The following is a 72,089-nucleotide window of genomic DNA, read 5'->3' on the forward strand; positions in this document are numbered from 1 at the left end:
GGGGGTAACGGTGCACACACATTATTTACTATGGGCTTTTCAACACTTTAGTTGGCATTTAATGCTACAGTATGTTTGATTGAAGAAAATAAAATTCTACCTCAGGACTATAAGGTTCTGATTATGCTTCTCTTCTCTTTACTGTAAATTTTCAGCAGCCAATGACATTACAATAAACAACAAGCATTTGCGATGCAATAGGTCTCGCATTTACTTGAGTTGCAGCTATTGGCATTGTAAATGCATAACTGGGCTTTTTTTGCCACATTATTGTAGATTTTTCCTAGTAATTTATGAAGGAAAGTCTTTATTTTATTAACGACACAGAGGCGAGTATTATGCTTCTCAAATCTTGCAAATTTTAATTGCAGTAGTCAAGTACGAGAAAAAACACAAATCCCATCAGGCGGAGTGCAACAGCCAATGCGATTTAAACAGTAGTATCAGAACATATTGTCGTAGTTTGGACTCTTGCTCTGAGAAAGACTGCTGGTTTAAGGATGACAGTAATTTTGTTTGTAGGCGACTGCGTCTTTCCTACAACAAGTCGCAACTGTTGTCCCAACCTTACCGGCTCACTAGCAGCACCTCACCAGAAACACAATAGTAAAAGGTGATTTATGGCAGCCGTTTACGCATGGACTCGAAAATAAGATATCTCAGGGAGCGTCGTGGTTAAAAGGAGATTACCCTTTTCTCACAGATATATTATGTCTCATACAAACACAGGCAATGACACAGATGCAGTAAAGTTACAATAGTTTTTATTTAACATAACTGCAATTTGCGATAAGTTGCATGGGCTGCAGGGGGCGTGACCAGGACTCCGACAATGGCGGTCGCTTGAAAGCTCCGCTCCGGAGGGGCCAGCTCGAGAACCCCGGTCCAGCGCGCCGGCACAAACCGCCTGAGCGCCAAACCGTCCGGCCGCGCTGCCGGAATGTGGGAGGAGCGGCGGGACCCCCGGGTCGGGTCGGGCAAACGTTGCGGCCCGTGCGAAGCTGCCCGAACGGTGAGGAGACCTGTGGCCTTTCCTCCCCTCGGAAGCCGCGGCCTCGCGTGAGTAGCGGGCCGTGGCGTGCGCGGGGGGAGCTGCTGACGAGAGACGGCGAAATCGCCCGAGCCCCGGATTTTGGAGGCGGGAATCAGCGACGCTGTGGGGGCACCATTGGACCTACTGGTGCCCCCCCTGAGGGGGCGCCTCGCCCAAAACTGGAAAAACGGGTGTGGCCCTGTTTCCAATGGGGCCGCCCCGTGAGCACAGGCACATGCCCCACATGGACACACTGAGCGGCGGCAGTGAGCGGCAGGCGGCCCCTCCTAGCAGCAACCAGCATGAGGATAGCCGGAAGGGTGAGTGACACCCCCTATCTCCCCCTTTGAGGAGGCGCTGACAACTTCGTACTGCCATTTGGGGGCCAGCGTGATATCCTGGTACACCACCGGCCATTGTGCGCATGTGTTGGGCAGGCGAGTGGGCATACCCACGAGCACACTGGTGTCACTGGCGAAAAAGTGGGTACACTGAGCGGGGGATCGATTTCGCCCTGTTGGCGCCACGCGCCTGACACCAACTGGCACGGCGGGCCCTGCCAGCGGGGGCAGGCGAGGGGGTTGACACTGCCTGGGGCGGCAAAAACTTGCGACCGACCACGCCGGAGCCTCCCGCCCCCTGAAGCAGAACACGACCGGCCGCGCGCCCAGGTCCCACCCAGCGACGACCACGAACAGCACCAAGGCTGCGGAGCCTAAAACACGGGGTAAATCTCGGCGGCTACTCCCACGACAGCGCCCAGGTCAGCATCCGGCCCCCTCCCCGGGACAAACCTCCTGGTCGGACCGATGCCCCCCAAGGGCCGACACAAGGGCAGAGCCATGGATCCCCCAACACCCCCTGGGGACGGCGCAGCGGAACTGTTGAGCCAGCCACACTCCAAAGTTCAAGACACCCTAGATAAAATATTGGGGGCCATAGAGGACACAAAGTCAACTCTGCAACGAGACATCAACCAAGTCGCGATTGAGGTGGGTCTCCTGAGAGCCGAACATCACAAGCTGGCTGACAGAGTCAAAGATACGGAGGCTACGCTGGCGGACATCACCCCAAGGCAGAAAGACATAGCGGCGGAAGTAACCTCACTGGCTGACAGAGTAGCAAGACTTGAACAACGCGCCGAAGACGCAGAGGAGAGGAATAGAAGGAACAACGTACGAGTGGTGGGCCTTCCTGAGGGGTCCGAAGGGGAGAACATGGTAGAATTCCTGGAGAAATGGTTGAGCACGGAGGTTGCGCCGGGATGCCTGACTCCCTACTACACGTTAGAACGCGCTCACCGCGTGCCATCAAGGCCGCTGGCTCCTGGCAGACCCCCGTGCCGTAATTGCTAAACTACTGCATTACAAGGACAGGGATATTCTCCTACAGAAAGCCAGTGAAACGGGCGCGTTCAAGGCAGCAAACGGAGAAGTAACACTATTCCCAGACTTTACACTGGAGGTCCAGAACAGGCAAGCCTCATTCTTAGCGGACAAAAGAGCATTACGAACCGAAGGGATCCAATACTCGCTCTTATACCCTGCAAGGTTGAGAGTGATCGTCAATGGAAAGACCACTTTCTTCCAATCCCCGGAGGAGGCATGGGACTGGTTCGAGAGTCACGGGCCCAAACGTTACGACCAGTGCGGACGGATGTTGGAGCTGGCGGAACCCGCCGCGCAACTAGGAGGAAGAGGCCCGGGGATCGCCCGCACCTGGCCCCGACGAAAATGCAGAGGGAAACTGGCAGAAGAGCGGCCCTGGAGGTGGCGGCCCGGGTCGGTTGCGAGGTGCCCTCCCGTGAGGGCTCGGAGGTGGACTCTGATGACACGATAGTGTCATCCGCCGGGGGCTCGGGGAGCCCGTCCCGGGCACCAAAGGTGACTCCGCAAACAGCTGACGAGCTTGGCTGACCTGGCTGCGCGACTGGGCCTGAAGTCATAACGAACTGAACGAACGATTGGCCCCTCCGGACCTGGGCGCTTCCCCCCTGACTATACCTCTCGCCTGTCTGGCTTGGCTGGCGAGTACTGTAATTATGTGTTTGGTAAAGTTGCACCGTTGCACGTTTTTTTGGGCTACCCATAGTTCCGAGGGTGCCCTGGGGAGGGGGAGTTGGGGTTCACAGTTCAGAGTTAATCCAACAGCATGGGCAATTGAATGTTATCACAATGTAGGAGCGAGCGCAGCAGTGGGTAGATTGAAATGCCGGGCGCACTGGCCCTCCAATTGTCAGATCCCAAGAACAGGATGGCAGATTACAATATCATAACCTGGAATGTCAGGGGGATGGGTACCCCGGCCAAAAGACACAGAATATTGTCATTCCTAAAGAGAAGGGGGGTGCAGATAGCAATGCTACAAGAGACCCACCTGTCCCCAGGGGAGGGTGAGAAACTCAGATGAAGATGGAGAGGGCGAGTGTTCGCTACGGAGTACTCAGCCTATGCAAGGGGCGCAATGATATGGATCAGAGCAGGTGTCCCTCTGACAATTGAAACCGCAAACATAGACAAGGAGGGCAGGTTTGTGATATTGGAAGGTAAACTACATGGGACCCCATTAGTTTTGAGTTGCATCTACGCCCCTAACCAAGATCAGGTTTCATTCATGACGAGCCTATCGCGACACCTTACCCGCCAGCATACAGAGGAGGTACTAATAGGTGGGGATTTTAACGCAGTACTAGACATAAACATGGATAGATCCACCCTACCGCTACAGGGAGCCATATCAATTAAAATAGCACAAAGCTTGGTCAAATGGCTTAACTCATGGGGGTTAGTGGACATATGGCAGGTGCATCACCCAACCGACAGGGACTACTCGTTCTACTCGGGCCTCCACCACGTCCACACCAGAATTGACAGGGTGGTCCGCACCCCGGGCTTGGCCCGTGGGATGATACGTTCTGAATACCTAGCCCGAACAATCTCAGACCACAACCCACTATTATTAACACTGAGGACATCGCAGGATAGACCCCCCATACCGTCATGGCGGATTGCCCCCGCGGCGCTCGAGGATCAAGCGTACAGAGAGGCACTACAAGACTACCTATCAGAACACATTGAGATCAATAAAGGATCCACCTCCTCCAGGGCAGTGGAGTGGGAGACACTCAAGGTGGGGACGAGGGTTTTTTGCCTGGGGCAGTCAGTAGGGACGAGGAAAACACTAGAAAAGGAGCTCACTGCATTAGAGAAGGTCATACACGAGTGCGAGCTAAGTCTGGGCCTTGCAGCACACAAGGAGGAAGAATATAACCGTGCCCGCAGAGAACACTCCCAAGCCGAAGAAAGGCTCAGATGTCATAGCATGCAGAAATACCTGGCATCCCTGCAGTCGGAGGAGGGGAGGTCGGGCAGGCTTCTGGCATGGCTGGTGCGCCCGGGCGGGAGCAGCAAACCCATCACTAGTGTAACAGACAAAGAGGGAAACCGTAGACTTAGCCCAGGCCCCATCAATGTCGCATTCAGAGATTATTACATGTACCTGTATGGTAGACCTAGCAACCTGGAGCCAGTGACCTTTGACAATTATTTGCGACAGACCCAGCTCCGGGAACTGAGACCTGAGGACAGAGACAGCTTGGGGGGGGGCGGTGACTATGGAAGAGATCAACGACGCAATAGCACCACTGGCTCCTGGGAGGACCCCCAGAACAGACGGTCTCCCCATGGACTTCTACAAAAAATATAGATCCTTGTTAACCCCAATCTTGGCGGAAATGTATGCGGAGGCGGTGCGGTGCGGAGAGTTGCCAGACACGATGCGCGAAGCACTGGTAGTGCCACTCCCTAAGTCCACCAACAGTGAGGCCTCGGTGACAGATTTCCGCCCACTATCAATGCTGAACAGCGACTTTAAGATCCTTAGCAGGATCTTGGCCGACCGCCTGCTCCCTCATATGCCCACGCTGATTCGTGCTGATCAAAACGGCTTCATTCCGGGCCGCAGCACCTCCCTAAACCTTAGGCGTCTTTTCTCTGTCATGCACATGCCCCGAGAATCGATTCCACCGATCGGGCTTCTGTTGGCGGTGGACTTCGAAAAGGCTTTCGATTCAATTAGGTGGGATTACCTGAGGTCGGTGATGATGAGGATGGGCCTGGGTAAGAACTGGGTGAGATGGGTTGACCTACTATATTCGTCCCCACTAGCAAAAGTGAAGACGGGTAGAATTATATGCAGAGCATACCCAGTGTTTCGCGGAACCAGACAGGGATGCCCCCTCTCACCGCTTCTGTTTGCCCTGGCGATTGAGCCTCTCGCGAGCCGACTGCGAGCCGACTGCGGGAGGAGGGAGCAGGACGAGGGGTAATGTGCGGACCAACTGAGCATATTGTCTCCCTATATGCTGACGACATACTAATATACCTTAGAGACGGTAACAGCAACCTCCCCTGGGCCCTCAGTGTCTTAGAGAACTTTGGTGAGGTCTCCGGACTTCGCCTAAACCGCGGCAAAACATACGTGTTCCCTCTGTCTCCTGATGGCGTGCGTCCTGCTTCATGCCCGACAGATGTGAACTGGGCCCCCCGACCCTTCAAGTATCTGGGTATCCAGATATTCCATGAGCTGGGAGATCTCAGGGAGGGTAATCTGGGCAGGGCACTGCGATCGCTGAGGTCCTCGGTGGGATTCTGGCGTTCTTTGAAACTTACAGTAATGGCTAGAATGGCACTGTCCAAAATGATTATGCTTCCCCGACTCCTCTATTACTTCGCAAATCTACCGCTGCTGATCCCCCCATCATGGTTCCGCGACCTGAACATGCTGCTAAGGGAACTAATCTGGGATGATGGTCATAGGCGCACCGCACTTACAACCCCCTGCAGACCGACTCAAATGGGAGGACTGGGCGCCCCCGACTTTGAGGCTTATTATTTGGCATCCCAGCTACAATGGGTATCTGGTTGGATGTCGAGCAGAGGACTACTGGACTTGTGCACACCTCAGGGAACAATAGATGCAACATGGATTGTGGCACGCATGATAGGTAGGAAGATAGCCCTACCTGGTAGCAACATAATGACGAGTGTTGCATTGGCATGCTGGGAGAGGTGCATGAAAAGAGTGGGAGTGGGCCCCCCCTATTCTCCGGCTCTGCCGATTTCGGCATTGGTCCTGGGAGCTGGGGGACTGTGCCCGGGAAGCCTCGGACTTGGCCCATGGACAAGAGCAGGGATTGAGACCGTGAGCGGCCTCTTTAACATGGGGGTACTGAGGGATTTCTGTGCCCTAACGGAAGCGGGTGTTCCCCGGGGCCAGTTCCTACTCTTCGGGAGGCTGGTTCATACCCTGAAAGATCACTGGTGCACGATAAACGCAGAGCCCGCAGTCCACGGGGTACTGCACCTTTTGCTGACATCGGGGGATGAACCCCACCTGATAGCAAAAATTTACCGGGCCCAGGCCCATGCACTATTGGACCCCTTGCAATCCCTGAGGGAGCGATGGGGAGGCCCCATTGGGAGGGAACTGACTGAATCAGAATGGAGCAAAGTACTACCCCCGGGTGGTCTCACGTAACATGCGACTACGTTACATCCAATATAATTACTTACACAGAACGTACCTCACACCGCACCGACTATTCCGAATATACGGAGGTACCCCCAGGACATGCCCAAGATGCCAGGGGGGCAAGGCAGATTTTGACCATATGGTGTGGGGGTGCCCGGTGCTCCAGACCGGCTGGAGGGAGGCACTGGCTGCCCTCTCCCGGCTACTCGGAGTGGAGTTAAGGCCCACCCCGGACCTGTGCTTACTGGGACTCAGGCCGACGGAGTTAAAGGGGAATGTAAGAGGGTGTTTTCTAGACCTAACGCAGGCCCTCTATAAAAGGCTGATCTCAAAGGGCTGGAGGGCCCTGGTCTGCCCATCGCTTATGGATTGGAAAAGGGATGTTACGAAATGGTCCAGCGCCGAACTACAGGTCCTGTAAGCCTAGGAAGCCAAGGGCGTCCGACTTGTTCCTACCGCCCCGACCTGGGAAAAACTAGTGACGACATGGGACACACTAACCAAGAGAACAACAAACACCAATGTAGGGGTGGCCGGGGAGCGGCATGCCTCAGGGGGTGGTCCTGAACAGGAGGTTGCCCGGTTGGTGCCCTGAGGTCCCTGTACTGACAATAGGACCACATGTAGAAACGATAAAAAAAGCCACACGAACCGCCACCATCCACAATGCCTCAGGAGCAAGGGGGTGGAAGAGGCGGATAGAGCAGACTCCTGCCCCACTCACACACTGGTGCGCCCCGGACATGGCCCCCATAAGGCTGTCATAGCGCGCCAGCTCCTTAAAGAACATTAACCACAAGTATCACCCACACAATGCTGTAAAGTTGACCCTTTGTTTAGTTTGGCTACCCTTCCTATCCCCTCCTAGTCTCCCTTTCCTCCCTTCTTTTCCCTTTCCCTCCCATTATCTCCGATCTTCACTTCCTATGATCCCCTCTCCAAGTTGCAAATAGGAATGGGCTTTTTATCCACAAATTTGTTACGTATAAAAATGGCCTAAAACCAATACATTAAGACCAACGATGAGCTCGGCGCAGTGGGTCAAGGGGCTCAAAGCATTAGAGTCAGGACCCGATAACTGCACAAACAACACTATGGGCACTGCAAGAACTAACAGTGTAACACAAGTAATGTATTCTACAACTGTGACCAGCTTATGTGTTCATGTATAACTGGTGCAAGTGATTACTCTGAGCCGACACACAAATGTATAATAACAAAATGTTAATAAAATATATTTTAAAAAAAAGTTGCATAGGCTGCAATGATTAGGATAATGAATAAAGCAAGAAACAGTATTGTGAAGACAAGAGTCATTATTACAAAGACCCCCACCATCTTGCAATACATAGAAAAGATGTATGAGATGTAATATGCCCTAATACCCTAATGTGAAAAGGCCTAACCTCCTACCTAAAGGAGAGCTGGGTTTGTTAAACCTAATCTGCCAATGCCATGTCCATGAGAGGAGCCCCCAACCCTCGTTACCTTGGAATGAGGTCTCTATCTCAGACTCCGCAGGGACACAAAGACTGGGTCAGCGTCAGGACGACTGCAGCATCGGTACCAGCGATGGTGGCGATGCCCTCTGGTCAGAATCCCTCTGATTATCTGTGTGATGTATTTATACAGATCTACAAGGACCCCTGACGTAGGTGGGTTCCTAAACAATAGATAACAGACATGCTTGGGACGGCAATTAATTTAAACAATCCCTCGAAAGTATAGAGAGGGAAAATCCCTAAGTGTGAACACCTACTGTTTGTTTGTCTTTGGTTCTTGATCTTGACGCCTTGGGACGGTGACACTGATAATGTTACCCATAACAAGTGGCCTAACTATAAACAAGGCAGCCATCTTAGAAGATATAAATAATTAAATGGGCTAAGACAGAGCAAGCTAAGTAGGTTAAAAGTCACTAGGTGACAGGGGCACGAGTCTGCAAGCCAAAGGCTAAGCTAACTCCTGTTATCCCATTAAAACAAACTAGGATTCACTACACCTCCCCATTGCCGTAACAGGTATGACGAAGGCACAGGAATCCAAGTGCTAAAACTTGCTTCTGAACTAAAAGCTTAAAGCAAAAAAAAAAAAAAACGAGCTCAAAGAATCTTTAGCATGTGTAAAAATCTGTTTAAAAAATCTGTTAAAATACATACAGAGATGTTAATGTCAACTACGACAAGCACAGCGTGCAAAAGCAAATGTCAATTTAAATGTATAATTTGGAATCGGGAATGGCAAGTCAATTCATCAAATTATTTGCTATACGCATGATCTTGAAGAGTGTCATTGAAGTCACCAACCAAGGACCTCAAAAATGAGTCAACATCGTCCGATGTTAAGTCTAGTACTGGGCGGACAAACGGATCCACAGAGCAGAAGTGAGCCGTATTTCCTGGTGTATCGTTATCCGTTGCAGTGTCCTCATCCATGGTAGATCTCAAAACGGAAGGCTCATAGGTGGCCTTGCGGAGCAACCTCAGTCTCAAGGGGCATGACCGTGTATGAACCCTCATCGGGGACATCAGCAGTTCGTTGTCCACACGAGATGTCGGTGCAACAGCAAGACAGACCATAGGCAGATGTTCAAAGAGACACCATATGCAGCGGAAGACTGGTTGCACGCACCAGAGAAGGGGCCGGAATGACAATGACCAGTCATGCTCCAGTTCCACCAGCAAAGGTGCACCGAAGATCCGAACCATGCGCTCACCGCACAGTGGAGTTGGTGGGAGCGGCTCCGTTGCTCTGCGTTGCTGGAAAGAAACAACCACTGCGAATCAGAAGAAATAGAAGTAGTAGTCCGCCAATCAAAGCCAAAATAATTGGAAAGCCACCAAACACACTTGAAAAGAGAGAATAGATGGCTGATGGGATGACTCCGAAGACAGTCTGGAAGATCGGAAGATGGACACGAAACCAGACCCGACAGCCTTAAAGAAATGAACAATCCCAGTGGTGCTCAAAGCATTGAATATTCTGGATACCAGTTCTCCAAAGTGTTTGGGGAAATTGGTATTTAAAAGGGATTGTATCTCGGCTGATGATCTAGCAATCTGGAGAGCATACGTCTCCTTTGCGGATGTCAAGGTGACCTGTTTTTGAAACAATAGCGCCTTTAGCCTACTCAGCTTGTCATAGTTCACATTAATAGTATCTATGTGGGGCCACATGTCAGATACTTTAATCTCTCGTTTGGGGGGAAAAAAACATGTCCACAAAACGTAACGACCTTCGAGACCGAGATTGCATAGGCAATTCCGGGTCGCATGCCGCAACAGCTTTGATCATTCAGTACAACATAACTTCCATTGGAAAGTACATGAAACACCGGACGAATCAAGGGGATGGGAGTACCCTTCAGAAAACAGGCCAAATTCGCAACCCCCACATTGCAAAGACCGTGAAGAGACACCTGTTTGCATATCATAGAATGACGAACAGCAGTCTCACATTCGCTTCCGCTAAGAAAGACCTCCCTTTCGCCGTTCAGACATCTATAGTCAAAGGGCAACTCCAACTCTTCCTTAATAAAGCTATCTCCTAGTTGCTTATATCGTCCCATTGCAAGATGTTTCAGGCAGCTCGAGAAACGAAAGGTCGAAATCGGTAAATTATTAATGCCGTGTAAGAGCCAGATAGTTGGAGGACTCTCTGCTACCGTGAAGGGTAACTTATCTAATTTCTCTACTTGAAGCAGGGTGAAACTAGCCTCCCTTTTAGCCATTGTCTCTTGTTCCTTGGAAAAATTAAAAGCAGTGAAGAATTCACTCCCATTAATATACTTCCATGGAATGTGGCCACTTTTCAGTGTCTGTAATGTCCAACCTAGCTGCATGATGGAACGTAGCTGTGTTTGCCCATGATACAACTGGGACAAGTCTGTCTGAGTGATATCAATAGCAGACAACACTATATTTGATAGTGAATAAATCCTGTTGGACAGTGTATTCATGCCATTGTCGACAACAGCTAATGTTTTTTCCAAATTTTCCTTATCTAGTTGCCTTAAACGCGCAGCAGGCTCAATTTGGGAAAGTTTCCAAATTTCATTGTACATAGCATATTAAAACCTTTTTGAGCGCTGTTTTCTAGGACCCAGCAGAAAACCCTGCAAGTCTATATTTTCAGAAAGAGTGTTCAGGTGTTTCTTAACTGCGGCTAATGTGTTCGTTTGCACCCATTGCTGGCACAGCTTACCCACACTGTATGTTGTAACTATACCTGTATGTTGACCCGATATAAAGCGAGGGTCTGGCCTGTTAATTGAAAAAATCCCTGAAGAGTTCAAAAAACGCCTTTGACACTCATTAGTGTCTGTGGGCCATACCAACCACCCGAGGGACTGGAAAGTGAAGAATTTTAGGTACCAGCCTTAACCATTGCATCTAGCCTTTCCTCTGTGATATTAAGGAAGTATTGCCAATCTTTAAACCTTGCCGGAGTAGGGATACTGGGCGTGTTCAGATCTTTAATTTTTGCCAACCCCAGACAGGATGTCTGTTTTATAGTGTCATTTAAGAAAATCATTTGCACAGGAATCAGGCATGCTCGAAACAAAGCCTCCCTACCCTGTATTTGCCAATCTTGTGTTCCCCATACACTTTTCAAGTCAATAGTGCTCTTCCAGTATTCGTATCCTTCAATCGAGAGCCGGGATGTGGTAAATAATTTAAAATACCTCTGAATTTGCCTTGTAAATTAAATAAATAATAAAAAAAGGAAAGAGACAGGGTCCGAGATGTAGAGAATAATCGGGATTTATTCAATAACTCGAGTTAAGGGAGAGCTCCTTCACCAAGTGGGTTAGGGAGTAGTCTGTCTTACTTCGCGCAGCATAGAGCTTTTATACATTTTTCTACTACATGCAAACAAATGGCAGAGGTTCAATCATTTTCCACTAGTTAGGTATAAAAACATTTGTATGCCTCAGGGGAGAGGAGTGGGAGATTGCTTACAAACAAAAAAATGTGCAAACAGCTGAAGCGTATAATAGTGTGTAGTAAATGGCAGGTATGACCTTGTTCCAATTGCAGGTTATTCCGTGGAAATTAGTTTTTCTCAAAATTGGCTTAACCGCAGGTATGTGGCCGGTCTGGTATTCGGCCTTAGGCATATTACACGATGTAGCTGCTTTCAAGCTGCATCTTTTTCTGCCTATTTCCTCTGCGACGGGGTGTTTAGAACACACACAAAATGGATGCCATATTCAATATGGTTGTCCTGATATCAAATGAACAGTGGTTGCACGAAGGGTGAGAAACTATTTTTCCACATTCCCTCCTTGCACCAGAGTGCAACCATTGTCCTCTATCTCGATGGCCATAAGATCATCGATATGATCTTGGAGCATAATCTTAACATTTTCTTTTTTCTGGATGTGTGGTTTAGGAATGCACATGGTAGCACACAATCCACAGAGTGGCGGGCCACACTGGATGCACAGGCAGCATCCCATTAATGTAAACAATGCCATGCCAATAGCAGAAATCAATTTCCAGCCCCATGTGGAGACTAGTCCCCAAAACCATCCTGACCAGGTCCAGTTGCCAGGATCCTGGTGTAAGCTGGACGCAATTTTGTGCAATCTAGAAATAGCCTCATAGACAGAGGGGGCATTATCAGGTATGAAAACACAGCAGCTCGACCCGATAATTTTACATGCTCCGCCCCTCTCTGCTAGTATGACATCAAGAACAAGACGATTTTGAAGCGCTACCATTCTGATAGCGGATTGTTCCTGTGTCAAATTTCCCAGAGCGGCTATAGTCTGATTTACAACTGCTTCTACTGTTCGAGTAAGCCTACGGATAAGCTTACTATTCTGAATCGGTCCAATAAAGAAGAAGAAACCTCTATTGAAGTCCGTATACTGTTCCAGGGTAGTCTCTGTTTGGTCTATCCCCGAAGTATCTATAGATCTCTTATGCCTCTCATTAGGGAGTAGGCGATCCTTATGATACATCGGCGGGGCAAGGAAAACGGGAGGCAATAGGAAAGATATATAGCATCTTCCTCCCCATCCGAGGGGAAGACGTATATAGGCTATCTCTCCACAGACAAAATATGTATGTCTAGACGCTGGAAACGTTGATTGGCCTTTATCCTCGAAACTCACAGTAATATTACATTCACTGTGTCCTACATGGATTATACCAGTCTTCTGGACACACAGCTGTCCTTTCATTTTGGAAACAGATATGGAGGTTGGTCCGCCTTTCTTTTTAGGCTTGGTATTTACCAATTTGGAAGACCAATACTCCTGTTTGTACTCTTCACTTTCGAATATAGTCCCCTTAGCCTGTGGTATTCCATTATCGTCGGGATAACAGACTTGATTAAGGACAGTATTCAGATCTCCCCATGGCCACCCATTCTTACATATCCGAACATCTCCTTCAGGGCATGCGGAATTGGAGGTATTGTACGCTGTTATTAAGGCAAACCAAGCCTCACAGGTACCATTATATGAAAATGGAAAAGGTACCAGTGGCATCCCTCCGTCATTCTGATGAGGGGGAATCTGTCCGCATATCCAGCAATCGGTAGTATTGGCAACCTGGTGAGTATAGTGCAACATCCGTACAAAGGAGTTATTTTGCATAGCTAATCTGTGGGCCCGTTCATGAGGCGTAAGATCATAATAGGTATGTTCTTGTGTACTGTTGGGTGAGAATATAGGGAGTTGACTAGATGGAAAAATTAAATGTAAAACCCAACCTAAACACAGTGCTGCTGCCAGAAACAACATTAACATCATTATACAAAAATTTCTTTCCGCACACATTTTCTTTCTGTATTTATCTCTCAACATCTTCTGCTTCACTGTCTCCGTCGTCATTTTTGTCAGGTATACTTCTCAGAGCCCCTGCCGTTTCACCAACAAGTAGAGCTTGTTTGGACTTAATTGACCTGAGCTCGAGTAGATGACCTGAGTTTAGATCTATAAGTCTGCTGGAGACTTTCTTCTGTGGGTAATGTCAATTGTTCTGCGTTCTGTTGTGTCTGAAGTGGCGATGTCTGTCCACTTTTTTCCTTGGGAAAATGTTTCTTACAGTGACTGGCATGGAGCCATCCCTTACGACCTTCGACTTTTACAGCTGTCCTGGTAACCAGTAGAACGAGCTTCGGTTCCTTCCATCGAGGCTCAAGAGGTGTTGTTCGATCAAAATTACGAATACAAACCCAATCGCCTGGTTTGATCTGGTGCTCTTTGGGCTCAGTATTATCAGGAAATGCGGCTGCAACCTGTGAACGACAAGATTGAAGTGCAGACATCAAGGAAGCCAGGTAATCAGTCAGTACAGGCATTTCAATATCTGTTATAGCTTTCGCACGTGGTATTCCCCATATGTTAGGAGGCCTACCAAAAACTATCTCGTAGGGCGCGAGCCCCGTTCTGGAATGAGGAATCATACGCATGTAAAACAGAGCTACTTGTAAGGCAGTAATCCAATCAACTCCCTTTTCAGCACATATCTTTGCCATCTTGTTTTTTAAAGTCTGGTTATGTCGCTCAACCAGGCCTGCTGCCTATGGATGACGCACACAGTGAAATTTCCACTGGTATCCCAACAGGAGCGATATCTTTTTCATTAATTCAGACGAGAATGGTTGACCATTATCAGAATATATAACTCGGGGCAGACCGAACCTAGGGAAATAATCCTTAATCAATTGTTTAGCTGTAGTGCTGGCAGTATAGTCAGATACAGGATAAGCTTCGGTCCATCGTGTTAATGCACATACTACTACGAGTACATACTTCTGTCCTCTGCACCTTTCCATTTGTATATAATCCATCTGTATAACTTCAAAAGGGTGCTCAGGAGGATGAAATCCTCCTGCCCCTACTGTTGTGCCTTTTCCAATATTATACTGACAACATATCATACATGTTTGGACTCTTTGTTTGGCTGCTGCCCTAAGATGTTTATTGTCCCATATATGTTGTATTGTGTCTAGCGTAGCTTTTTCCCCAAGGTGGGCTGGTCCATGTATTGTATCTATAATAATCTGCACCATGGCATCGGGGAGATACCAGACTGCTTTATGTGATGTCATCCATCCTTGATCAGTTAGTATCCCTCCTTCCTCTTTCCATTTTTCTTTTTCCTTATTTGTGGCGTGACTCTGTATGTCTTGGATATCCATAGTTATATCTCGTGTGACCTGCATATGCATAAATTCGGGACCGTGATGCAGCGTACTCTCTACGTCTTTCTGTGTCATGTCTTGAGCTGTTTGATCTGCTAATGCATTTCCTAATATAACATGATCTGTCCCCTTTGTGTGTGCTTTGCATTTTATTATAGCTATTTGTTCTGGTAGATGTATATCATCTAACAATTGTGTTATCAAGTCTGCATGTTGTATTTTTGATCCATGCGATGTCATGAATTCTCTTTCTCTCCATAATGTTCCAAAATTGTGTACTACTCCAAAGGCGTACTGTGAATCAGTATAAATATTTATTTGTTTTCCTTTACCCAATCGACAGGCCCTGCTCAATGCTATCAACTCGGCAGCTTGTGCTGAGAGAATGGGTATCTGTTTGCTTTCTAAAATTTGAGTATTTGTGGTAACAGCATAGGCGGCCCTTATCTCCCCCTTTTCTGTTCTTTTACAAGAACCATCCACGTAAATATTTTCTTCTGCATCTGGTAATGGAGTGTCTTTTAAATCTGATCGTGGTTTCGTCACTTGTTCAATCAGTTCCATACAATCATGTACCTCATCTATGTTCTCATGAATGGGTAAGAGTGTGGCAGGGTTCAGGGTATTGCATCTTAAGATCTGTATGTGAGGTTGAAAAAGTGTCAGTTCATACCCTGACAGTCTTGCTATTGTTAGATGTTGTGTCTGTGTTCTGTTAAGTAATAGTTCTACTGCATGGGGAACTCGTACTATCAAAGGATGTCCCAATACTATAGCATCGCTTTGTCTAATAGCTTGAGCTGTTGCTGCTACAGCCTTCAGGCATGCGGGAAGAGCTTGTGCTACAGGATCTAAGGTGGATGAAAAATATCCACATTGTCTTTGTTTTCCAGCTTGCTCTTGTGTCAGAACCGATAGAGCGGTTCCATTCTTTTCAGTGACGAATAGTGTAAAATCTTTATGATAATCAGGGGTGGCCAACACCGGGGCCTGACACATCGCCTCTTTCAATGTTTTGAAAGCGAGCGTGTGTTCCTCTGTCCATGGAAGCTGGGGTGACGTGCTGGCTTCTGATGTCGTCAATTTTACAAGTGGTTTTGATATTAGTGCAAATTGTGGTATCCATTGTCTGTAGTAGGATGTTAGTCCTATGAATTCGCTTACCTGTCTGTGTTTTTGGCTGTGGTATATTTTGTATCAATTGTATTCTCTCCTTTGTTAGCTGCCTTCCCTCCTTTGACAGTAAGTGCCCTAAGTAGGTCACTTGCTGTTGACAGAATTGCAATTTCTTTGGTGACACTTTGTGGCCATTTTCAGCCCAGAATGTTAATACCAATAATGAAGCTTCGACTCATGACTGTTCAGATCTGGCCGTAATGAGTATATCATCGACATACTGCAGAAGGGCTGTTTGATCAGGCATTTGTATGGTGTCTAGCTGTCTTTTTAGTGCTTGGCTATAGATGCTCGGGCTGTCAGTAAATCCTTGAGGAGCTTGGGTAAACCGGAAACTCCTTCCGGATAATGAGAACCCAAACAAATATTGACTGTCTTCATGTATTGGTACACTGAAAAACGCATTTTTGAGATAGATAACGGTAAAATGTGTGGCTTCACAATCAATTGTTGTTAAAAGGGTAGATATGTCTGGTACGACAGGATGGTGTGCCACAACACATTTATTTAATTCCCTTAAGTCTACCACAAGTCTATAGTTGGTATTGTCTCCTTGTTGTACTTTCTTTGCCACAGGTAATACGGGTGAATTCACGGTATTTGATGGTACTTCGATCACCACCCCACTAGTGATGAGGTCCTCTATAATGGAGGTAAGGTCTTTCTCAGCTTGTGGAGGCATTTTATATTGACGGAGTCGTGGTAGTATGGCTCCCTCCTTTAAAATGATCTTGTGGGGCGTAATGACCATCCGCCCGACCGATGTGGGACTGGTGGCCCACAACTCGGTTGGGAGGTGGGCCAATCGAGGATCTAAATCTCTGACTGTATAATGGCCCTTGAAATCTCGAAGGAACAGACGCACATCCTGGGGGGAGAACACTATTATGGCTTCTAATTCTTTCAATTGTTTTATTCCTAATAGATTCTTGGGGCAAGCATCAGTCAAGAGAAGATCTGTCGTAGTGGTAAGGGGGCCAATTTGTAAGGGTAGTGGCTCTGATGTATTACTTGTAATGGGTTGACCAGAGAAACCCAGTGAAATATTTTTATTCCCAGAGAGTGGAGCTTGCGGAAGCTCGTTATGATCTATCGTTGTCTTACTTGCCCCTGTATCCAATAGGAATTTCTTGTCTTGTCCCAGGAGGTGAACGTCTTCATATGGACCAGTTTGGTCCACCGGTATAGGAATAAGGGGCAATTTATCCTCAACCCCCCCGGGCAGCCTCATAAAAAACTGGGAAAATCGGCATATCCAGTAATTTCATCAGATATGTACATTTGCGTTGTGTTTGGTATTCCCTGATTCTGTTCTTGGGGCGTTCCTTCTTGAGGTCTGTACTGATCTCGAGGAACATGTATTCTGGGTGCAGTTTTCCCAGGGGCCACATTATGTTTTAGAACTGGGCACGTAACGTTCCCTTGTAAATCTTTAACATAATGTCCTGGTTTTTTACAATAGTTACAAACACCTTTAGAATTATTACCCTTTCTTTGTACCTGAGGTTGTGGCCCTGATTTGGGCATCACTGTTTGTGCCAGTAGTGCTCTTAACTTAGTCTCCTTTACCCTAACCTTTTCGCTTTCTTCTTCCCCCCTTATCCTGTTTTGGTGGTATTGTAATATTCGTAGGACTTGGGAGGGACTTTGTGCTTGCCAGGAGCTCTCTACCTTCTGAACTCTTTCCCTTAACTTCGGGAGGCTGTTTTCCACCAATTTGGATACAAAAAGATGTGCATATGAATCACTTTCTAATTTAAGACCACTATTGGCAGTGAAACATTTCTCTAATCTTGTATAATAATCCCCTATATCTTCACCTGGCTTTTGTTTACAGGCGGAGATAGCATCCCAATCCTCTTTCCTTGTGGTAAGAAGTTGGGGCAACACTTTAAGAATGAGGGTCGGTGCTAATTTCACATCATCTTGTATGTCGGCTCCAGCTGTCCTGGCGTTGTCATTTGTCTCTAAGGGGGCCCAATTCAAATTAGCGTTATCCACTAACCAGTCTTGTCCCCTTAATTTCTCATAAATACCTGGGGGCAGCACATTTTTTAGTATAATTGTTAGATCCGTTAAGGTATATATTCCCATAGTAAGGACGTCTGTGAGTTCCTTAAAAAACCCAACAGGATCCTTAAAATGCGGTGGTACCATTTCTTTCATTTTCATTATTTCTAATTTAGTAAGAGGTGTATACACAAAAACTTTCTGCAATTCATTTGCGGCGTTTACTCTAGGATGGACCTCTCTGAGAGGGTATTGTCGATACATTTCTTTCTCCCCGTAATCAGTATGGCGGGCCCGAAGGAGTGTCCTAGCCACTTCATCATGATATTCCTGTCTTGCATCTAAAAATATGTTAAGGAAGTGTGCAGGATCTTGCAAGAAGGCCAAGGAGGTACATTTGGATAACAAGTTTTCAAGGGCTGATTGATGGGGTCTGAAAACTCTATTCAGTGTCATCAAGTGTTGTGTCATGTACAGACTTGCTAACCTACGCTGGGTGAGGGGTAAACTAGAGTATAACTGGGCTATAATGTCCGAATTATAAATCTTCGGTTGTGAAGTCCATAGGGTAGCAGTACGGACCAGTTCTTGTTCCTCGGCTGTCAATGGCGGTTCTTGTTCAAAGAACCAGTCGAGAGCTGCCTCAGTTTCCTCATATAATTCTTCACTACTGGGAGGTTTTGGGAACGCGTGTAGGGAAGCAAACCTATCCCTTAGGGGTGGTACGCATCGTACAGGGTGCTGTTTACTGATTTTCCTCTCGGGAGTTACTGTTCCTTCTTTAAATTTATGTCTATGTTCCCTCATGAGATCTAATAATTTGTTTAATTTGGAATCCACTCCTTCTCCCTTATCCCCCTCTTCCTCCGCCACCTCTTCCATTAAATCTTCTAATTTCGCCGGATTTCTTAATTTCTTAAATTGGAAGTATCGAGCAAATAGATATAACATGAAGGTATATATATACATTTGTTGTTTTCTGTTTCTTCCTTTCAAGACATCTTGGTAGGGAGTAGAGTCGCCCCCTCTTAACATGAATTCTAGCATACCATTGATATGATTTTGTACAGCGGGGATCTTTTCGATTTTTTTCTAAATGGCAACTAGTCTTTTTCCCTCGTCCCCTAAGGCGGGGTATATCGTGGATAAGGGATTGTGTGGGCACTGTCCTTCTGGTTCTCCCCCTCCCGCTTCGTTCTTCTTATCCTTTTCTGCTATAGAGAGGAATCTCGCGGCTTCGGAGAGATCCTCGACAGTTTCAGGAGAAACCACTGGTGGTAGATTATGTACGGGTAAGAGTGGTCGTGTATTGGTAGAATATGGGGGTGGCACATCTAATAAGTCTATAAGCGCCGAATCATCAGGGGGCATAGGTGCACTAGGAAGGAGAGGATTCTTTTTTGATTTATCGGGGCAGGAATTTTCACAACTTGGCAGTACGGGGTATAAACCTGTAACATTTCCTTGACTTTCCCTTATCATCTGCTCGAGAACTACCTCCTTTCCTTTCTCTTGTAGTTCCTCCTGTCTATTTTTTCCTGACATTCTCTGGGCTTTCTCAACTTTTCCTTGAGCTTTCTCTTGCCTCCGTTGGGCTTCTTTCCTCCACCATTCTATGGCCTCTAACTGGCCCTGTCTTGCTTTTCTCCTGAACAACTGTTCCTCTAATTTGAGGACATTTTCTATATCAAAAGTCCCCGTACTTGGCCATTTGAATCGTTCCGCTAATTGACTAGTATATTCTACCCATAGGTCCAAAAATACAATGGCGGGCATACCATGTTTGTTATACATGAACCTAGCTGGAGTGTCCTTGGGTGGGAGTGCAATCGCCCTCTCTAACAATTTTTTCTCTTTTGCCCGATACTTGAATTTAGTAAATAATTACATTCTTAATGTATATCTGTACCGTTTCTGTTTAAACAGAAAACGTCTTGATACTTTTCAGCAGTACTCACCGAAAAGCAAACTCGTTATTCTTCGATCGAATCCAGACGCTGCGCGTTTTGAGGGATCTCGGACGTCTCGGACTCCTCTTCTCCTCGTTGTCGCACTCGGGTATGGACTTTCCACGTCTCTCACCGCCTCATGTGTATGCCGGGTGCTGGTCCGCCCCTGGGTCTCCGAGGGAGTTCGGCGGGAAATCCCCACCGGGTGCACCTAAAGTCCGTCGCGAGAGAGAGTAGGGGAAAAACCTGCGACCGGCAAAACCGGGGCGTGCAGAGAAGGGAAAGTCCCTGTTCGGGCGCCCAAAATGTGGTAAATAATTTAAAATACCTCTGAATTTGCCTTGTAAGTTAAATAAATAATAAAAAAAGGAAAGAGACGGGGTCCGAGATGTAGAGAATAATCGGGATTTATTCAATAACTCGAGTTAAGGGAGAGCTCCTTCACCAAGCGGGTTAGGGAGTAGTCTGTCTTACTTCGCGCAGCATAGAGCTTTTATAAATTTTTCTACTACATGCAAACAAATGGCAGAGGTTCAATCATTTTCCACTAGTTAGGTATAAAAACATTTGTATGCCTCAGGGGAGAGGAGTGGGAGATTGCTTACAAACAAAAAAATTTGCAAACAGCTGAAGCGTATGATAGTGTGTAGTAAATGGCAGGTATGACCTTGTTCCAATTGTAGGTTATTCCGTGGAAATTAGTTTTTCTCAAAATTGGCTTAACCGCAGGTATGTGGCCGGTCTGGTATTCGGCCTTAGGCATATTACACGATGTAGCTGCTTTCAAGCTGTATCTTTTTCTGCCTATTTCCTCTGCGACGGGGTGTTTAGAACACTCACAAAATGGATACCATATTCAATATGGTTGTCCTGATATCAAATGAACAGTGGTTGCACGAAGGGTGAGAAACTATTTTTCCACAGGGAAACAAAGGGATCTGAATAAATTGTTGTTGTATCTGTTAGCAAAATTTTCCTAATTTGTGCCGGAGGTATTTTAAAATAATACGACTCTGCCTTTCTTGTATCATGCCCAGAAAAGTATGTAAATTTATTGCTATAATACTTTGGACTCCCCACCAGTGGTGTAGAACAGTGTTCCCACTGTGTGTAGTTCAATATTGGCCTGTATCTAGTGGCACGGTGTAGGTAGTAATGTCCCCAATTGTTATAGCAGAACATTTCCCCATAATTCATTGTATAATCATATACATCATCACTTTCAAAAGCTGAATAGTCCTTCATTTCAGTTAGCATGGAATCAACTGTTTGGACATCCCAATCATCAGAGACAACATCAGGTGTAATTACATCAGTCATTGAAATTTTGAACACGTATGGTATTTGAATTATTTCTGTAGGCCCGTATATATCAAATGGAACTTTGTCCCACACAATCCCATCAGTAATCGGTATTGCCGAAATATTTACAGAGGACAAATCCCTTCGGACCTTATGTGAAGAATGATGTGGTGTTAAAACTTCATCAACAGGCTCAACTGAGGAGCAATCAGCAATATAGTGACCATTTATGAGCAAAAAGAAAACAGTCACAAAACCAATCCATAAAAATAATGCAATAAATGTCAAACAGAACCACAAGTAGTTCCATGGGTATATCAAATAGTTCTTTTTAAGCCATCGACACAGCTTACTACTTTTTGAAATATCGTCAATCACTGTAGAGGATGAATCCGAAGAAAAATCATCAATGTCAATGAAATAGCCAGAGGTAGTCTCTGCAAACACAGGAGCCGGTGTATTCTGATCCACCGCACGTGGAGGCTCTTGGTAGACAACGTCATCAGTCGTTGAAGTGTTCGTGTAAAATACAGCTAAATCTTGAAGCGGGGTGGTCACTGAGGAGGTGACTGGAACCAACAACAGTTCATTTTCCACCCTCCCCATGTTCGAGGAAGTGTATAGAACAGCAGTTGACATTGTTGCATAGTCTGTAGTAGTGATGTTCATCCTACTATGTAGATGGATGTCTTGTTGGGTAGTGAGAGGGGATCGGGAACCACCCAGGGGACCTCCTGGTCTACTGTGAAGGATCGGCCACATGGTGTAGTTTGATGTCATCAACGGAGATGAATCTGTTCGTCTTAGAACCAGACAGTGGTGGTAAGATGACAGTCCTGGTGCCTTTTACTCCCAAGACCGGTACCGGTGCTCTGTATGATGGACCGAATTCCTTCTTCATAGCGATCTTCTCACAAACCAGATCCCCAGCTTTAGGAATCCAGCCAGTTGAAGTTTTCGCCAATTCCCTTATTCCTAAGGTGGCAGCACTTGCAGATGATTTATCATCACGAAATTGTTGAAGCTCCTGTAAAACAGTGAGACGTTCTTTTATGTCAAACGGTGTTTCTGCTGCCACCATACCAGGGGCATCAAGATCTGGGACATACATAGGTATCCCAAAGAGAACCTCATATGGAGAACATCCCCCCAAGGACAGTCTTGGCAGATTATTCAGTGCTGTCTGGACCCCATATCGGTGGTGTAACCAACTGCGGCCTGAACCTAATACTCGAGCTGTTAAGGACTGCTTTAGATCACGATTCCGCCTCTCCACGACCGAATTTCCCTCGGGATGGTAGGGTGAGGAGTAATGGAGTTCAACACCCATCGTCCCCATGGTGTCCCTGAATGCCTTAGAGGCAAATGCAGGGCCCTGGTCCGAATGGAATGCTGCAACCGCATATGTACCGATAAAGATCAGAAAATCTTTTATAACAGTCCGGGCATCAGCCGACCGCTGTGGCCATACCCACAGGAATCTAGAACAGGAATCCACAGCCACTAAAATGTATTTGTATGCACCATCAGGCTGTAAGGGACCACAATGGTCTAGGTACACACACTGAAGTGGCTTGTCGGACACTAAGAGGGATTTCTGCGGTGGGCGTTTGATATTAGAGCCCTTAATCTGCTGGCAAATGTCACAGCAAAGGACATACTGCTTTGTTCGTCTGCATAGACCAGGCCACCAGTAGCGTTGCTGTAGAATTGTTATTGTGGCCTGTATACCAGCATGTGCAGAAGCGACACCCTCATGCGCTGCCGTAATCATATCTAATCTTTGGTCTTCATTGGGGATCACTCGATCTCCAACCCCAGGAATCGTTGTGTAAGCAACATTCTGTGCACTGATATGGTAAGTATAGTTTGTAGGGTATCCTTTCGGAAGGGGCTTGCCTACAGCCGAAGCTTTAACAGCAATCAGTATTTCATTATCCAATCTCGTCCGAGAACGAGTCACTGCAGCCACAGAAGCCATAGCTACTGATGCTTTGGCCGCTTCTTCAGCCAATGTATTACCGGCAACATGTACTCCTACATGTTGGTGTCCTAATGTATGAACTACATGGACACACAGTAGCTTATCCTTAAGATCAGCCACCCTTCACCACAATGTTTTGTGTTTAATGGTGTTCCCTTTAGAATCTCTAAACCCGTTCAGTTTCCAATGATTGAGATATTCATTGTATGACTGGATGCAGTAATATGAGCCACAGACTATCAAAGTCTGGCTTCCTGTCTCAGTATGTTCGAGCGCTAGAATAAGAGCTTTAAGCTCAGCCAACTGTGCCGTGCAATCCCCTAAGGTCTGCGTGTAGGTATTGTGAGGGTGGAAAACTCCATCTTCCATCACTCCACTCACAGCTGCGCAAGCTGCCGAGTATTGATGTTTAGTACCTACAGCCGGTTGTGCCGAACCGTCAGTGTATACTATAGTATGGTAGCTCTCTAGTGGCAAGATATTTAGAGGAGCAGGGTACTCTTGTTCATACTGGAGAAATTCTTGTGTTTGAAGTCTTGGATCGAATCTATAATTGACATCAGTGGCGGTCAGAGACGTTGCCCATTGAATCCAACGTGGATGTAATGCCTTTAGTAACGCTCGCTTTAGTGACAGCCTCTAAGGCCAGCACCGGGGAGACAACAATAATACGTTTCCCCTGGGCAAGTGGCCTCTCTTTTATGATGGCCATCTGAACTGCCATCAGAATCTTTTCTGTAGGTGCAAAACGTTGTTCAGCATTTGAGTATAAATGCAATTTAAATGCTATCGGTATTGTGTCATCCTCATTAAAGGTGACATAAGTAAATCCTATGGCACCAGCAATTATTCTGATGACCAAATTCTTTTTATTGTCACATGTGTGTAAGTGTTTAGCTTCTAGCATGTCCTGTTGCATGTCCGTAAGGATGTACGTGTGTTCAATTGTCCAGTCTCTGCTAGAAAATTTGGGCTGAAATAGGTCATACAGTGGCTTGATGCAATCAGCATAATCTGGAATGTATGTTCTGCCAAAATTGAAGAAACCCAGTAATGACTGCAATTTCTTAAGTGTGTTCGGAGGCTGTAGTTGAGCACATTTCTCTAAAAAGTGCAGGGCCAGGCTCTTCCCTTCGCTTGATAGCTCATATCCCAGAAATAGCACACTAAGAAAGGCTATCTTGCTTTTCTTAAAATTTAATTTGTAACCGAGGTCTGCAAATCCCAAAATGATCCGATCGACCCTCGCAAGATGAATGTCGAGGACGTCGTCCGTGAGATATGTCATTCACAAAGGACAATGCCTCTGAATCAATATCATGTAATATTGAGGTTACACGGGCTGAAAACAGGCCTGGGCTATTTTTATAGTCTTGAGGTAAACGGCAAAAGTGTTTCTGAGAGCCAAATGAAAATGCACTTAGGTCCCTACTTTCATGAGATAAATTCTGGCAGAAAAACCCATTAGATATGTCTAATGTTGTTTTATATTTTTTACGCACTATATTGTTTATCAGTGCTGTGCTGTGTGAATTTTGTATAGCATACGTGCGTGTATGACTATTTAAGTGTCTATAATCAACGACTATTCTATATGAATGATCTGGCTTTGCAACGGGGAATAACGGATTATTCATTGCAGATGTACAGGGCTCAATTACTCCCTGGTACTCAAGCTGTGATAGGATCTCCTTTACCAGAGCTTTCGCTTCATGTTTATCAGGGTATTGTGGCTGTGGTTGGGGTGTGGACCTAACAGGAATAATATGACAAGGAGACTTCTTGTCCCAACCTACATGATTTCGGTATTGCGGTATAGTGCAGGTGCCTGCGCTAAAGCCCATTCAGCAGCATAGGCTCCTTTTGCTGCTTCCGGAACAAGATCGGAGAAAGAAGGCAAAATGACATCTTCCCCATGTGGGAGCATGCGGACATGTTCAGGTGGCCAATCTCTCTCGGCCAACAGGATATCACTAGTAAGTTCATCCCAAAATATCACACTAATAATGCGTTCCACGTCTCCCTCTATCTGAATTGTTAAATCATAAACCCGATCGGGTGGGAGAACGCGGCCATCCGCCGTCCCAACCGAGATGTAATCGCTAGTTGCTGTCGCATCCAGATGATCTTGTAGTGAATCCTAGTTTGTTTTAACGGGTTAACAGGAGTTAGCTTAGCCGTAGGCTTGTAAACTCGTGCCCCCGTCACCCAGTGACTTTTAACCTACTTAGCTTGCTCTGGCTTAGTCCATTTAATTATTTATTTCCTTTAAAATGGCGGCCTTGTTTATAGTTATGCCACTTGTTATGGGTTCTATTATCAGTGTCACTGCGCCAAGGCGTCAAGATCAAGCACGAAAGACAAACATACAGTAGGCATTCACACTTAGGGATTTTCCCTCTCTATACTTTCGAGGGATTGTTGATATTAATTGCCGTCCCAAGCATGCCTGTTATCTATTGTTATGAATAACACTTATGTCGGGGGACCTTGTAGATCTGTATAAATACAACACACTTTTAGACAGATAATCAGAGGGATTCCGACCAGAGGGCATCGCCACCATCGCTGATACCGATGCTGCAGTCATCTTGACACTGATCCAGTCTTCGTGTCCCTGCGGAGTCTGAGATAGAGACCTCATTCCAAGGTAACGAGGGTTGGGGGCTCCTCTCATGGACACGGTTTTGGCAGATTAGGTTTAACGAACCCAGCTCTTCCTTTTTAGGTAGGAAGTTAGACCTACTCTCCTTAGGGTATTAGGGCTTATTCCATCTTTTACATATACATATATTTCTTTCATATATTGCATAATGGTGGGGGTCTTTATAACAATGACTCTCCTCTTTACAATACTGTTGCTTGGTATATTCATTATCCTAATCATTGCAGTTCATGCAACTTATCACAAATTGCAGTTATGTTGAATAAAAACTATTATAACTTTACTGCATCTGTGTTATTGCCTTTGTTTGTATGAGACATAATAAATCTGTGAGAAAAGGGTAATTTCCGTTTAACCACGACAACCATGAGATATTGTATTTTGAGTCCATGCGTAAGCGACTACTACAAATCACCTTTTACTATTGTGTTTTTGGTGAGGTACTGCTAGTAAGCCGGTAAGGTTTGGACAACAGTTACAAATAGTTGTAGGAAGAGACTTAGGGGGTGATTCTAAGTCTGGCGGGCGGCAGAGGCCGCCCGCCAGACTTCCCCCCTCCAGAATACCGCACCGCGGTCGGAAGACCACTGTGGCTATTCTGTGTTTTACAAAGCAGACACTGAAATTCTTTTTGGGGTCCTCTTACGGGGGCCCCTGCAGGGGCCCCCAGGGGCCCCGCGACACCCCATACCACCATCCTGTTCCTGGCGGGAGAACCGCCAGGAACAGGATGGCGGTATGGGGTGTCAGAATCCTCCATGGCGGCGCAGCTTGCTGCGCCGCCATGGAGGATTCATTTGGGCAGCGGAAAACCGGCGGGAGACCGCCGGTTTTCCACTTCTGACTGCGGCCGAACCGCCGCGGTCAGAATGCCCAGCGGGACACCGCCAGCCTGTTGGCGGTGCCCCCGTCATTTTAGCCCTTGCGGTCTTGGACCGCCAGGGTTAGAATGACCCCCTTAGTCTCCTACAAACGAAAGTACTGTCATCCTGAGACCAGCAGTCTTGCCCAGAGCAAGAGTCCAAACTACGACATGGCGCCACCAACGATGGTGTTTAGGCACTAATTTACGGATACCCTGACTATCACAGTCTCACAGACAACAGGTACCCTCAGTACCATTATACGGGGACGTCCGTGGTCTTTGGGAGAATCCTCCTCAGCCAAACAGGTAACACCTGCTTAGGCTGTAGGTTTTTCGAGCTCGAACTCACAAAAGGAAAAACTTCCCCTATTTTGGTGTTCCGTTTCTCTAAAACAAATATGGCCGATACCATAGACATTCCTGCAAATGCTAGAAATGCACTTACACAACATTTAATAGCACATGGCCTTACGGCAGAGGGCGGGGATGTTACTCTGATTGTAGAAGCGAGTGAAGCATACCAAACAGAAACATTTTACTGTTAGGTTGCTTTTCCTGAGGCTGACCAACGGACGCACACATTTCACACATATGACATTGCGGACGTGCCCGTAAGATACGAAGCATACCAGTATCATGAAATATCGCTCACATATCAAGAACACCAGAACTGGTTTGAAGGCGCCCTACCACATGTACTAAGACGGGTGAGGCTAGGTCCTTTAGGTAATGAGGGACCTACATGGCCTATGTTTGCCACATATACACCTCACCCAGGCATCCAGAATATGCAGATTGCAGATTTGCGAATATTATATAATGAATTAGTGGCATTTTATAGACGATTAGTTCAGTTCGTGATGCGAACATTGAATACTACCCCAGCGCGTCCAGCACCGCCAGTAGCTGGTGGATATCAATTGGCTACCGGGATTAATCCACAAACAGTACATACCATTATGGGTAAAGTGCCCACGGAACGGGAGAAAATACCGTTCTGGATTGCCCAGAAAACAAATCAGCTGGAAGCTGTGTTCCCCCATACGGGGCCGCACGACAAGCATAGATTGCTCACTATGTGCTTGCCGTTTGGGATGGTTCCCTCGGTGGATGAATGTGCCACATGGGGTACAGTCTTCGCTGCCGTTTATACTACCACACATGGTACCCCTACACTTGCCAATTTACCGGAAGTGTTAAAACAAATACAAAATGAACATGGGGCCGCGCCGGCCCTGGATCTGGGGATGAAATTGATGCGTAACTTTGAGGCCATCTCTTCGATAATACTAAGTAATATTAAAGGGGAAGCGGTGGCACTGGCAATACGCCAGCGTCTCCGGGAAACTCCAAATATGGAACAAGAGAGACAGCTACCGAAAATAATCTCCGATAACTATACTAGTATAGGACGGGATGGTTTGGGAGCCAAACCAAAAGAATTGGACATACCGACTACCACCCATAAGGAAGGTACAAAGCAGGCACAAGAGGGCTCTAAGAAGCGCTGGGAAAAACAAAAAGATTTCAAGGATAGGAGAAACAAAAGAGCTGATTCTCCTCATCCGGAGTACTCCGAAAGGAGGTATAATCTCAGAAATAGGGATAACATTAGAACTCCAGACAGATATACTGATTCACGTCCTTCTCGTTCCTTTCAGGACGCACCGGATAGACGTAGCGAGAGAGGGGGCCGTCAAGATCGACGTCCGGAATATGTGAAAGAAAAGAAAGACTCGCCACAGTCTACTGTTAAAAAAGAAGAAAAGACTCCTCAACAAAAGCCACAATTTAAAAAGAAGAAAGTGGCTGCACTGACCATTAAAAATGCCGGTAGTATTGAGAACACTGTTGAGGAACAAGAGGTGGGCAGTGACTCTGTTGGACAGCGCGGCAGAGGTCACGATATGTCGCCAGAGTCTGAAAGATCATCTGGATGCGACAGCAACTAGCGATCACATCGCAGTTGAAACAGCGGATGGCCGCGTACTCCCACCCGATCGGGTTTTTGATTTAACAATTCAGATAGAGGGAGACGTGGAACGCATTATTAGTGTAATATTTTGGGATGAACTTACTAGTGATATCCTGTTGGCCGAGAGAGATTGGCCACCTGAACATGTCCGCATGCTCCCACATGGGGAAGATGTCATTTTGCCTTCTTTCTCCGATCTTGTTCCGGAGACTGACAAACAAGCCTATGCTGCTGAATGGGCTTTAGCACAGGCACCTGCATTATAACGTAATCATGTAGGATGGGACAAGGACTCTCCTTGTCATATTATTCCCGTTCGGTCTACACCACACCCGCAGCCACAATACCCTGTTAAACATGAAGCAAAAGCTCCAGTGACGGAGATACTGTCACAACTTGAATACCAGGGAGTAATTGAGCCCTGTACATCGGCAATGAATAATCCGCTATTTCCCGTTGCGAAACCTGATCATTCATATAGAATAGTGGTTGATTATAGGCACTTGAATAGTCATGCACGCACTTATGCTATACAAAATTCACACAGCACAGCGCTAATCAATAATATAGTGCGTAAAAAATACAAAACTACATTGGATATATCTAATGTTTTTTTCTGCCAGAATTTAGCACATGAAAGTAGAGACCTAAGTGCATTTTCCTATGGTTCTCAGAAACGCTTTTGTCGTTTACCACAAGGCTATAAAAACAGCCCAGGACTGTTTTCGGCCCGTGTCACATCAATCTTACAGGAGCTTGATTCCGAGGCATTATCATATGTGGATGATATCTATCTCACTGATGACACCCTTGACATTCATCTTGCCAGGGTCGATCGGATAATTTTGGGATTTGCCGCCTTCGGATCTAAATTTAATTTTAAGAAAAGCCTGATAGCCTTTCTTAGTGTATTGTTCCTAGGATATGAACTATCGAACGAGGGGAAGAGCCTGGCCCCGCAATTTCTAGAGAAGTGTGCTCAGCTACAGCCTCCGAACACGCTTAAGAAATTGCAGTCATTACTGGGTTTCTTTAATTTTGGCAGAACATATATTCCAGATTATGCTGAACGCGTAAAGCCACTATATGACTTAATTCAGCCCAATTATTCTAGCAGGCGATGGACAATTGAACACACACACATCCTAAGGGACATACAACGAGACATGCTAGAAGCTAGACACTTGTACACACGGGACAATAAAACGAATTTGGTCATCAGAATAATAGCTGGTGCCCTAGGATTTACCTATGTCACCTTTAATGAGGGTGACACGGTGCCAATAGCATACAAATCACATTTATACTCCAATGCAGAGAAACGTTTTGCTCGTACTGAAAAAATTCTGACGGCAGTTCAGATTGCCGTCATAAAGGAGAGACCGCTTGCCCAGGGGAAACGCATTGTTGTTGTCTCCCCGGTTCCGGCCTTAGAGGCTGTCACTAAAGCGAGCGTTCCTAAAGCTAAGGCATTGCATCCACGCTGGATTCAATGGGCAACATCTCTGACCGCCACTGATGTTGATTATGTGTTTGACCCAAGACTTCAGACACAAGAATTTCTCCAGTATGAACAGGAGTACCCAGCTCCCTTACACATATTGCCAATAGACAGTTATGATACCATCATTTACACTGACGGATCGGCACAACCGGCTGTGGGTACTAAACATCAATACTCGGCAGCTTGCGCAGCCGTGTGCGGGGTAATGGAAGACGGAGTTTTTCATCCTCATAATACGTACACTCAGACCTTAGTGGACTGAACAGCCCAGTTGGCCGAGCTTAAGGCTCTTATTCTAGCGCTCGAACATTCAGAGCCAGGAACACAGACTTTGATCGTCTGTGATTCGTATTACTGCGTCCAGTCATACAATGAATATCTTAATCATTGGATACTGAACGGGTTTAGAGATTCTAAAGGGAACACCATTAAACACAAAATATTGTGGGGAAGGGTGGCTGATCTTAAGGATAAGCTGCCATGTGTCCATGTAGTTCATACATTGGGGCACCAACGTGTAGGAATACATGTTGCTATTAATACATTGACTGACGAAGCAGCCAAAGCTTCAGTAGCTACGGCTTCTGTGGCTGCAGTGACTCGTTCTCGGACGAGGTTGGATAATGAAATACTAATTGTCGTTAAAGCCTCGGCTGCAGGCAAGCCCCTTCCGAAAGGATACCCTACGAACTATACATATCATATCAGTGCACAGAATGTTGCTTGTGCAACAATTCCTGATGTTGGTGATCGAGTGATCCCAAATGAAGATCAAAGATTGGAATTGCTTACAGCTGCACATGAGGGTGTCGCTTCTGCACATGCTGGTATACAGGCCACTATCACCATTCTACAACAACGGTACTGGTGGCCTGGTCTATGCAGACGGACTAAACAGTATGTCCTTTGCTGTGACATTTGTCAGCAGATTAAGGGCTCAAATATCAGATGCCCTCCGCAGACATCTCTCTTAGTGTCAGACAAGCCACTCCATTGTGTGTACCTGGACCACTGTGGTCCCTTGCAACCTGATGGTGCATACAAATACATTTTAGTGGCTGTAGATTCCTGTTCTAGATTCCTGTGGGTATGGCCACAGCGGTCGGCTGACGCCCAGACTGTTATAAAAGATTTGCTGATCTTTATCGGTACATATGCGGTTGCAGCATTCCATTCGGACCAGGGCCCTGCATTTGCCTCTAAGGCTTTCAGGGACACCATGAGGACGATGGGTGTTGAACTCCATTACTCCTCACCATACCATCCCGAGGGAAATTCGGTCGTGGAGAGGCGGAATCGTGATCTAAAGCAGTCCTTAACAGCTCGAGTATTAGGTTCAGGCCGCAGTTGGTTACATCACCTATATGGGTTCCAGAGAGCACTGAATAATCTGCCAAGACGGTCCTTGAGGGGAAAGTCTCCATATGAGGTTCTCTTTGGGACAACTATGTATGTTCCTGATCTTGATGCCCCTGGTATGGTGGCAGCAGAAACACCATTTGACATAAAAGAACGTCTTGCTGTTTTACAGGAGCTTCAACAATTCCGTGATGATAAATCATCTGCGAGCGCTGCCACCTTGGGAATAAGGGATTTGGCGAAAACTTCGACTGGCTGGATTCCTAAGGTTGGGGATCTGGTTCGTGAGAAGATCGCTGTGAAAAAAGAGTTTGGTCCAGCGTACAGAGCACCTGTACCGGTCTTGGGGATAAAAGGCACCAGGACAGTCATCCTTCCGCCATTGTCTGGTTCCAAATCGAACAGATTTATCTCCATTGATGACATCAAATTACACCATGTGGCCGATTCTTCACAGTAGACCAGGAGGTCCCTTGGGTGGTTCCCGATCCCCTCTCACTACCCAACAGGACATCCCTCTACATAGTAGGATGACCATCGCTACTACTGACTATGCAACTATGTCAGCTGCCGTTCCAGACACTTCCTCGACCATGGGGAGGGCGAAAAAAGAACTTTTGTTGGTTCCTGTAACAACTTCGGAGAACACACCGCTACAGGATTTGGCTGTATTTTACACGAACACTTCCACGACTGGTAACGTCATCTATCATGAACCTCCACGAGCAGTGGATGGGAATTCGATGAGTCCTGTGTTTGCGGAGACTTCCTCTGGCTATTTTGTGGAAATTGATGATTTGTCTTCAGATTCATCCTCAACTGAGGCTGACAAACTTTCCAGATGTAGCAAGTTCTATCAATGGCTTAGAAAGAACTATTTGATATATCCATGGAACTATGTCTGGTTCTGTTTGACATTTATTGCATTGTTTTTATGGATTGGTTTTGTGACTGTTTTCTTTTTACTAATTAATGGTCACTATATTGCTGATCGCTCCTCAGTGGAGCCTGTTGATGTAATTTTGACACCGCATCATTCATCACATAAGGTCCGACGTGATTTGTCCCCTGTCAATATTACAGCTATTCCAATTTCTGATGGGATTATTTGGGACAAAGTTCCGTTCGATATATACGGGCCTACAGAGATAATTCAAGTACCATACGTGTTCAAAATTTCTATGTCTGATGTTATTACACCTAATATTGTCTCTGATGATTGGGATGTCCAAACAGTGGATTCCATGATAACTGAAATGAAGGACTACTCCGCTTTTGGAAGTGACAATGTATATGATTTTACAATGAATTATGGTGAAATGTTCTGCTATAATAATTGGGGACATCACTACCTGCACTGTGCAACTAGATATAGGCCTCTTTTTAACTACACACAATGGGAACATTGTTCAACACCACGGGTGGGGAGTCCAAAGTATTACAGTGACAAATTCACATACTTTTCTGGGCATGATACAACGAAAGCTGAATCTTATTATTTTAAATTACCTAAGACACACATTAGAAAACTGTTGCTAACAGATACAAAACTGATTTATTCAGATCCCTTTGTTTCCCGACTTTCGATTGAGGGTTATGAATATTGGAAGAACACTATCGATTTGAAGAGTGTATGGGGGACGCAAGATTGGCAGATACAGGGTAGGGAGGCTTTGTTTCGAGCTTGCTTAATTCCTGTGCAAATGATTTTTTTAAATGACACTGTTGAGCAGACATCATGTCTGGGATTAGCTAAAATAAAGGATCTAAACACACCCAGTATCCCTACACCGATAAAGTTTAAAGATTGGCAACACTTTCTAAATGTTTCTGAGGAAAGGCTGGATGCATTGGTTAAGGCTGGTGACTATAATTCTTCACTTTCCAGTCCCGGGGATGGTTGGTATGGCCCACCGATACTGATGAGTGTCAAAGGCGGTTTTTGAACTCTTCAGCGGGTTTTTCCATTCATAGACCAGACCCTCGCTTTTTGTCAGGTCAACATGCTGGTATAATTACAACTTACAGTGTGGGCAAGCTGTGCCAACAATGGGTACAAACGAACACCTTAACAGCGGTGAAACAACACCTGAATACTCTTTCTGACAGTATAGACCTACAAGATTTCCTATTAGGTCCTAGAAAGCAACGCTCGAAACGGTTTTTATATGCCATGTATAATGAAATTTGGAAACTTTCTCAAATTGAGGCTGCTGCACGTTTACGGCAACTTGATAAAGAAAAGTTTGAAAAAACATTGGCTGTTGTCGACAATGGCATGAACACGCTATCCAACAGGATTTATTCCCTGTCAAATATAGTGTCATCTGCTATTGATATCACTCAGACTGATTTGTCTCGGTTATATCATGGGCAAACACAGCTGTGTTCCATCATGCAGCTGAGTTGGGCATTACAGACGCTGAAAAGTGGCCACATTCCATGGAAATACCTTAATGGGAGTGAGCTATTCGCTGCTTTAAATTTTTCCAGGGAACAAGTGACAATGGCTAAAAGAGAGGCTCGTTTCACCTTGCTTCAAGTAGAAAAATTAGATAAGTTGCCCTTCACGGTAGCAGAGAGTCCTTCAACTATCTGGCTCTTACACAGCATTATTAATTTACCGTTTTCAACGTTTCGTTTCTCAAGCTGCCTGAAACATCTTGCAGTGGGACGATATGAACGGCTAGGAGATAGCTTTATTAAGGAAGAGTGGGAGTTGCCCTTTGAGTATTGATGTCTGAACGACGAACAAGAGGTCTTTCTTAGCGGAAGTGAATGTGAGACTACTGTTCGTCATTCCATGATATGCAAACAGGTGTCTCTTCACGGTCTTTGCAATGCGGGGGTCGCAAATTTGGCCTGTTTTCTGAAGGGTACTCCCGTCCCCTTGATTCGTTCAGTGTTTCATGTTCTTTCTAATGGGAGTTATGTTCTTCTGAGCGATGACAGCTGTTGCGGCTTGCGACCTGGAATTGCCTACGCAATCTCAGTCACGAAGGTCGTTACGTGTTGTGGCCATGTTTTGTTTCCCCCCACACGAGAGATACAAGTATCTGAAATGTGGCCCCACATTGATACTATTAATGTGAACTATGACAAGTTGAGTAGACTGAAGGCGCTATTGTTTCAAAAACAGGTCGCCTTGACATCCGCAAAAGAGATGTATGATCTCCAGGTTGCGAGATCATCAGCCGAGATACAATCCCTTTTAAATACCGATTTCCCCAAACACTTTGGAGAGTTGGTGTCCAGAATATTCAATGCTTCAAGCACAACTGGGATTGTTCATTTCTTTAAGGCTGTCGGGTCTGGTTTCGTGTCCACATTCCAGACTGTCTTCGGAGTCATCCCATCAGCCATCCATTCACTCTTTTCCAGTGTGTTTGGTGGCTTTCCAATTATTTTGGCTTTAATTGGCGGACTACTACTGCTATTCTTTCTGATTCGCGGTGGTTGTTTTTTTCCAGCGACACAGAGCAATGGAGCCGCTCCCGTCAACGCTGCTGTGCCGTGAACGCATGGTTCGGATCTTCGGTACACCTTTGCTGGTGGAACTGGAATTTGACTGGTCATTGTCATTCCGGCCTCTACTGTGGTGCGTACAACCGGTGTTCCGCTGCATATGGTGTCTCTTTGAACATCTGCCTATGGTCTGTCTTGCTGTTGCACCGACATCTCCTGTGGACCACGAACTGCTGATGTCCCCGATGAGGGTTCATACACTGTCATGCCCCTTGAGACTGAGGTTGCTCCGCGAGGCCACCTATGAGCCTTCTGTTATTCGATCTAACATGGCTGAGGGCGCTACAGCGAGTGTCGATACACCAATGACTATGGCTCACTTCTGCTCTGTGGATCCGTTTGTCCGTCCAGCTCTCGATTTCACTTCTGACGATGTTGACTCATTTTTTAGATCCTTGAATGGTGACTTCGATGACATTCTTCATGATCCTGCATATAGCACATAATTTGATGAATTTGCTTGCCAGTTCCCGATTCTAAATCAAAGAAGCAGTTATACTAAAAGTTTGCTATACTTGTCATGGTTGATATTAAAGTCTCTGAAATCTTTTTTTAAAACAAATTTTATAACACAGCATTTATTTTTTCGTTAAGTTTTTGGGCTTTTTAGTTCAGTAGCAGCTTTTTAGCGATTGGGTTTTTCTTTACCTTCATCATACCTGTTACGGCAATGGGGAGGGTGTAGTGAATCCTAGTTTGTTTTAACGGGTTAACAGGAGTTAGCTTAGCAGTAGGCTTGTAAACTCGTGCCCCCGTCACCCAGTGACTTTTAACCTACTTAGCTTGCTCTGGGTTAGTCCATTTAATTATTTATTTCCTTTAAAATGGCGGCCTTGTTTATAGTTATGCCACTTGTTATGGGTTCTATTATCAGTGTCACTGCGCCAAGGCGTCACGATCAAGCACGAAAGACAAACATACAGTAGGCATTCACACTTAGGGATTTTCCCTCTCTATACTTTCGAGGGATTGTTGATATTAATTGCCGTCCCAAGCATGCCTGTTATTTATTGTTATGAATAACACTTATGTCGGGGGACCTTGTAGATCTGTATAAATACAACACACTTTTAGACAGATAATCAGAGGGATTCTGACCAGAGGGCATCGCCACCATCGCTGATACCGATGCTGCAGTCATCTTGACACTGATCCAGTCTTCGTGTCCCTGCGGAGTCTGAGATAGAGACCTCATTCCAAGGTAACGAGGGTTGGGGGCTCCTCTCATGGACACGGTTTTGGCAGATTAGGTTTAACGAAACCAGCTCTTCCTTTTTAGGTAGGAAGTTAGACCTACTCTCCTTAGGGTATTAGGGCTTATTCCATCTTTTACATATACATATATTTCTTTCATATATTGCATAATGGTGGGGGTCTTTATAACAATGACTCTCCTCTTTACAATACTGTTGCTTGGTATATTCATTATCCTAATCATTGCAGTTCATACAACTTATCACAAATTGCAGTTATGTTGAATAAAAACTATTATAACTTTACTGCATCTGTGTTATTGCCTTTGTTTGTATGAGACATAATAAATCTGTGAGAAAAGGGTAATTTCCGTTTAACCACGACAACCTTGAGATATTGTATTTTGAGTCCATGCATAAGCGACTGCTACAAATCACCTTTTACTATTGTGTTTTTGGTGAGGTACTGCTAGTAAGCCGGTAAGGTTTGGACAACAGTTGCAAATAGTTGTAGGAAGAGACTTAGGGGGTCATTCCAACCCTGGCGGTCCGAGACCGCCAGGGTTGGGGACCGCGGGAGCACCGCCAACAGGCTGGCGGTGCTCCCTTGGGCATTCTGACCGCGGCGGTACAGCCACGGTCAGAAACGGAAAACCGGCGGTGTCCCGCTGGTTTTCAGCTGCCCTTGGGAATCCTCCATGGCGGCGCTGCTTCCGACCCCCATACCGCCATCCTGTTCCTGTCGGTCTTGGCCGCCAGGAACAGGATGGCGGTATGGGGTGTCGTGGGGCCCCTGCAGTGCCCATGCCAATGGCATGGGCACTGCAGGGGCCCCGTAAGAGGGCCCCACCATGATTTTCAGTGTCTGCCATGCAGACACTGAAAATCGCGACGGGTGCTACTGCACCATTCGGAGCCGGCATCCCCGTGGAAGGGTGTTTCCCGCTGGGCTGGCGGGCGGCCTTCTGGCGGTCGCCCGCCAGCCCAGCGGGAAACCCAGAATACCCGCGGCGGTCTTTTGACCACGCAGCGGTATTCTGGCGGTTCTCATCCTGAGACCAGCAGTCTTGCCCAGAGCAAGAGTCCAAACTACGACAATCTTTCAGACTCTGGCAACATATCGTGACCTCTGCCGCGCTGTCTAACAGAGTCACTGCCCACCTCTTGTTCCTCAACAGCGTTCTCAATATTACTGGCATTTTTAACTGTCAGTGCTGCCACCTTCTTCTTTTTAAACTGTGGCTTTTGCTGAGGAGTCTTTTCTTCTTTTTTAATGGTAGACGGCTGTGAGTCTTTCTTTTCTTTCACGTATTCTGGACGTAGATCTTGACAGCCCCCTCTCTTGCTACGTCTATCCGGTGCATCCTGAAAGGAACGAGAGGGACGTGAATCAGTATATCTGTCTGGAGTTTTAATGTTCTCCCTATATCTGAGATTATATCTCCTTTCGGAGTTCTCCGGGTGTGGAGAATCAGCTCTATTATTTCTTCTTTCTTTGAAATCTTTTTGTTTGTCACAGCGCTTCATAGAGACCTCTTTTGCCTGCTTTGTACCTTCCTTATTGGCGGTACCTTGTAACTCCAATTTTTTAGAATTGGCTCCCAAACTATCCCGTCCTATACTAGTATAGGTATCGGAAATTATTTTCGGTAGCTGTCTCTCCTGTTCCTGGTTTGGAGTTTCCCGGAGACGCTGGCGAATTGCCAGTGCTACCACTTCCCCTTTAATATTACTTAGTATAATTGATGATAAGGCGTCAAAGTTACGCATCAATTTCATCCCCAAATCCAGGGCTGGTGCAGCCCCATTCTCATTTTGTATTTGTTTTAACAATTCTGGTAAATTGGCAAGTGTTGGGGTACCATGTGTGGTAGTACATATGGCAGCGAAGACTGTACTCCATGTGGCACAGTCATCCACCGAGGGAACCATCCGAAAAGGCAAGTACATAGTGAGCAATCTATGCTTTTCCTGTGGTCCCGTATGGGGAAACACAGCTTCCAGCTGATTTGTTTTCTGGGCAATCCAGAACAGTATTTTTTCCCGTTCCGTGTGTACTTTACCCATAATAGTATGCACTGTTTGTGGATTAATCCCAGTAGCCAATTGATAACCACCAGCTACTGGCGGTGCTGGACGCGCTGGTGTTGTGTTCAATGTTCGCATTACGAACTGTACTAATCGTCTATACAATGCCACTAATTCATTATATAAAACTCGGGTGAGGTGTGTATGTGGCGAAAATAGGCCAGGTAGGTCCATCATTACTTAAGGGACCTAACCTCACTCTTCGTAGTACCGGTGGTAGGGCGCCTTCGAACCAGTTCTGATGCTCCTGGTAGGTGTGCGATATTTCATGATACTGGTATGCTTGGTACCGTAAAGGTACATTTGCAACTTCATATGTGTGGAATGTGTTTGTTCTTTGGTCAACCTCAGGAAAGGTGACCCAACAGTAAAATGTTTCTGTTCGGTATGCTTCAGTAGCTTCTATTATCAGAGTAACAACCCTGCCCTCATCTGTAAGGCCATGCGTTAATAAATGTTGCGTCAGTGCATGTCTAGAATTTCAGCCATATTTGTTTAGAGAAATGGAACACCAGAAATGGGAAGTATATTCCTTTTATGAGTTCGAGCTCGAACAACCTACAGCTTAATTAGGTGTTACCTTTTCCACTGAGGAGGATTCTCCCAAAGACCACGGACGTCTCCGTATAATGGTACTTAGGGTACCTGATGTCTGTGAGACAGTGATAGTGAGGGTATCCGTAAATTAGTGCCTAAACACCATCGTTGGTGGCGCCATGTCGTAGTTTGAACTCTTGCTCTGAGCAAGACTGCTGGTTTAAGGATGACAGTACTTTTGTTTGTAGGCGACAGCGTCTTTCCTACAACAAGTCGCAACTGTTGTCCCAACCTTACCGGCTCACTAGCAGCACCTCACCAGAATCACAATAGTAAAAGGTGATTTATGGCAGCCGTTTACGCATGGACTCAAAAAATAAGATATCTTAGGGAGTGTTGTGGTTAAACGGAGATTACCCTTTTTTCACAGATATATTATGTCTCATACAAACACAGGCAATGACACAGATGCAGTAAAGTTACAATAGTTTTTATTTAACATAACTGCAATTTGTGATAAGTTGCATGGGCTGCAATGATTAGGATAATGAATAAAGCAAGAAACAGTATTGTGAAGACGAGAGTCATTATTACAAAGACCCCCACCATCTTGCAATACATAGAAAAGATATATGAGATGTAATATGCCCTAATTCCCTAATGTGAAAAGGCCTAACCTCCTACCTAAAGGAGAGCTGGGTTTGTTAAACCTAATCTGCCAATGCATGTCCATGAGAGGAGCCCCCAACCCTCGTTACCTTGGAATGAGGTCTCTATCTCAGACTCCGCAGGGACACGAAGACTAGGTCAGCGTCAAGACGACTGCAGCATCGGTATCAGCGATGGTGGCGATGTCCTCTGGTCGGAATCCCTCTGATTATCTGTCTAAAGTGTGATGTATTTATACAGATCTACAAGGACCCCTGACGTAGGTGTGTTCCTAAACAATAGATAACAGACATGCTTGGGACGGTAATTAATATAAACAATCCCTCGAAAAGATAGAGAGGGAAAATCCCTAAGTGTGAACACCTACTGTTTGTTTGTCTTTGGTGCTTGATCTTGACGCCTTGGCGGGGTGACACTGATAATGTTACCCATAACAAGTGGCCTAACTATAAACAAGGCAGCCATCTTAGAAGAAATAAATAATTAAATGGGCCAAGACAGAGCAAGCTAAGTAGGTTAAAAGTCACTAGGTGACGGGGGCACGAGTCTGCAAGCCAAAGGCTAAGCTAACTCCTGTTATCCCATTAAAATGAACTAGGATGCACTACAATATGATAACCAATCACAACAATACACCCACTGATAATAGATTAACTTGACTGAGAACAGTCCTCTTTTCTTGTGCAAGGTGTCAAATAGAATTGAACAGTGGAAAATAGTAGGAATGATAGCAAGAGCCATAACAAAAGAAAAAAGTTATTGGCAAAAGTTAAAAAATTTAGAACAAATAGGATGTAGAGAAATTGAATAGTCCGGAACGTCCTTGAGATCTGTGGACTGTGTAGCAGCTGTGCAGGAAAAGGAAGGATGTGACGACAAATTAGGAGAAGGACCATGTAGTCGTAGAAGTTGCTGGAAATGGAGAGAGAAAAAACATGAAGCTAATAACTGTTGCAGTGGGATAATACTTGTCTACGTGTCATTAATAAAATTAACTTTCTTCATAAATCTACATTTTGTACCTATTATGCTTGTTCAAAGCAAATCCATAACACTAGAACAGACATTATGTACAGGTCTGCAATAAAACACTTTAAACACATTGACGTTTGACCAATCTGCTGATCTTAGAATGTCCTCAAGACATGAACCCGCCCAAAAGGCCTTAGAAGCCATGGCTCCCCTGGAAGAATGAGCTCCATAGATGTTGAGTATCTATTCCCACTAAGGACATATTCATTTTAACCCAGCGTGCCAGGGTAAGAGGTTTATACGGTTTTCTGAAGGAGATCAAAAGTTGTGTAGCTGAGGACGTTCTTAGATCCACGGTCTTTTGTTCATAAATTTGTAGGCGTTGACCCACAGAGAGCTTGGGCTGATCGGGAAAGTAGGGATAGAACACAGTGGAAATATTTGTTTTGGTATGTCTACGCACAGTGAACAATGTTAGAAGAAAATCTGTTAATAAAAAAAACCAGATCAATTTGACAAAGTAATATAGGCTTAATCGATTTTCAGCTGGGAACGGCAGGCAGTCTCAAAATAGAGGCAATGACTGAAGTTCAAAGTTCTAGTTCACAAGCAGTGGTATTTATACTGTAAAAACCACCAAAAACTACGCTCACAAGTTCAGCATTGACGTAAGCAAGAACAAGCAGTACAGATAAGATAATAGGGGAGAGGTACCTCTTGAAAAGAGCACATGCACGATTATTGGTCGCCTCATGGGTGGGTAAGTAACATTGACGTTATTCAGAATCTCTATCTTTCTGAACAACAAGTGATTATGGGGGTTATTACAACTTTGGAGGAGGTGTTAATCCGTCCCAAATGTGACGGATATAGCACCAGCCGTATTACGAGTTCCATAGGATATAATGGACTCGTAATACGGCTGGTGGTATATCCGTCACTTTACCGTCACTTTTGGGACGGATTAACACCTCCTCCAAAGTTGTAATAACCCCCCATATGTTACATGATGCTCATAGTAGCCCTGCCTTGTGCAAATGCTTATCTGACCCTCACACAGTTCCCCTCACCAAGATATGAATGACTTGTGGTTTTTAGGACCCTGATCCTGTGATACTAAGAACTGGCCTGCCTGCGCAATAAGGGGGCAGGGGTTTAGCTAAATAGTTACTACATTCAGATGATGGGGAAGACCTTCCAAAAATACTTGACATAATACCCCTTTTTTCCAATCTGGGTGAGACCTTTTTTGCCCCGCTTTCTTCATTTTTGATATATCTTCCATTATCTCTTGTTTTCCTGTCAGGTCTTGTAGGACTTCAGGGGTGATGTCAAATCTAGTTGTAATATTTTGGGATGAACTTACTAGTGATATCCTGTTGGCCGAGAGAGATTGGCCACCTGAACATGTCCGCATGCTCCCACATGGGGAAGATGTCATTTTGCCTTCTTTCTCCGATCTTGTTCCGGAGACTGACAAACAAGCCTATGCTGCTGAATGGGCTTTAGCACAGGCACCTGCATTATAACGTAATCATGTAGGATGGGACAAGGACTCTCCTTGTCATATTATTCCCGTTCGGTCTACACCACACCCTCAGCCACAATACCCTGTTAAACATGAAGCAAAAGCTCCAGTGACGGAGATACTGTCACAACTTGAATACCAGGGAGTAATTGAGCCCTGTACATCGGCAATGAATAATCCGCTATTTCCCGTTGCGAAACCTGATCATTCATATAGAATAGTGGTTGATTATAGGCACATGAATAGTCATGCACGCACTTATGCTATACAAAATTCACACAGCACAGCGCTAATCAATAATATAGTGCGTAAAAAATACAAAACTACATTGGATATATCTAATGTTTTTTTCTGCCAGAATTTAGCACATGAAAGTAGAGACCTAAGTGCATTTTCCTATGGTTCTCAGAAACGCTTTTGTCGTTTACCACAAGGCTATAAAAACAGCCCAGGACTGTTTTCGGCCCGTGTCACATCAATCTTACAGGAGCTTGATTCCGAGGCATTATCATATGTGGATGATATCTATCTCACTGATGACACCCTTGACATTCATCTTGCCAGGGTCGATCGGATAATTTTGGGATTTGCCGCCTTCGGATCTAAATTTAATTTTAAGAAAAGCCTGATAGCCTTTCTTAGTGTATTGTTCCTAGGATATGAACTATCGAACGAGGGGAAGAGCCTGGCCCGCAATTTCTAGAGAAGTGTGCTCAGCTACAGCCTCCGAACACGCTTAAGAAATTGCAGTCATTACTGGGTTTCTTTAATTTTGGCAGAACATATATTCCAGATTATGCTGAACGCGTAAAGCCACTAAATGACTTAATTCAACCCAATTATTCTAGCAGGCGATGGACAATTGAACACACACACATCCTAAGGGACATACAACGAGACATGCTAGAAGCTAGACACTTGTACACACGGGACAATAAAACGAATTTGGTCATCAGAATAATAGCTGGTGCCCTAGGATTTACCTATGTCACCTTTAATGAGGGTGACACGGTGCCAATAGCATACAAATCACATTTATACTCCAATGCAGAGAAACGTTTTGCTCGTACTGAAAAAATTCTGACGGCAGTTCAGATTGCCGTCATAAAGGAGAGACCGCTTGCCCAGGGGAAACGCATTGTTGTTGTCTCCCCGGTTCCGGCCTTAGAGGCTGTCACTAAAGCGAGCGTTCCTAACGCTAAGGCATTGCATCCACGCTGGATTCAATGGGCAACATCTCTGACCGCCACTGATGTTGATTATGTGTTTGACCCAAGACTTCAGACACAAGAATTTCTCCAGTATGAACAGGAGTACCCAGCTTCCTTACACATATTGCCAATAGACAGTTATGATACCATCATTTACACTGACGGATCGGCACAACCGGCTGTGGGTACTAAACATCAATACTCGGTAGCTTGCGCAGCCGTGTGCGGGGTAATGGAAGACGGAGTTTTTCATCCTCATAATACGTACACTCAGACCTTAGGGGACTGCACAGCCCAGTTGGCCGAGCTTAAGGCTCTTATTCTAGCGCTCGAACATTCAGAGCCAGGAACACAGACTTTGATCGTCTGTGATTCGTATTACTGCGTCCAGTCATACAATGAATATCTTAATCATTGGATACTGAACGGGTTTAGAGATTCTAAAGGGAACACCATTAAACACAAAATATTGTGGGGAAGGGTGGCTGATCTTAAGGATAAGCTGCCATGTGTCCATGTAGTTCATACATTGGGGCACCAACGTGTAGGAATACATGTTGCTGGTAATACATTGGCTGACGAAGCAGCCAAAGCTTCAGTAGCTACGGCTTCTGTGGCTGCAGTGACTCGTTCTCGGACGAGGTTGGATAATGAAATACTAATTGTCGTTAAAGCCTTGGCTGCAGGCAAGCCCCTTCCGAAAGGATACCCTACGAACTATACATATCATATCAGTGCACAGAATGTTGCTTTTGCAACAATTCCTGATGTTGGTGATCGAGTGATCCCTAATGAAGATCAAAGATTGGAATTGATTACAGCTGCACATGAGGGTGTCGCTTCTGCACATGCTGGTATACAGGCCACTATCACCATTCTACAACAACGGTACTGGTGGCCTGGTCTATGCAGACGGACTAAACAGTATGTCCTTTGCCGTGACATTTGTCAGCAGATTAAGGGCTCAAATATCAGATGCCCTCCGCAGACATCTCTCTTAGTGTCAGACAAGCCACTCCATTGTGTGTACCTGGACCACTGTGGTCCCTTGCAACCTGATGGTGCATACAAATACATTTTAGTGGCTGTAGATTCCTGTTCTAGATTCCTGTGGGTATGGCCACAGCGGTCGGCTGACACCCAGACTGTTATAAAAGATTTGCTGATCTTTATCGGTACATATGCGGTTGCAGCATTCCATTCGGACCAGGGCCCTGCATTTGCCTCTAAGGCTTTCAGGGACACCATGAGGACGATGGGTGTTGAACTCCATTACTCCTCACCATACCATCCCGAGGGAAATTCGGTCGTGGAGAGGCGGAATCGTGATCTAAAGCAGTCCTTAACAGCTCGAGTATTAGGTTCAGGCCGCAGTTGGTTACATCACCTATATGGGTTCCAGAGAGCACTGAATAATCTGCCAAGACGGTCCTTGAGGGGAAAGTCTCCATATGAGGTTCTCTTTGGGACAACTATGTATGTTCCTGATCTTGATGCCCCTGGTATGGTGGCAGCAGAAACACCATTTGACATAAAAGAACGTCTTGCTGTTTTACAGGGGCTTCAACAATTCCGTGATGATAAATCATCTGCGAGCGCTGCCACCTTGGGAATAAGGGATTTGGCGAAAACTTCGACTGGCTGGATTCCTAAGGTTGGGGATCTGGTTCGTGAGAAGATCGCTGTGAAAAAAGAGTTTGGTCCAGCGTACAGAGCACCTGTACCGGTCTTGGGGATAAAAGGCACCAGGACTGTCATCCTTCCGCCATTGTCTGGTTCCAAATCGAACAGATTTATCTCCATTGATGACATCAAATTACACCATGTGGCCGATTCTTCACAGTAGACCAGGAGGTCCCTTGGGTGGTTCCCGATCCCCTCTCACTACCCAACAGGACATCCCTCTACATAGTAGGATGACCATCGCTACTACTGACTATGCAACTATGTCAGCTGCCGTTCCAGACACTTCCTCGACCATGGGGAGGGCGGAAAAAGAACTTTTGTTGGTTCCTGTAACAACTTCGGAGAACACACCGCTACAGGATTTGGCTGTATTTTACACGAACACTTCCACGACTGGTAACGTTATCTATCATGAACCTCCACGAGCAGTGGATGGGAATTCGATGAGTCCTGTGTTTGCGGAGACTTCCTCTGGCTATTTTGTGGAAATTGATGATTTTTCTTCAGATTCATCCTCAACTGAGGCTGACAAACTTTCCAGAGGTAGCAAGTTCTATCAATGGCTTAGAAAGAACTATTTGATATATCCATGGAACTATCTCTGGTTCTGTTTGACATTTATTGCATTGTTTTTATGGATTGGTTTTGTGACTGTTTTCTTTTTACTAATTAATGGTCACTATATTGCTGATCGCTCCTCAGTGGAGCCTGTTGATGTAATTTTGACACTGCATCATTCATCACATAAGGTCCGACGTGATTTGTCCCCTGTCAATATTACAGCTATTCCAATTTCTGATGGGATTATTTGGGACAAAGTTCCGTTCGATATATACGGGCCTACAGAGATAATTCAAGTACCATACGTGTTCAAAATTTCTATGTCTGATGTTATTACACCTAATATTGTCTCTGATGATTGGGATGTCCAAACAGTGGATTCCATGATAACTGAAATGAAGGACTACTCCGCTTTTGGAAGTGACGATGTATATGATTTTACAATGAATTATGGGGAAATGTTCTGCTATAATAATTGGGGACATCACTACCTGCACTGTGCAACTAGATATAGGCCTCTTTTTAACTACACACAATGGGAACATTGTTCAACACCACGGGTGGGGAGTCCAAAGTATTACAGTGACAAATTCACATACTTTTCTGGGCATGATACAACGAAAGCTGAATCTTATTATTTTAAATTACCTAAGACACACATTAGAAAACTGTTGCTAACAGATACAAAACTGATTTATTCAGATCCCTTTGTTTCCCGACTTTCGATTGAGGGTTATGAATATTGGAAGAACACTATCGATTTGAAGAGTGTATGGGGGACGCAAGATTGGCAGATACAGGGTAGGGAGGCTTTGTTTCAAGCTTGCTTAATTCCTGTGCAAATGATTTTTTTAAATGACACTGTTGAGCAGACATCATGTCTGGGATTAGCTAAAATAAAGGATCTAAACACACCCAGTATCCCTACACCGATAAAATTTAATGATTGGCAACACTTTCTAAATGTTTCTGAGGAAAGGCTGGATGCATTGGTTAAGGCTGGTGACTATAATTCTTCACTTTCCAGTCCCGGGGGATGGTTGGTATGGCCCACCGATACTGATGAGTGTCAAAGGCGGTTTTTTAACTCTTCAGGGGTTTTTTCCATTCATAGACCAGACCCTCGATTTTTGTCAGGTCAACATGCTGGTATAATTACAACTTACAGTGTGGGCAAGCTGTGCCAACAATGGGTACAAACGAACACCTTAACAGCGGTGAAACAACACCTGAATACTCTTTCTGACAGTATAGACCTACAAGATTTCCTATTAGGTCCTAGAAAGCAACGCTCGAAACGGTTTTTATATGCCATGTATAATGAAATTTGGAAACTTTCTCAAATTGAGGCTGCTGCACGTTTACGGCAACTTGATAAAGAAAATTTTGAAAAAACATTGGCTGTTGTCGACAATGGCATGAACACGCTATCCAACAGGATTTATTCCCTGTCAAATATAGTGTCATCTGCTATTGATATCACTCAGACTGATTTGTCTCGGTTATATCATGGGCAAACACAGCTGTGTTCCATCATGCAGCTGAGTTGGGCATTACAGACGCTGAAAAGTGGCCACATTCCATGGAAATACCTTAATGGGAGTGAGCTATTCGCTGCTTTAAATTTTTCCAGGGAACAAGTGACAATGGCTAAAAGAGAGGCTCGTTTCACCTTGCTTCAAGTAGAAAAATTAGATAAGTTGCCCTTCACGGTAGCAGAGAGTCCTTCAACTATCTGGCTCTTACACAGCATTATTAATTTACCGTTTTCAACGTTTCGTTTCTCAAGCAGCCTGAAACATCTTGCAGTGGGACGATATGAACGGCTAGGAGATAGCTTTATTAAGGAAGAGTGGGAGTTGCCCTTTGAGTATCGATGTCTGAACGGCGAACAAGAGGTCTTTCTTAGCGGAAGTGAATGTGAGACTACTGTTCGTCATTCCATGATATGCAAACAGGTGTCTCTTCACGGTCTTTGCAATGCGGGGGTCGCAAATTTGGCCTGTTTTCTGAAGGGTACTCCCGTCCCCTTGATTCGTTCAGTGTTTCATGTTCTTTCTAATGGGAGTTATGTTCTTCTGAGCGATGACAGCTGTTGCGGCTTGCGACCTGGAATTGCCTACGCAATCTCAGTCACGAAGGTCGTTACGTGTTGTGGCCATGTTTTGTTTCCCCCCACACGAGAGATACAAGTATCTGAAATGTGGCCCCACATTGATACTATTAATGTGAACTATGACAAGTTGAGTAGACTGAAGGCGCTATTGTTTCAAAAACAGGTCGCCTTGACATCCGCAAAAGAGATGTATGATCTCCAGGTTGCGAGATCATCAGCCGAGATACAATCCCTTTTAAATACCGATTTCCCTAAACACTTTGGAGAGTTGGTGTCCAGAATATTCAATGCTTCAAGCACAACTGGGATTGTTCATTTCTTTAAGGCTGTCGGGTCTGGTTTCGTGTCCATATTCCAGACTGTCTTCGGAGTCATCCCATCAGCCATCCATTCACTCTTTTCCAGTGTGTTTGGTGGCTTTCCAATTATTTTGGCTTTAATTGGCGGACTACTACTGCTATTCTTTCTGATTCGCGGTGGTTGTTTTTTTCCAGCGACACAGAGCAATGGAGCCGCTCCCGTCAACGCCGCTGTGCCGTGAACGCATGGTTCGGATCTTCGGTACACCTTTGCTGGTGGAACTGGAATTTGACTGGTCATTGTCATTCCGGCCTCTACTGTGGTGCGTACAACCGGTGTTCCGCTGCATATGGTGTCTCTTTGAACATCTGCCTATGGTCTGTCTTGCTGTTGCACCGACATCTCCTGTGGACCACGAACTGCTGATGTCCCCGATGAGGGTTCATACACTGTCATGCCCCTTGAGACTGAGGTTGCTCCGCGAGGCCACCTATGAGCCTTCTGTTATTCGATCTAACATGGATGAGGACGCTACAGCGAGTGTCGATACACCAATGACTATGGCTCACTTCTGCTCTGTGGATCCGTTTGTCCGTCCAGCTCTCGATTTCACTTCTGACGATGTTGACTCATTTTTGAGATCCTTGAATGGTGACTTTGATGACATTCTTCATGATCCTGCATATAGCACATAATGTGATGAATTTGCTTGCCAGTTCCCGATTCTAAATCAAAGAAGCAGTTATACTAAAAGTTTGCTATACTTGTCATGGTTGATATTAAAGTCTCTGAAATGTTTTTTTAAAACGAATTTTATAACACAGCATTTATTTTTTCGTTAAGTTTTTGGGCTTTTTAGTTCAGTAGCAGCTTTTTAGCGATTGGGTTTTTCTTTACCTTCCTCATACCTGTTACGGCAATGGGGAGGGTGTAGTGAATCCGAGTTTGTTTTAACGGGTTAACAGGAGTTAGCTTAGCCGTAGGCTTGTAAACTCGTGCCCCCGTCACCCAGTGACTTTTAACCTACTTAGCTTGCTCTGGCTTAGTCCATTTAATTATTTATTTCCTTTAAAATGGCGGCCTTGTTTATAGTTATGCCACTTGTTATGGGTTCTATTATCAGTGTCACTGCGCCAAGGTGTCAAGATCAAGCACGAAAGACAAACATACAGTAGGCATTCACACTTAGGGATTTTCCCTCTCTATACTTTCGAGGGATTGTTGATATTAATTGCCGTCCCAAGCATGCCTGTTATTTATTGTTATGAATAACACTTATGTCGGGGGACCTTGTAGATCTGTATAAATACAACACACTTTTAGACAGATAATCAGAGGGATTCTGACCAGAGGGCATCGCCACCATCGCTGATACCGATGCTGCAGTCATCTTGACACTGATCCAGTCTTCGTGTCCCTGCGGAGTCTGAGATAGAGACCTCATTCCAAGGTAACGAGGGTTGGGGGCTCCTCTCATGGACACGGTTTTGGCAGATTAGGTTTAACGAACCCAGCTCTTCCTTTTTAGGTAGGAAGTTAGACCTACTCTCCTTAGGGTATTAGGGCTTATTCCATCTTTTACATATACATATATTTCTTTCATGTATTGCATAATGGTGGGGGTCTTTATAACAATGACTCTCCTCTTTACAATACTGTTGCTTGGTATATTCATTATCCTAATCATTGCAGTTCATACAACTTATCACAAATTGCAGTTATGTTGAATAAAAACTATTATAACTTTACTGCATCTGTGTTATTGCCTTTGTTTGTATGAGACATAATAAATCTGTGAGAAAAGGGTAATTTCCGTTTAACCACGACAACCTTGAGATATTGTATTTTGAGTCCATGCGTAAGCGACTGCTACAAATCACCTTTTACTATTGTGTTTTTGGTGAGGTACTGCTAGTAAGCCGGTAAGGTTTGGACAACAGTTGCAAATAGTTGTAGGAAGAGACTTAGGGGGTCATTCCAACCCTGGCGGTCCGAGACCGCCAGGGTTGGGGACCGCGGGAGCACCGCCAACAGGCTGGCGGTGCTCCCTTGGGCATTCTGACCGCGGCGGTACAGCCACGGTCAGAAACGGAAAACCGGCGGTGTCCCGCTGGTTTTCCGCTGCCCTTGGGAATCCTCCATGGCGGCGCAGCTTCCGACCCCCATACCGCCATCCTGTTCCTGGCGGTCTTGGCCGCCAGGAACAGGATGGCGGTATGGGGTGTTGTGGGGCCCCTGCAGTGCCCATGCCAATGGCATGGGCACTGCAGGGGCCCCGTAAGAGGGCCCCACCATGATTTTCAGTGTCTGCCATGCAGACACTGAAAATCGCGACGGGTGCTACTGCACCATTCGGAGCCGGCATCCCCGTGGAAGGGTGTTTCCCGCTGGGCTGGCGGGCGGCCTTCTGGCGGTCGCCCGCCAGCCCAGCGGGAAACCCAGAATACCCGCGGCGGTCTTTTGACCGCGCAGCGGTATTCTGGCGGTTCCCTCAAGGCCAGCGGCATCCGCCGCCGGCCGGGGTCAGAATGACCCCCTTAGTCTCCTACAAACGAAAGTACTGTCATCCTGAGACCAGCAGTCTTGCCCAGAGCAAGAGTCCAAACTACGACAATCTTTCAGACTCTGGCAACATATCGTGACCTCTGCCGCGCTGTCTAACAGAGTCACTGCCCACCTCTTGTTCCTCAACAGCGTTCTCAATATTACTGGCATTTTTAACTGTCAGTGCTGCCACCTTCTTCTTTTTAAACTGTTGCTTTTGCTGAGGAGTCTTTTCTTCTTTTTTAATGGTAGACGGCTGTGAGTCTTTCTTTTCTTTCACGTATTCTGGACGTAGATCTTGACAGCCCCCTCTCTTGCTACGTCTATCCGGTGCATCCTGAAAGGAACGAGAGGGACGTGAATCAGTATATCTGTCTGGAGTTTTAATGTTCTCCCTATTTCTGAGATTATATCTCCTTTCGGAGTTCTCCGGGTGTGGAGAATCAGCTCTATTATTTCTTCTTTCTTTGAAATCTTTTTGTTTGTCACAGCGCTTCATAGAGACCTCTTTTGCCTGCTTTGTACCTTCCTTATGGGCGGTACCTTGTAACTCCAATTTTTTAGAATTGGCTCCCAAACTATCCCGTCCTATACTAGTATAGGTATCGGAAATTATTTTCGGTAGCTGTCTCTCCTGTTCCTGGTTTGGAGTTTCCCGGAGACGCTGGCGAATTGCCAGTGCTACCACTTCCCCTTTAATATTACTTAGTATAATTGATGATAAGGCGTCAAAGTTACGCATCAATTTCATCCCCAAATCCAGGGCTGGTGCAGCCCCATTCTCATTTTGTATTTGTTTTAACACTTCTGGTAAATTGGCAAGTGTTGGGGTACCATGTGTGGTAGTACATATGGCAGCGAAGACTGTACTCCATGTGGCACAGTCATCCACCGAGGGAACCATCCCAAAAGGCAAGTACATAGTGAGCAATCTATGTTTTTCCTGTGGTCCCGTATGGGGAAACACAGCTTCCAGCTGATTCATTTTCTGGGCAATCCAGAACAGTATTTTTTCCCGTTCCGTGTGTACTTTACCCATAATAGTATGCACTGTTTGTGGATTAATCCCAGTAGCCAATTGATAACCACCAGCTACTGGCGGTGCTGGACGCGCTGGTGTTGTGTTCAATGTTCGCATTACGAACTGTACTAATCGTCTATACAATGCCACTAATTCATTATATAAAACTCGGGTGAGATGTGTTTGTGGCGAAAATAGGCCAGGTAGGTCCATCATTACTTAAGGGACCTAACCTCACTCTTCGTAGTACCGGTGGTAGGGCGCCTTCGAACCGGTTCTGATGCTCCTGGTAGGTGAGCGATATTTCATGATACTGGTATGCTTGGTACCGTAAAGGTACATTTGCAACTTCATATGTGTGGAATGTGTTTGTTCTTTGGTCAACCTCAGGAAAGGTGACCCAACAGTAAAATGTTTCTGTTCGGTATGCTTCAGTAGCTTCTATTATCAGAGTAACAACCCTGCCCTCATCTGTAAGGCCATGCGTTAATAAATGTTGCGTCAGTGCATGTCTAGCATTTTCAGCCATATTTGTTTAGAGAAATGGAGCACCAGAAATGGGAAGTATATTCCTTTTATGAGTTCGAGCTCGAACAACCTACAGCTTAATTAGGTGTTACGTTTTCCACTGAGGAGGATTCTCCCAAAGACCACGGACGTCTCCGTATAATGGTACTTAGGGTACCTGATGTCTGTGAGACAGTGATAGTCAGGGTATCCGTAAATTAGTGCCTAAACACCATCTTTGGTGGCGCCATGTCGTAGTTTGAACTCTTGCTCTGAGCAAGACTGCTGGTTTAAGGATGACAGTACTTTTGTTTGTAGGCGACTGCGTCTTTCCTACAACAAGTCGCAACTGTTGTCCCAACCTTACCGGCTCACTAGCAGCACCTCACCAGAAACACAATAGTAAAAGGTGATTTATGGCAGCCGTTTACGCATGGACTCAAAAAATAAGATATCTTAGGGAGTGTTGTGGTTAAACGGAGATTACCCTTTTTTCACAGATATATTATGGGGGTTATTCTAACTTTGGAGGAGTGTTAATCCGTCCCAAAAGTGACGGTAAAGTGACGGATATACCACCAGCCGTATTACGAGTTCCATAGGATATAATGGACTCGTAATACAGCTGGTGGTAAATCCGTCACTTTTCCGTCACTTTTGGGACGGATTAACACCTCCTCCAAAGTTAGAATAACCCCCTATGTCTCATACAAACACAGGCAATGACACAGACGCAGTAAAGTTACAATAGTTTTTATTTAACATAACTGCAATTTGTGATAAGTTGCATGGGCTGCAATGATTAGGATAATGAATGAAGCAAGAAACAGTATTGTGAAGACGAGAGTCATTATTACAAAGACCCCCACCATCTTGCAATACATAGAAAAGATATATGAGATGTAATATGCCCTAATTCCCTAATGTGAAAAGGCCTAACCTCCTACCTAAAGGAGAGCGGGGTTTGTTAAACCTAATCTGCCAATGCATGTCCATGAGAGGAGCCCCCAACCCTAGTGGGGGCTTGGAATGAGGTCTCTATCTCAGACTCCGCAGGGACACGAAGATATAGGTCAGCGTCAAGACGACTGCAGCATCGGTATCAGCGATGGTGGCGATGTCCTCTGGTCGGAATCCCTCTGATTATCTGTCTAAAGTGTGATGTATTTATACAGATCTACAAGGACCCCTGACATAGGTGTGTTCCTAAACAATAGATAACAGACATGCTTGGGACGGTAATTAATATAAACAATCCCTCGAAAAGATAGAGAGGGAAAATCCCTAAGTGTGAACACCTACTGTTTGTTTGTTTTTGGTGCTTGATCTTGACGCCTTGGCGGGGTGACACTGATAATGTTACCCATAACAAGTGGCCTAACTATAAACAAGGCAGCCATCTTAGAAGAAATAAATAATTAAATGGGCCAAGACAGAGCAAGCTAAGTAGGTTAAAAGTCACTAGGTGACGGGGGCACGAGTCTGCAAGCCAAAGGCTAAGCTAACTCCTGTTATCCCATTAAAATGAACTAGGATGCACTACAATATGATAACCAATCACAACAATACACCCACTGATAATAGATTAACTTGACTGAGAACAGTCCTCTTTTCTTGTGCAAGGTGTCAAATAGAATTGAACAGTGGAAAATAGTAGGAATGATAGCAAGAGCCATAACAAAAGAAAAAAGTTATTGGCAAAAGTTTAAAAATTTAGAACAAGTAGGATGTAGAGAAATTGAATAGTCCGGAACGTCCTTGAGATCTGTGGACTGTGTAGCAGCTGTGCAGGAAAAGGAAGGATGTGACGACAAATTAAGAGAAGGACCATGTAGTCGTAGAAGTTGCTGGAAATGGAGAGAGAAAAAACATGAAGCTAATAACTGTTGCAGTGGGATAATACTTGTCTACGTGTCATTAATAAAATTAACTTTCCTTCATAAATCTACATTTTGTACCTATTATGCTTGTTCAAAGCAAATCCATAACACTAGAACAGACATTATGTACAGGTCTGCAATAAAACACTTTAAACACATTGACGTTTGACCAATCTGCTGATCTTAGAATGTCCTCAAGACATGAACCCGCCCAAAAGGCCTTAGAAGCCATGGCTCCCCTGGAAGAATGAGCTCCATAGATGGGAGTATCTATTCCCACTAAGGACATATTCATTTTAACCCAGCGTGCCAGGGTAAGAGGTTTATAAGGTTTTCTGAAGGAGATCAAAAGTTGTGTAGCTGAGGACGTTCTTAGATCCACGGTCTTTTGTTCATAAACTTGTAGGCGTTGACCCACAGAGAGCTTGGGCTGATCGGGAAAGTAGGGATAGAACACAGTGGAAATATTTGTTTTGGTATGTCTACTCACAGTGAACAATGTTAGAAGAAAATCTGTTAATAAAAAAAGACAGATCAATTTGACAAAGTAATATAGGCTTAATCGATTTTCAGCTGGGAACGGCAGGCAGTCTCAACATAGAGGCAATGACTGAAGTTCAAAGTTCTAGTTCACAAGCAGTGGTATTTATACTGTAAAAACCACAAAAAAACTACGCTCACAAGTTCAGCATTGACGTAAGCAAGAACAAGCAGTACAGATAAGATAATAGGGGAGAGGTACCTCTTGAAAAGAGCACATGCACGATTATTGGTCGCCTCATGGGTGGGTAAGTAACATTGACGTTATTCAGCATCTCTATCTTTCTGCACAACAAGTGATTATGGGGGTTATTACAACTTTGGAGGAGGTGTTAATCCGTCCCAAATGTGACGGATATAGCACCAGCCGTATTACGAGTTCCATAGGATATAATGGACTCGTAATACGGCTGGTGGTATATCCGTCACTTTACCGTCACTTTTGGGACGGATTAACACCTCCTCCAAAGTTGTAATAACCCCCCATATGTTACATGATGCTCATAGTAGCCCTGCCTTGTGCAAATGCTTATCTGACCCTCACACAGTTCCCCTCACCAAGATATGAATGACTTGTGGTTTTTAGGACCCTTGCGCTAAGGCAGGATACACCCTTTTTGTCCACCCTGTAGGTGCTAAGTGAAGATTTTGAAAGCGACTGTTGGTGCAGCTTTAAAGAAAAGCACTCATTCTAATGTGGCTTGGGTCTCATGTGTTTCAGCACAGCTAACTTAACAATGCAGCATATGTATAAGTTTCCTAAGTAATAAGTGTTTGTTTGTCCTAAATATGACCTGCGTTTTCTATTGAACCCACAGTCTGTCTTTTTTTAGCACGTCATGTATTAAGCCTTTCACTACTTACATTGATTTACAACTATCCCTAGCCTAAAATGTTTGTATTGGGGTTTGGGAACTTATGTTTGTATGTATGTGATGTATATGATGTGTTCCTATTCTTCCTACATCATTCCCCCCTCTAGTTGATTATTCAACTACTTTTCTTTCCTTCCCATCTACTAATGAAACTAGGGTATTCACCACATATCCACTACTCTGTCCCTCCCAATTTAGCTGTCATCCTTTTGCAACATGCTATTAGTACCTGAAAAAATAAGGCACATCAAGAGCAACAACACAATCAAAGTAAACAAGGCCTTGAACAACCCGACATCCAGAATGGCACCCATTTGAACCAGCCCTTGAACCACCCATCAGGGGCACTCCCCTCATCAATCATTTTCTTTTGTAGATCATGCAATGTCTGAATGGCCTGAGTTAATGTCCCATTGTCCGCATCATTGGCCAGAACATAAGTACAACAGGCCGATACAATCTTCTTACACACCCCTCTTTCCATGGCCGTCATTAAATCAAGTACATATCTGTGTTGCATTACCATCAACCTAAGGGCTCGGAGTTCTTCCTTGATAGCATTGCATTTATGGTCTTCATCAATTCAAAGCCCGTGATCTGCAGCCAGCGTACAGTTGCTTTCGCCTGAATAAATGGTAGGATGCTACCAAAAAAGTTTTGGGCATCATTAAATAGTCTATGTTCCTGTGGAACGTCTTTCCACCCTGCAGTACCAAAATACTCAGCAGCTCTTTTTGTCTGGTAATGGTGAAGCAAGGTTGTTGGACGGCTCAAGGAATGGTCATGTAACTGAGAGATGTCCACACTTGGTATCACCAGGGAGGGGATGTGCAAAGTCACTAGGGAGCAGAGGCCATTCCAGTTTGGGGGTAGTTGTATATGGAGCTGGGCCCCACACATCCAGTAGTGATCCATCAGGCTGGAGGTGCCGCCCTGCATATCAGCGTTGTAGGTGGTGATGTTGCAGTTGAGGTTACTCCCCACCTTCACCGCCCCATTCCCTCTGAAACAAAAAGAGAACTGTGTTAATTTCATTGCTATTCTAGGGTGTATGGTAGTTCCTCTCCATGTATATCTCTGTATGTTCGCATCCCATATTTCCTGACATTGGCCTATTATCTTATTAAAACTTAGTGGACCTTGTGTCTCAGTGCCATTCCATAATGATATTGCTCTACATATGACTTTGGCCTCGGTATGCCATTTATCATGGGCAAATACTGATCCTGTGATACTAAGAACTGGCCTGCCTGCGCAATAAGGGGGCAGGGGTTTAGCTAAATAGTTACTACATTCAGATGATGGGGAAGACCTTCCAAAAATACCTTGACATAATACCCCTTTTTTCCAATCTGGGTGAGACCTTTTTTGCCCCGCTTTCTTCATTTTTGATATATCTTCCATTATCTCTTGTTTTCCTGTCAGGTCTTTAAGGACTTCTGGGGTGATGTCAAATCTAGTTGTGTTAACCAGTGCAGTAACAGGACTAACGTAAGTTGGTTGTAGCTGTGCTCTCATTCTGCATAAAAGTAGGTGCAGGAGACAATGTGTAATGTTTGGGGATACCGCTTTAGGGAGATGCAATCCATCTACTCCAGCAGCATGGGGGATGAGAGAGCATACATAACAACTGGTGTTGGACATGGATGTGCCTATACTATGCATGTTCTCAAACAAAGCAGTATGGAGAGGGTGATAATCAATATCATTATCAACAGTTTTACGCATGCGTGTAATAATTGATATAGGATCAAAAAAATAAAAATATCCAAGGGCTAAAAACATCAATATCAGTGCACTGAGGAGGTAAAACAAACATAAAATACATAACTGGAAAGAAGAATTGTCTAATATTGGAGCTTTAGAGGGAGGCTTTACTCCGGTTGCTTCTCCTGTTCTCCCCCCTCTTTTTCCCTTTGTCCAAAGGGATGATGGCATGGTCGGGGCCAGGCGGATGTCCTGGAGGTGGTACCATGGTTTGTGGCCTTGGACTTTCACTGCTGTAGTCGTGCTGTCTGTCACTGGGAAGGGTCCATTAAATTTGCAGTCTTTCCACTTCATTACAAAATTGAGAATATATACTAAAGTTCTCAAAGGTAATGGTGTTTGTTGATCCTTTACAGGAGATGCGTGGGTACGCTTATTGGCTGCACGTTTAACCTGTTTAGAGAAGAACTTTGCAACTTTGGTTAGTTCAGACATGTATTCATTCATTTCAGTTTGTACAACTTCAGGTGCACTCTCAGTCTCCAACTTATGTCTAGTTGATGGCACAAATGTGCTCATTGTTCTACCTGTCAAGATTTGATGAGGAGTCAAATGGTGATCTGATCCTGGGGTATTTCTCAAAGCAAAGAATGCTAATGGGAGACAGTATAGCCATTTATTTTTCAATGTCACACATAGTTTACTTATTTTGTTCTTGAGGAGGCCATTAAGGCGCCCCACAATTCCATTGCTTTGCGGATGATAAGCTGAGGACAATTTGTGTGTTATTCCTAACAAGGTGGTGAAGTGAGAAAAGATATTATTAACGAAGTGGGTGCCATTGTCTGATCTGATCCCCTCAGGGACACCCCACAGTGGTATTACCTCAACGGATCAGAAAATTAGCAGCAGACTTGGCATCACAGTGAACACAAGGTCCTGCTTCAATCCACCTTGAGAATGGGCAGACTACAACTATAAGATAGCAATAATCATTGCATTTGTCAATCACATCAATGTAGTCAATGTGCAGTTCCTTAAAGGGACATTGTGGGTGAGGTATTGTGGAAGCTATTACCTTAAAGGTGGGACTTGGTGAATACTGCTGGCACACTGTGCAGGTGTGTATGTACATTGTAACCATCTCATGTAAGTTAGGGACAAACCAATCCTGACGTATTTGGAGGGACATATTGTTTCTAGCAGTATGTGAAGGAAGATGTAGCTGGTTTAGAGCTATCAGTGGCAATGCTTGGGGCATGACAGGCTTCCCTGTTGACATTTGTCTGTATATTAATTCTGTTCCTGTCTGTGTGCATCCTCTGGCGTCCCACAAATGTCTCTCATGCTCTGGGGCATTTTCTTGTATCTCTCTTATATGTAGATGAGCTATCTCTGTGTAATGTCTAGATGTATTCAAAGGGTCTGAAGGTGTCAATGTTTCACTAGCTAACAAAACTGTGGTATGTGTGTCACTAAGAGGGTGTGTTGCTGCATCTTTGGCTGCCCAATCAGCCAGAGCATTTTCACAGGGCACACAATCCTGACCATTAGTGTGGGCTGCGCATTTCACTACTGCAACTGCATGTGGCAGTGTTAAAGCTTGTATCAAGTCCTCTAAAAGGGGGCGGTGCATGACAGTGTTTGTATCAGACTTGAGAAATCCATGTCTGTTCCACCACACAATGCTGGAATGCACTGTCGTAGTGACATAGGCTGAATCAGAGTGTACCGTTATTGTTTCTCCTTCCCCTTGTTTGAGGGCTGCCACTAAAGCTACTAATTCAGCAGCCTGAGCTGGATATTGAGATGTCAAAGTTATCTGTTCTATTATCTGCAGTGTGTCTGAAGAGTTGTGCTGTATCGCTCTGACCACTACAGCACCTGTGTGTCTTACCCCTGTGTCCTGATCTATTGTGGAAGACCCATCCACAAAATATACAACACTACCTGGAATGGGGTCTTCTGTTGCTTGGCTACACTCATCTGGAGTATATGTGGCACAATCATGGGCATCATCGTCAGTGTCTGAAATGGGGTGTGCAATGAAGGTAGCAGGATTGACTATGTGGCATTTAACCACCTTCAAGGATGGTAATGATAATATTATCTTGTAGCCTGATACTCTCGGTGTTGTTAATGTTGTTTTAGCTTTCTGAATTATTGCAAACACAGCATGTTCAGCATACAGTGTCAGAGGTGCACCCATGACAATGGGGGCACTTTCCTCTACTGCCAAGGCTGCTGTGGCTAGTGCTCGTTTACAAGGGTAATGGCTTTTCATGACAGAGTCAAATAGGCCACTAAAATATGCAATTGGTTTGTGGCCTAAAGGATACTTTTGGGTGAGGACAGCTGTCAGCACCTGGCCATTACAGTGGCAAAAAAGAAAAAACTCTTTGTTGGAGTCTGGTGTTCCTAACACTGGTGCATTTGTTATCTCTGTTTTTAGCTTACTGAAGGTTTGTTCTATCTACGTAGTCCATGTTATCCTGTCTTTCTGTGTTTTCACCTGTTTGATAGATGCAAGCAGTGGGGATATTAAAGTACTGTAGTCAAAAACCCATTGTCTGACATAATTACATAAGCCTAGGAACTTCTGCATTCCTTTCACAACGATTAACGAACCACTTGTCCACGTCCACGCCTTATAGCCGCTCACGGTATTTGCGTATTGCGTGAACGACGGAGGACGACGACGACGATGCAGGTGCCGGGTGCCTCGCGTCTTGGATTCGCCGCGGAGCGTACCACCGCTGCCGCTGCTGCTGGCGACCTCGGACGGTGTGTGCTCCCGGCAGTATTTCGGCAGTTTTCGGCAGTATTTCGGCCGAGGGCTCCTTTCCAGCGTCGTGGTCTTGGCGCGGATTGGGGTGCGAGGAGCCAGAAAGGAGCCACAAGGAGCCACAAGGAGCCACAGGGAGCCTGAGGGAGTCTTCTGCCTCCCCTGCGGACCCCCTGCAGACGCAGCCCGGACCAGGTGAGCAGACCAGGAGAGCAGCTGGTCTGGCTGTTTTTGGGGGGGGGATCCCTGTTCAGATCCTGTCGTATGGGACACTTCTTGGCCACTTGATCCTCCCTCCGTCTCTACTCTCGGCTCTGGCCCCTGGTGCTTAGTCTCACCTAGCCCCACCCAGCCCCATCCAGCCTCGGTTCTAGCCCCAGCTTTAGCCTTGGCCTTGGACCTGGCTTTGTTGTTGGTGGATGTTGTTGGTGGTCCGGCTGGTGGTCTATCCTAAAGACTAAGGTGGTCATTCCAACCCTGGCGGTCCATGACCGCCGGGTTGGAGGACCGCGGGAGCACCGCCGACAGGCCGGCGGTACTCCAATGGGCCTTCCGACCGCGGCGGTAAAGCCGCGGTCGGACCGGCAACACTGCCGGTCTCCCGCCAGTGTACCGCCGCCCATTGGAATCCTCCAAGGCGGCGCAGCTAGCTGCGCCGCCGAGGGGATTCCGACCCCCCCTACCGCCATCCAGTTCCCGGCGGTCCGCCCGCTGGGAACCGGATGGCGGTAGGGGGGGTCGCGGGGCCCCTGCAGTGCCCATGCCACTGGCATGGGCACTGCAGGGGCCCCCGTAAGAGGGCCCCTAAATGTATTTCACTGTCTGCTGCGCAGACAGTGAAATACGCGACGGGTGCAACTGCACCCGTCGCACAGCTTCCACTCTGCCGGCTCGATTCCGAGCCGGCTTCATCGTGGAAGCCTCTTTCCCGCTGGGCTGGCGGGCGGCCTGAAGGCGGCCGCCCGCCAGCCCAGCGGGAATGTCAGAATTACCGCCGCGGTCTTTCGACCGCGGAACGGTAACCTGACGGCGGGACTTTGGCGGGCGGCCTCCGCCGCCCGCCAAGGTCAGAATGAGGGCCTAAGTAAGGAAGGAAGCTAGTAAGGAACTAAGGAGCCAAGTGGGTGGGGAGCGAACGGTGAACGGTGAACGGAGAAGCCCTCGAAGATGGTTGGGACAAGAGGAAAAACAAAGAAGGCCAGGGAGGCCAACGAGGTGCTCGTTCACCCAGTGAAATTCCAAAAATTCAAAAAATCAGAGCAGGAACTCAATAGTTCACAAGGTCTGGGGTTTGACCAGGACCAGGACCAGGACCCCAGAATCGTCCAGTTACCCCAGGGGGGGTTCATAAATCTAGGAGAGGACACAGCAGAGGGTGTCCAAATCGGGATTCCTGGCGACGAAAGCGAACGCGAGCCTGGAGAAGTGTTGGGTGGGACACCAGAAGCGGTGTCAGCGCCTCGGCTGCCAGCCCATATTGTCTCTGATGACGTGGGGAGCGCATTACAGTGCGCAGGGGAAACTGTGGGGGGCCTTGCAAGTCCTCTGTGTAGGAGACAACAGTATACACCGATGTACCCGGGCCCGGGTGGAATCACGGGAGTAAGGAAAACTAGATTAAAAATAAACACTATTACCAACTACTATAGCCAAGTGAACTTAAACCCCGAACAGCTGCAAATGCAAAGTTCCAAAGCCAGTGATCTCCCATTACAGCCATCGGGGGAAAAGGGTGGCAGCAATGTGGGGGGGGGGGTGAACTGGAGCTATCAGAGACCGGGCTCCAGGACACTCGCCTATTCCAGCAGCAACTGGCTGGCTTATCGCGACTATCCTGTCCAATGAATAACCCCCTTGGGGATGGCGAAGTGGAGTCAAATAACTTCCCAAAGTGGGGCAATTTTTCGGGAGAGCAAAGGAAAAGCAACGAATCACTTTATCCTGAACCCCAAATGGGACTATCAAACTCCGGGAATCTCTCATTAACATTTCCTCCACGATGTGCCCAAGCAGAGTTTATAGCACTCCAGAATACAAGGGGTCCGGAAATAGATCAATTACCATCCAAACAGACCCATAAACTATCAGCGCCACAGCCTCACTGCGAAAGCCAAATTGTAAAAACTAATTTAACTAATTTAATGCTGGGCAGTCTCAATAGTAGTACCTTCAGTCTGGAGCTGTCCTCGCCTGACAACTCCGTTATTGGCAATATAGATCCCCAACTAAACAGTATAACATCAGAAGATCTAAACTTTCTGGAAGGTAGCATAATAAAAGGCCACAGAGGAGAGGAAGATAATAACCTAGGAGGCCAGATAACCAACGAGCAAAGTGGGCAAAATTGGGGAAACAGAGATGACCCTTCATTAGATCAACCAATTCTTAGCATCATGAAAGTTATATGTACAACACTGGGCTCAATTGCAACAACGATTATGGCCCAGTCTCAAAAATTTGACGACCAACTTGAGCTGATTAAACAATTTACAACCTCAATACAATCTATAGATTACAGGATGGCCCTAGTAGAGGGCGTAATAAGGGAAAACCTGTTGCACCAGGCAGCGGCTGACAAGATGGACAAGACGGACAGACAAGCCTGTGGACCACTGCTGGAAAAATTACTGGAAGTCCCGAAAGTAATCAAAGACATAATCGAAGATTGCAAACATAGCCTCAAAAGCACACAGGTGTGCAATTATGAGTCAGGAAAAACAGAATCTAGATTAACTGAAAGGCCAACAGACAGAGAAGAAAGAGAAAGGCACCCTGGCCCAGGACGAGAGAATTGCCCAGATGCAAAAAATCAGACAGACAAGATGGAGAGAACCAACGGAAGTCCTGAACTTGGAACCAAAGCCCCAAATATAGCAGAAAAAAAGGACCCCGAGTAAAAGGCCTCAACCAATAGGCAGATGGAAAAATACAGGGAAGAAAGCTAGAGGAAATAAAAAAGCACCAGCAAAAAAGGTTTTAAACATGCAACAACAGATAAGCCCAATAGAAGAAATGAGGAACACATGTGATGAGACTGCTCAACAGCAGCAAAGAGATGAAAGCATTAAGTCTGAGAGTCTTGAGAAACCTACTGACAAAGTCATTAATTTTATAAATAAAAATCCTGGTTTACTATGCGACAAAAGTTGCACTCACCATTCCCATATAAATCGCATTCCCACTGGCCCCAGGGGACACCAAGCATCTGGGCATGACTTAGATAAAGGAAGGTGGTCTGAAAAAGATCCTGGAACAAATCAGGGGACAAACGAGGCTTATGAGGCAAACGACCCCCTAGCCAATGGACAACCCAAGGGGAGCCCAGAAACAACAAAATCAAGTACTGGCATCGATAAGTACCTCTCAGCTATAAAAATAGAACACTCAGCCCAGGTACATTACTCAAACATAGTAGGAGATCTCCATGGAAAATGCCAGCAGCCTCCAAACTCCATTACTGAGGGGGTAGAACAAGATAACAGCATAGGTGAAAGCAGAAGGGCAGAGACCCCAAAGCACATAGGAAGCAAACAAAGTATAAGAACAACCATGTGCGTGGACAACACAATAGCCCCGGTTCCTGCACCCCGGACAAAGGTAAAATATTGCCCTCAGGTTAGCCCTGGAAATTACAATCTCAGTAACCAGTCTGGGTGGATCACTGATTCGCTTGCTCTACCGCGCCCAGCACTGGACCTGGAAACCAAAGGAAAAAGGGATAACTGGCTTCCAAAAAGGCAACCTAATGAAGAACATAGGTACAAAGAGTTGCAACTTGGGAGGGAAAAATGCCAGGTAGAACGATCATTGACTAGTCGGGCTGTTACCACTCATGACAGACAAAATGAAGATAATGAACTCCAAGGAAGACGGTCGCAGGGAGGTGGTGGGCATACTGAGATCTGCACTGAAATAACTAAAGAGCTTGAAGCTATGATCACGTTTATCCCTGAGTACTCTTCAAGAGGAAGTCACGACATCCTGAACAGGTCTAACATCCTACATTTGGTCAACTCCCTGCCAGCCGTACAGAATGTAACATCTAAAGACCTCCTCTCAGTAAGATTCATACCAAAAAAAGAATTAGAGAACGGGGAATCAACCAAAACAGTTTGGGCCTCACCTTGGATAGCAGAACAGATCGTAAAATGTTCTAACATGATGAAGACCTGGGGAATATCCATTGCTATTCCACAAAAGGAACCATATCCAACAATATTTCTCGAAAAAGCTTCAAACAAAAAACATGTTGGGTAGGCAAAAGGTAAAAGGCAATCCTGGTTCGATACTCCAGGGAGCAATTAGCTCCAAACAACAACTCCCTGAACGAATAAATCTGAGTAATATGAGGTTCTGCCTGTTGGCTAATTCCCCTAGAAACAGCAGGGGCAATCCTCCACAGTCACAGAATCGCGAAGAGCAACCATCTAGAAGCTTGTAGCAAAAAATGGACGGCTTGAACACAAAAGAAAAAACTAGTCCCAGATTAAAAATTCTAAGCTGGAACATTGCAGGCCTAAAAAACAAAATGGAAGATAAGGACTGGGTTGAATTCATTAAAAAACAAGACATCAGCTGTTTCCAAGAAACTTGGTCTATTCATGCTATTGACCTAGATGGGTTCTCCACTTTCCACTCACCCGCTATCAAGCAAAAAAAAGGAAGACCATCGGGAGGTCTGATCATTTGGATCAGAACTTCACTACTGGGAAACTCCGTAGTAACTCATGCTGTATTAAGCAAGGAAATCCAGACGCTTGCAGTAAAATATGAGGAGTGGTCACTCGAAATAGTAAACGTGTATTTCCCTCCTATCAGCCGGGTTCAAGTCATGCCAGGTGTGCGGCTCCATAAGGAACATATCCTAAATAAAAGAACTAAGGGTTGGAGGAACCCAGCACTAGGTCACACGAACAACCGCTCTCCTCAGCCTTGTAAAACAGTTCTACTGATATGTGGTGATTTCAACACTAAACCTCATTCTATCCTCTGGGATGCACAAGTAGTAGAGGAGGACCATGCTTGGAATATTCCAACGCCTCTCACCCAACGTTGTAAAGACTCCAAGAAAGGAGAACTAATCTTTGAAGCATTAATAGAAGGAGGAATCCGCATATTAAATGGAAGAACAAATTCAGATAGAACTTTTAAATCTACCTTTCGATCTGGAAAAAGGCAAAGTATAATCGACTACATGGCAATAAACATCGAAGCCTGGCATTATGTCATCGATATGGAAATAAGGGACAGGTTTGAGAGTGATCACGACCCACTGCTAATGGAGATAGTCCATCCGGACACGAGCCCAGGGAAGGCTGAGTCTCCATTCAATGGAAATAGCTTAACAATAACCATGAGACCAAACAGGAAAAACATATTAAGGTCAAATGAGGACGAACCTTATATGAGTGCACCTAGTCAAACCTGGTTGCACTCACTTAGCACGTTTTTAAACCTACCAGTTAACGAAGCCTCACCCCTCCTGCATAGTTTTAATAATTTGCTAGTACAAACAAAAAAGGAAAAGACCAAGCATCTTCAAATTAATCCTAAAATGATGGAGGGCTGGTTCGATGAATAGTGTTTGAAGCTAAAAAAGACCTTATCACAAGCACTAAAGAACCGGCATTTGAACGACTTCAATGAGCAATATTTTCATGACTGCAGGCAACAGTACAAAAAATTACTGAGATACAAAAGGAAGATATTCCCACATAAACTCTGGAAAATTCTACTGCAGGCAATATCGGCAGGGAACTGCAAAAAGTTTTGGGAGATAGTCAGGTGGGGATGCGAAGGTCCTTCGAAAAATCTAGAACTGAATATCAACCCACAACTTTGGGTAAAGCATTTTACCGCCTTGTACCAGGAAGTGGCCAAGACGGCATCCGGGAGCACCAATAACTCAAACACTCTCACTCAAGGACTGGTAGGCAGAAATCAAAGATCAACTAAGGTATTTCCATCTCAAAAGACTTATGCAGTATCTTCAAATTGGCTTGCTAGATTAGCAAATGAAACCCAGAATGAATTAGTCCCTAACGAATTCCCCAGCACAAATTCCATGCAGGTAGCCTATGCCATTCCGTGTGTAATGGAGCTAATACCGGAATTCAGTGAGAAAGAGATTAAACAAGTTATCCTCCTCCAAAAGCCGCATAAGGCCGCAGGCCCAGACGGCATTCCTTTAGACGCTTACCGTAACCAGCTAGCGTTATGGTTACCTGCTCTAGCCCGTCTATTTAACAGTGTTTGGCACCACGAGGTAATCCCTACCTCTTGGAAGAAATCAATAATTGTTCCAATTCACAAAAAAGGGCCTCGGGATATGGTGAGCAATTACAGGCCTATTTCACTGCTTGATAGTGTTGGAAAGATTTTTGCCAAAATGATTCAGTCGCGCCTAGACCAATGGTTAGAGGATGGAGATCTAATATCAACACACCAAGCTGGTTTTAGGAGAGGCCAAAGTACAACAGATCAACTTTTTAAGCTAAACATGATCTGCGCTAAATATGCCACCCTTAAAGATTGTCCATTATATCTGGTCTTTGTGGATCTTCAAACAGCCTTTGACAGCGTAAATCGCCAAACTCTATGGCAATTATTGACGGAAATGGGCATACAAGGAAAAATTTTAAGGCTGTTAATTCTATTGCATACAGGAAATACTGCCAGGGTCAGATACACCACGAGAAATGATTATACGGCAGAAATTCCAATCGGGTGTAAAACAAGGCTGTGTTTTGGCCCCAACCTTATTTAATTGTTATATAAATGAAGTAAGTCAAGTCCTGAGGGAATTAAATCTGGATGTGCCAAAACTAGCCAATGAAAGCATACCTATCCTGCTCTTTGCTGATGACGCTGTACTACTAGCAAGAACGGAGATAGCAATGCATCGACTACTCAGGGGTTTCGAATCATTTTGTACCTCAAGGAGCATGGTAATCAACGAGGGGAAAACAAAGTTTATGATTCTTAACCAAAAACAGACGATGCAATCGACTTTTAGGGCAAACAACAAGCCTTTGGCCCGAGTGGCTACTTATGATTACCTGGGTTGCAGATTAGACAAAAAACAGACATGGAAACCACAAATCTATAAAAGTAGTATTTCCTTGGCCCAACAAGCTGGAGCAGTACTCAGATTTGCAAAAGCTACAGGCAACCATTCTGTGAGTTCTGCACTGCTTGCATATAAAACAAAAGCAAGAGCTGCAGCACTTTACAGCGCAGAGATCTGGGGATTCAGAAAGACGCCATCAATACAAGTAACCGAGAATAAATTTTTACGCCGATTACTTTGCTTAGGCAATGCTACACCAATGAATGCAATAAGACTTGATCTTCAAATGAGAAAGGTTGAGGACTACATTGCTCTGGCTCCAGTAAGATACTGGATCCGTGTTTGGTCAAAAGAGGAACTTAAACCATACAGAGACGTACTTAAGGACATCATGAAGCTACAAAGCCATTGGAAATTGCCCTGGTTCAAACATATCTCAACTACCCTGGCTGCTATCGGCCAGGGAGACCTCTGGCTCCATCCAGAAAAAATCAGAAGGCCTAGTTTAGCTGTCATAAAAAAGGCATATTGGGAGCAAAAGACTGAGATTATGTGTGAGTCACCTAGCCCTTTATTTAAGCGCTGCATTTTGTTTAACCAAGAACTTAAACCAGCAATATTCATAGACAATATTTTTCCGGAGGAAAAAAGGGTTCTCTATTTTAAATTCCGTATGGGCACACTACCTGTGACGGCGGTGGTAAACAGATGGCAACCCGTTCCTCTGGGTAGATTAGAATGTTGTCCATGTCTTCATGGTGGCCCAGAAACACTTTCCCACTTCCTTTTATTATGTCACTTTACGCTCAAACTCTGCAAATTGTATTTACGCCCACTTTTCAGATCTTACGGAGTTAGGAAGTGCAAGGAGGCGGAAGTGTTATGTATGCGATCAGACGAGAAACACATCGTGACAAAGGTTTCAACTTATATCTTGGAAGCATGGAAGTTACGTTCATCAATGCACCCACAGTTGGCACAGGCATAATCGCTTATGTCATCCCATAGCTATCCAGCTTGGGAAATCGGTGCAGGGTGGTGTAAAACTGGGTTAGGCCTCGGGCTTCCATTAAACGTTTGGCAGACACTGCAAGGTCCCAAATGATTTGTGCCAGAACAAGATATTTAAATATTAGATTTATAACGTTTTTAGAATAAGTTAAGTTTTTATGTAAATTATGGTTATATATTATGTTTTATGATAATGTAGGGTAAATCGGATACATTTCGGCACATGTTAAATCAATAACTTAAGCACAGTTTCCTTTTCTACTGAGATGTTTTATTAATGTGATTTACCGAGTGTGATGGATTGATATTTATTGTGTGATTATTGTTATGGCCGGATAGGCTAACAACAATTAAATAAATGGTAAATGGTAAATGGCATTCCTTTCACAGTCTTAGGCTCTGTCATCTGCCATATGGATTCTACTCTCTCGGGCATAATTCGGCGGCCTGATGCTGACAGTAGTTGCCCCAAGTATTGAACTTCTTCCTGCCAGTATTGTAATTTGTCCCTGTCCACCTTGTAACCTCTGTGAGCAAGGGTGCACAACAGGGACACAGTGTCCTTTCTACACTGCTCCTCTGCTGGACTACAGATCAGTAGGTCATTGACATACTGCAACACTGTGATGTCACATTGAAAATTGGTGGGGTCATTCTTGACCGTCCTGTTAAAGACACTAGGGGACTCACAGTGCCCTTGTGGTAATCGGGAATGAAGGTACTGTAAACCGCTATAGGAAAATGCAGTCAAATAGTGACTGTCTTGGTGCAGGGGAATGCTGAAAAATGCATTCTTCAAGTCTATGACTGAAAAGTATTTAGAATCTTGGGGTATGTTGGTTAGGATGATGGAAGGGTCAGGTACTACACGGAATTCTGGTATCACTATGTCATTAAGGGGGCGCAGGTCTTGAATCATGCGCCACAAATTTCCCTTGGCCTTCCTTATAGGGTAAATTGGGGTGTTGCAGGGGGATACACCTGGGTATATGACTCACTGCTCCAGCAATGCCTGTATAACAGGTGCAATGCCCTCCTCTGCTTCTTTGGATAGAGGGTATTGTCTCACTCTTGGCAGTATTGCTCCTTCCTTCAAAATTATTCTGAATGGTACTGCTGTGCGGACGAGGCCTACATCATAAGGGCCTTTTGTCCACAAGTTGGAGGGTACCTGCGCAAGGTCATTATCTTTGATAGGACTGGAGACATTTATTGGTATCACAGGCCTTGTCTCCATTGTGGTGCGTAGAGGTACACTGTTTTGAAAAACAATCTCTGTCCTTCTAAGTTTATCAGCAAACAACTGGTCATCTGATATGTTGCCCACCTGCATGTTGGGATCATAAAAGATGATACATGCCCACATTGCACCAGTGTGGTCACTTGCCATCAGTGTCCCATGGGTGGGGGACACTTCTAGAGCCTCTATTTCCAGAATGAGGTATTTGTCTAATATTTCAAAATAGGGGCCCTGTTGTCTAAAGAGAAAGCTCTTGGATAATTCAACTAGCTTCCCTGCCCGTTCCGGTGTTTCTGCTATGATGGTGTACACTGCTCTAGTAAAAGCTAAAATGTCTACAGGTCTAGCTCTAACTTGGTTACCATCTGGGGGGTGTGTAACCATTGTCATGATGCGTGTACTAGATACTCCAGGTGTTGAACAGATCATAGTCCCATCCTCTTCAAAGTGAATAGTCATGTTTAATTTTGCTGTGAGATCACTTCATAGCAGATTAGCTGGTGCATTTGGGGAGAATAAGAAATATCCATCAACATACCTCCCCCCTATTTCCATCTCCACAGGTTTAGTGAATGGAACCCTCATTACAGCCCTGGAGAACCCCTGTGTGTCGATTAATAAATATGACAATGGCAGTCCCCTCTCACGGATACAGGACCTAGTGGCCCCAGTGTCGATGAGAAAGGTGTACTCCTTGTCATTTATGGCTACCATCACAGTGGGTTACTCATCTGGCCTGTGGGTTACCGATAAGATTGGACACATGAGACTTCTCCTTGGGCACCTTCATTGGGCATATCCTCCCATGTGTTTTTGCTGGAATGGGTTCCCTCCCCTGTCAGTTACCCCTCCTTGTAGGTTCTGATGCTGCAAGGTGGGCTGCACTGTCTGCTGTGGCCCATACCGTATTTGGGGCACTGATTGCTGTAACTGCTGTGGCTGTATCTGTGAGGCTGCAGTTGTATTTGGGGCTGTGGGAGATATATCACTTAGGGACTCGTGGCAGGTTGTGCTACAATGCCACCGGGCAGTGCCATTTGTTGGCCATAATTTCCCCTTGTCTGGTTGCTAAGTTTATCTTCCTTTTCAAACCTACAGTCTCTAATGAAATGTCCTGTCATCTTGCAATAGTGGAATGTCTGTCCACTCTGGACGTGTTTACTCTATTTCCCCCAAACCTTCCTCGCCCTCCTCTTCCATTATTCCTGTTATTGCTTCTCTGGGCATACTGGTAGGGTTGCATTGGGGTGCCTGAAGGGGGTACTCCCAGGGACAGTGCGGCTAACTGGGTGGTGGCAGTGGCAATTCCTTCCTCTGTTTTCTTCGCCAGTTTCTGCTGGACCAATTTAGCTGCTGCTTTCTCTATTTAATCTTTCTTGCTCTTTTCGTTTTCTTGTCTCTTCTTACAAAAATGTATTATGTGTGCTTGTATCTCTGTCCATGGTTTGGCCTCTAAGGCCACTATATTATCTAATTTGTCCTGCACTTCAGCTGGCAGACCCTTTTTCACTATATTGTAAAATAGTATTGCATTCTGTCCAGTTACATCCCAACTCTCCCCCACTTCCTGTGTCCATTTTCCCTTCATTCTGCTAAGGAATTGGTCTGGGTCCTCATTTGGCTGCATTGTTTGTGCCAGAATGGACCCAATGTCTGGCCTGTCTGGATACATTTTCCTCAGTTGTTTCCAAAGAATTTCCCTTACTCTATTAAAGGGTGCCCCATCACATTTTGGGTTGGTCAATGTCACATCCTTTACTCCTGCCTTTATGAAGAGTAGGTCTGTCTCATCTCCTAAAAGGGAACTTAGTAAACTCTTAATGTCCCCAATTGCAAGAGTAATCCCTGCGGTATGTTTTTCCAGAGCTGCTATCCATTTCCCAGAAACCTCAGCAAGTTGTGCCAACTGTTTTTTAAGGTTTTCTTTGTCCATCTGGGGCCATGGTATATACTGAGGCGCCCCTGGGCCCTTGAATATCAAGGGCAGTTGTGACAGGACTGTAGTCCTATTGCCAGTAGGTTGACGAGCGTCATACTTAACAAACATATTTCTGCCACACTCTTAGACTTTTCTGCATATAGTAATAATCCCAGTAAGGATCCCCTGTGCCCTGAAAAATGCAAATTTCTGCATTAACCATGTCTCAGGGTTCAAAGGAACCCTCTCGCGGCCATGGTGTCATCTGTGATGCCATTCCTTCTGTCCAACCTGCTAGGTTATCAGTAAAAGGGACAACATTATACCAACTATTTTCATACTGAGCTACTATTTAAATTGGCGTCAAATTAGTGCTAGCGCGCACAGGGAATGCATGTGCCATGTCTTTCCTCAGTGTCATTTTCCCTGCCATATCAAATGTTCCCTTTCTCTCATATGGGCATGCATGCGCCCCATCAAATACTAATCTCTGTAATTCTCTTGGCTTCTTTTGTAAAGACTGTCCTGTCTTATTGTTTTCTTCTCCCTCACAGGCATACTGTGACTGTTCCCTGTTATGGTCCTCAAGAAGGGACATTCTTTTAACATGTTCAGTGATGTCATCTAATGCCCCCTCTGATCCTTTGTAGGATTTTTCTAAATCCAGATCTTCTTCACCTAAGCTGCAATTTGTGGAGACTGTGTCCTCTAGTCCTTCTTGTTCAATCATTTGTGGCTCAGTGAGGGCCCTTGACTGCCTCAACGGCCCTTCCTCCTTTTCCCAAGTCACTCTTTGGTCTACCCGTCCATCTTCCTGCACTGTGACCCCCTTGCCTACACTATTCTCCTCTGCTCCTGTATGCATGAACCTCCAGCACTCAGTGGGAGGACTTTCTGGTGTATAAGCTAACTTTCTTGTCTCATTTTTAATGTTGGTACTTGGTTTTTGCAAAACACCTTCTTTTTTTCTGACCCCATCCGTTCTCTGTGCATCTCTTGACCCCTCATTAGGTATACCTTCATATTTCCTATTGGGGGACATCTCATCCTCCAAATGAAGTGTAAATGTGGCATCTACTGTCCCTATGTATT

The sequence above is a fragment of the Pleurodeles waltl genome, chromosome 4_2, assembly GCF_031143425.1.
Source record: "Pleurodeles waltl isolate 20211129_DDA chromosome 4_2, aPleWal1.hap1.20221129, whole genome shotgun sequence".
NCBI lineage: Eukaryota > Metazoa > Chordata > Amphibia > Caudata > Salamandridae > Pleurodeles > Pleurodeles waltl.